The sequence below is a fragment of the Mobula hypostoma genome, chromosome 30, assembly GCF_963921235.1.
Source record: "Mobula hypostoma chromosome 30, sMobHyp1.1, whole genome shotgun sequence".
Taxonomy (NCBI): domain Eukaryota; kingdom Metazoa; phylum Chordata; class Chondrichthyes; order Myliobatiformes; family Myliobatidae; genus Mobula; species Mobula hypostoma.
In genome coordinates, this window is record NC_086126.1 from 10,398,052 (window position 1) to 10,470,140 (window position 72,089).

The 72,089-nt window shown below is 47.7% G+C and overlaps 1 protein-coding gene across 3 annotated transcripts; it reads left to right on the forward strand.

The window, feature by feature from the left end:
• Positions 1-20,153: 20,153 nt before the first annotated feature.
• Positions 20,154-55,402, forward strand: rce1a (Ras converting CAAX endopeptidase 1a). 3 transcript variants are annotated; one of them, XM_063036220.1, is made up of 8 exons: positions 20,154-20,287; positions 27,299-27,401; positions 32,386-32,469; positions 36,212-36,290; positions 42,470-42,637; positions 50,227-50,298; positions 51,104-51,166; positions 52,105-55,395. In XM_063036220.1, the coding sequence occupies exons 1-8, from the start codon at positions 20,175-20,177 to the stop codon at positions 52,332-52,334; spliced, it is 912 nt and encodes a 303-aa protein (XP_062892290.1). In that variant the 5' UTR covers positions 20,154-20,174; the 3' UTR covers positions 52,335-55,395. The 3 variants fall into 3 exon arrangements, with proteins under 3 accessions (XP_062892290.1, XP_062892291.1, XP_062892292.1); XM_063036222.1 differs by having other exon boundaries at positions 20,155-20,287; positions 32,390-32,469; positions 52,105-55,400; XM_063036221.1 differs by lacking the exon at positions 27,299-27,401 and having other exon boundaries at positions 32,390-32,469; positions 52,105-55,402.
• Positions 55,403-72,089: the final 16,687 nt, after the last annotated feature.

The following is a 72,089-nucleotide window of genomic DNA, read 5'->3' on the forward strand; positions in this document are numbered from 1 at the left end:
CACAAATACAGGCCAGGGATTTAGCAGGGGGATTATGTAAATGTCCTTCCATACACAGTGAGTATGAAATATTCAATGACAGTGTGTAGGCCAAAGTGGGGGAAGGGAGAAGATGCAGCATGCTTTTCCTTTCCCATTTGTGAGGATATATTTGTCACCTATTCAATGTCTCTAAATTCGTGGTGGCTTCCTGAGACAGTAAGACTCGTCAAAAACACCCAATACCCGCTACTAACCCGTAGCCATCACCATGTGACATTGTGGGGCCTGTGTCTCACTTGTATTTAGTTAATGAGTTGTGGGCTCCAAGAGGGAACCCTGCTGTAGCCCAGTGATTGCAGGAGGACCGGATGTTGGTTGTTTCCTATACTGGTTACCTGCCTTTTGCAGTCAGGAATCGGAGGAGACGGGAGTTGGTGCCCTCTGTGAGCTGGAAGCCTTTTTGTTGGTTCAGAAGGCCTTTTCTAACCATGCCAAAAAAGCTTTTTAAGGATTTAATTTGCCCCTAATGTCAGTGCCTCTGACCATTTTAATTTTTTTTTTGTTTGGAGCTACCTGTACAGCAAGGTAACAAGTCCTACTGCCACCCAGTTACACCCATGTGACCAACTAACCTGCTAACCTGTATGCCTTTTGTGGGAGGAAAACCCACACGGTCACGGGGAGAGTGTACAAACTCCTTACAGTCATCAGCAGGAATTGAATTCCGATCACTGGCGCAGTAAACCGTTATGCTACCATGCTGGCCTTCTGGTCTGAATACTTGACCCCTGACAAATAGACAGTGTATAGATATGCATTTATTGCAATCAGATTCCTAGTGACATATAACTCATGGTCACCAGCATCAAGACTAACCTTCCAGTTGCTTCTGCTCCTTCCCTCCATTGCCCTAGGTCACCAAACTAAATTTGACCAACGATTTCTCCATCCCATGGGAAGTATGAGGCAGCTTGTCTCCTATTTCACCTTGCTCAAGTATCCCTGCTCTACTCTACTCCCCATTATGCCGCTGGTGTTTAGGGCAGCAATGAAGGTCCTCCATCTCTGGCGGTGTTCAGGGCTTCCCTCATCGTGTCAGTAGCTCAGTTTTCAATTCTGTCAGTCATGCAAGTCCTGGGTAGAGACTGAGGAATACTGTCGCATTCAGGTGTAGAAGGATTCTTCATTGCTGTTTATGTAACAGTTTTGTTTCACCAATCAGTCTTGTTAGCCTTGAGCTGAGCCTCCGAACTTGGAGGATTGGTGGACCATCTTTAGTCTGGCGTCTACCCTTTGACCCATTCAATATGGGCGACCCTACCAAGAGCCAAAGCATAAAGTCCCGACTCCAACTGACATAGCTGTCTCAGTCACTGGGGCACGCAAGCCTCCGAGCCATGACAACCTTGGAGGTATCTACATGAAAAAACACCATCTGCTCTGCTGATTACAATTTCCATGAAACTGTTTACCATCCAACCTCACTTTCTGTTTCCATTTGAGCTGATTTTGTAAATTGTTCCCTGCCTTGGTGCTGTTCCACTTCTTTCAAATCTCATGTTATTATCTTTACCTTCAACTCATCCCCAGAAATATGCACCATACAAAAACGCAACTCGAGCACTGTTATTAAAAACTATTGTACCATTTCTAATTCTCTACTTCCTGTCAAAAATCCTTGCTCTCTTCTCACTGATGCCATCAGGAGGAAGTTACAAGAGCCTCAGGACTCACGCCGCCAGGTTCAAGAACAATTACTACCCCTCAACCATCAGGCTCTTGAACAAAAGGGGATAACTTCATTCAAATTCACTTGCCCCATCATTGAATCGTTCCTATCACCAATGATCTAACTTTTTCATCTCATGTTCTGAGCATTTATTGTTATTTATTTATATTTGCATTGGCACAGTTTGTTGTCTTCTGCACTCTGGTTGAACACCCTAGTTGGGAGGTCTTAAATTATTGAGTCTGTTATTGTTACTATGCTATAGATTTGTTGAGAATGCCCTGAAGAAAATTAATCTCAGGCAACATTTATATATTTTGATAATAAAATTTACTTTGAATTTTGAACTCGATCCTGCCCATCCCTGTCATTACAAATGAAGTTTTCCATATCAGTAGGGTGGGCGAAGACAGTCATAACAAGACAATGTCCTGTTGATATTTTCCACGCTACCATTACTGTAATCTCCTCAGCAGCCAAGGGTCCTTCTTTGTCCTTCTCTTAATTCTGACCTACACTTCTCCAGATAAAGTCAAAACACCATATTTCACATGGACACTGTCAATAATAGAGCTTAACCTCATCATAGCCCCATCCAGTGCTCATGTGTTAGGTTTTTTTTAACATCTAGAACCAGATGGGCCAAAGTTTCCTGCTGTCAAACACCAGAACCATTAAACTTGGCTCTCACCCAAACTCTGGTTAGCGTAATCATTTCTCCTCTCCCTCCATCTGCTCTCACAGACTGTTTCTTACCACTATGTCTTATCTGAGCTGAGTTTCTGGCCTGGTATCCTCTCTGTCAGCAAGACTGTCCGTTTCCAATCCTGTTATATTTTCTACCTCTGCCTCATTTGATGTTGAAACCCTCATCCACTCCTTTTCTGTTTTCTCATTCAAACACCCCAGTGACCTCCTGGCTAGCTTCTCAACTTCTACTCAGCACGGTTGCATAGAGGTTAGCATTATGCTATTACAGTGCCTGCGATTCCTGCCACTGCCTGTAAGGAATTTGTACATTCTGTCTATGACCGTGTGGATTTCCTCCGCACGCTTCGGTTTCCACCCACATTCCAAAGACGTACAGGTTAGTGGGTTCATTGGGCTGAAAGATTGACCTCTTACTGCTATGGGCAGAAGTTCCCACTTGCTTCAAAAAGGCAAATTATACCAGTGCTAAAGAAGAATAATGTGGGCTGCCTTAATGACTATCGTCCGGTAGCACTCACATCGACAATGATGAAATGCTTTGAGGGGTTGGTTATGACTAGACTGAACTCCTGCCTCAGCAAGGACCTGGATCCATTGCAGTTTGCCTATCGCTACACTAGGTCAACAGCAAACGCAGTCTCAATGGCTCTCCACACGGCTTTTGACCACCTAGATAACATAAACACCTACATCAGGATGCTGTTCATCGACTATAGCTCAGCATTTAATACCATCATTCCCACAATCCTGGTCAAGAAGTTGCAGAACTTGGGCCTCTGTACATCCCTCTGCAATTGGATCCTTGACTTCCTAACTAGAAGACCACAGTCTGTGTAGATTGGTGATAGCATATCCTCCTCGCTGACGATCAACACTGGCACACCTCAGAGGTGTGTGCTTAGTGCACTCCTCTACTCTCTATATACACATGACTGTGTGGCTAGGCACAGCTCAAATACCATCTACAAATTTGCTGACGATCCAACCATTGTTGGTAGAATCTTGGGTGGTGATGAGAGGGTGTACAGGAGTGAGATAGGCCAACTATCTGGGGCCGCAGCAACAACCAGGCACTCAAAGTCAGTAACACAAGGGAACTGATTGTGGACTTCAGGAAGGATAAGACAAAGGAACACGTACCAATCCTCATAGTGGGATCAGAAGTGGAGAGAATGAACAGCTTCAAGTTCATAGCAGTCAAGATCTCTGAGGATCTAACCTGGTCCCAACATCGATGTAGTCATAAAGAAGGCAAGACAGTGGCTATACTTCATTAGGAGTTTGAAGAGATTCGGCATGTCAACAAATACACTCAAGAACTTCTATAGTTGTACCATGGAGAGCATTCTGACAGGCTGCATCACTGTCTGGTATGGAGGGGCTACTGCACAGGACTGAAAGAAGCTGCAGAAGGTTGTAAATTTAGTCAGCTCCCTCTTGGGCACTGGCTTACAAAGTACCCAGGACATCTTTAGGGAGTGGTGTCTCAGAAAGGCAGCATCCATTACTAAGGACCTCCAGCACCCAGGACATGCCCTTTTCTCACTGTTACCATCAGGTAGGAGGTACAGAAGCCTGAAGGCACACACTCAGCGATTCAGGAACAGCTTCTTCCCCTCTGCCATCCGATTCCTAAATGGACATTGAAGCTTTGGACACTACCTCACTTTTTTTAATATGCGGTATTTCTGTTTTTGCACATTTTGAAAAATCTGTTCCGTATATGTAATTGATTTACTTGTTTATTTATTATTATGTTTTATTTTATTTATTATTATTATTTTTCTCTCTCTGCTAAATTATGTATTGCTTTGAACTGCCACTGCTAAGTTAACAAATTTCACGTCACATGCCGATGATAATAAACCTGATTCTGATTCTGATCTCCAAATAAAATATATTAAAATACCCATGATAAGCTTAACCTAATCCAAAATGAACTCCCACTCCGCTGCACTAATTGCACTAAATGTGGAATGAGTGTTAGTGTAATTAAGGTGATCGGAGACCCAACGTCAACAAAAGATTAATGAAAGATTAGCTTTGAAACGTGTACTGTGGAGAGCATTCAAACTAACTGCATCAGCATCTGGTCTGGGGGAGGGGTGTGGTTGGCTACTGCACAGGATCGAAGGAAGCTGCAGAGAGTTGTAAACTCAATCAGCTCCATCATGGGCACCAGCCTCCGTAGTGTCCAGGACATCTTCAAGGAGCGATGCCTCAGAAAGGCGTCATCCATCATTAAGGACCCCCACCACCCAGGACATGCCCTCTTCTCATTGCTACCATCAGGAAGGAGGTATTGAAGCCTGAAGACACACACTCAATGATTCAGAACAGCTTCTTCTCCTCTGCCGTCTGATTTCTGAATGGACATTGAACCAATGAACACTGCCTCACTACTTTTTTAATTTCTATGTTTTGTACTACCTACTTAACCATATGTAACCATATAACATTACAGCACGGAAACAGGCCATCTCGGCCCTTCTAGTCCATGCCGAACTCTTACTCTCACCTAGTCCCACTGACCTGCACTCAGCCCATAACCCTCCATTCCTTTCCTGTCCTTTAACTATGTAATATCTATCAATCTATATAATACTTACTATAATTCAGTTTTCTTTTTTCTTAATTAACAAATTTCATGACGTACGCCGGTAATATTAAACTTGATTCTGATTCTGTTGTACATTGTAGCATTGAAACATGTGTCGTTTATGTCAACAACTAACACATTCCGCCGACGTGCTAGGAACAGCCCGTGAGTGTTGCCACGCTCCTGGGGCCAACATAGCATGCCTACAACTTACTAACCCTAACCTTAGAATGTGGGAGTAAACCAGAGCACCCAGAGATAACCCAGGGGGTCACAGAGAGAACGTACAAACTCTCTGCAAACTGGGGTGGAGACTGAGCCTAAATGGCTGGCGCTACGAAGCGCTTTGCTAACCGCTATGCTACTACGCAGTCCTGCAAAGCAGGAACCTTGAAATATGGCTATTTTGTATGAAATTTCGCAGAGGCAGATCACTGGATTAATACCATTCATGTTTGTTTTTGTTTAACTTGTCTCAGGATGTTGCAAATATTCAATGATGTAGTTATGTATTTGAACTGCTTTGCATTGCTTCTAAGAGACAGGGTTGAGCTGATACTCACTGGAGTTTCGAAGAATGAGGGGGTTAGCTTATTAAACCTATCAAATATTAAAAGACCTAGATAGAGTGGACATGGAGATGATGTTTTCCACAGTAGGACAGTCTAAGACCGGATGGCACTGCCTCACAATACAAGGACATCCCTTTAGGCGGAGATGAGGAGGAATTTCTGTAGCCAGAGGGCGGTGAATCTGTGGAATTCGTTGCCACAGACGGCTGTGGAGGCTGAGTCATTGGATATATTTAAAGCGGAGGTTGATGGGTTCTTGATTAGTAAGGGCATCAAAGGTTACAGGGAGAAGGCAGGAGAATGGGGTTGAGGGGGATAATAAATCAGCTACGATGGGATGGAGGAGCAGACTCAATAGGGTCGAATTGACTTATTCAGTTCTTATATCTTATCGTCTGCTGTCACACACTGATCTGATGTGGAAATCTATCATTATTCCTTCACTGTCATAGGGTCTAAACCCACAGAACTCCCTCCCCAACAGCACCTTCAACAAAAGGAGCATAGCAGTTCAAGAGAGTGGCTCACCACCCCCACCACCTTCTCGAGGGGCAGTTAGGGATGGGTGAATAAATGTGGTTTTGCTTTCTAGTGATGACCAAGGATGCAGACACACAAGAGACTGCGACATTTGACTATGTAAGTGTACTCAACGGTAGGGAGGGCTTTTCCTGTGATAGACTGGGCTGTGTCCACTACTTTCTATATAACCTTTTCCCTTGCTGGGCATTGGTGTTTGTTTCCATACCAGTCCAGATGTAACCAGTCAGTCCTGATATCAGATTTGCACTAAAGATTTTCCATGAAGAATCTAATTATTGTGTAAATTTGTCATTGGTATCAGTGGATGGGGACATTCTTTCTCACAGTGATGAATATGTGACCCCCAGAAACCACAGTCACTTTTGAAGGCTGTTGAGGCTTTGGAGAGGGTGCAGAAGAGATGTACCAGGATGCTGCCTGGTTTATAGGGCATATGCTATACTGAAAGGATGGATAAACTTGGGTTGTTTCCTCTGGAATGGCAAAGGCTGAGGGGAGATCTGATAGAGGTTTATAAGATTATGAGAGACATAGATAGAGTAGAGAGGGAGTATCTTTCTCCCGGGGTAGAAATGTCTAATAACAGAGGGCATGTGTTGAAGGTTCAAGGGGGTAGGTTCAAGGGGGATGTGAGGGGTAAGATTTTTTACTCTGAGAGTGGTGGATGCCTGGAGTGCACTGCCTGACATGGTGGGAGAGGCAAATACATCTTTTATGAGATGGTTGGATAGGTACATGAATGTGAGGAGTTAAAAGTACATTTATTATCAAAGTATGTATACATTATATAATCTTAAGACTCATCTCCTAACCGGCAGCCACAAAACAAAGAAACCCAAAAGAACCCATAAAAAAAAATTGAAGACCATCGAACACCTGATGTGCAGAGAGAAAAAACACATCACACAAACAGTAACTGCAAACAAACAGCGTTCTGAACTGAAGTCCGCAGAGTCCCATAGTTCAGCGCAGAGCTGAGTCGTGGAGCAATGATCTGAACCGGCTCGTCCCTCGCCTCGGTTCAATCCGGCTCAGCGCTGAAATCGACATCCAAATATCAGGTTCAATCACCTCGATACACACTGGGGATAGTGCCCTGCCTCCCTTTCTAATTAGGCCCGGCATTTAAATTGTTTGTTGAGGATGAGGGTGGGGGATATGAACATTGTGTCGGTAGGAGGAATTAGTTTTGTGGGGGGGGGTTGATTTACTTTTTTAGCTGGTTTGGCACAATATTGTGGGCTGAAGGACCTGTTTCAGTGCTGTACTGTTCTATGTTCATAACAGGCACCAGGAAAAGACAACTAGAAATGAACACAACAGATCCCTGCATGAATCAGTGTGGCAGACCTTCCAAACAAACAACGAATGAAGCTTGCCACCAGCCACGGATAGAACAAGTTAGCACAGCGCTCGTCTCCTCATCGAAAACAGACACACAACTCTCAGCATCCGGTCCGACAAGATCAACATCTGATGGACAGAGCACCCAGGAACAGAACCATGAGAAAACAATCACAGATCAGGTTTGTCATCATCTATAACAGTTCAACTTATCTTTATGCAGTTTCAAAAAGGTTATAAGGAACTCAGTGCCCGTCACGCCCCTGGCGTTTAGGGCAGCAATGAAGGTTCTCCATCTCTGATCGTGTTCGGGGTTTCCTTCATCGTGTCAGTAGCTTCCTCTCGGTTTTCACTACTATCAGTCTCACAAGTCCCGAATGAAGATTGAAATGTGGAAGGATTCTTCATTGCTGTTTCCATAGCGATTTTGTTTTACCAGTCAGGGTGTTAGTCTTGAGCTGAACCCCCGAACCTGGAGGACTGGTGGACCACTCTTAGTCTGGCCTCTACCCTTTGACCTGGCATGGGTGACCCTGCCAAGAGCCAAAGCACAAGGGCCTGACTCCAGCCAACGTGGCTCTCCGGGTCATTGAGGCACGCAAACCTCTGAATCCAATGACAAGGTTGTAGTCCTCTTGGAAGATCACAAGGAAGATGAATGCTTATCAGGCGATCATTATAACATCCCCTTGAAGTCCAGTTCCAGTGGCTGCCACGGATGTAAAGATAGGAAAGCGAGTGGGCAATATTCCTTACCGGTTGAGTGTCTTTCTAATATATCATGGCTTACAGAGATGCAAAGTCATATTTTACAGTACAAAAACAAAATGCTGTGAATAAACCCTGAACTTGCTGTGAATGTTTGGCAGGGAGGAAGAAACGGGGGTTGATATTTCTAGTCAGGGACGTCCTGTCAGAATTTCTGATTAAAGACTGGTTACTCTGAAACTAGACGAAGAACAAAGAGGCTAAGTAATTTTAAAAACGCAAACAACAGGAATTCTGCAGATGCTGGAAATTCAAGCAACACACATCAAAGTTGCTGGTGAACGCAGCAGGCCAGGCAGCATCTCTGGGAAGAGGTACAGTCGCCGTTTCAGGCCGAAACCCTTTGTCAGGACTAACTGAAGGAAGAATTAGTAAGAGATTTGAAAGTGGGACTTCTCTAACTTCCGTAAATGCCCCACCTCCCCCTCGTACCCCATCTGTTACTTATTTTTATACACACATTCTTTCTCTCACTCTCCTTTTTCTCCCTCTGTCCCTCTCACTATACCCCTTTCCCATCCTCTGGGTTCCCCCCCCCTTGTCTTTCTTCCCGGACCTCCTGTCCCATGATCCTCTCGTATCCCTTTTGCCCATCACCTGTCCAGCTCTTGGCTCCATCCCTCCCCCTCCTGTCTTCTCCTATCATTTTGGATCTCCCCCTCCCCCTCCCACTTTCAAACCTCTTACTAACTCTTCCTTCAGTTAGTCCTGACAAAGGGTCTCGGCCCGAAATGTCGACTGTACCTCTTCCTAGAGATGCTGCCTGGCCTGCTGCGTTCACCAGCAACTTTGATGTGTGTGGCTAAGTAATTTTTTATTTTCTTTATTTAGATAGAATGGTAACAGGCCTTTTGAGCCTAATGAGCCCATACCCCATTTATTTATCTATTCATTTCTCTGTCTGTCTATCCATCGCGGAATAGGCCCTTCTGACCCTTCAAGCCATGCTGTCCACCAAACCCTCAATTTACTGGTAGCCTAGATACGGGATAATTTACAATGACCAATTAACCTACCAACCAGTACGTCTTGGAGTGTGGGAAGAAACCGGAGCACCCAGAGGAAGTCCACACGATCACGAGGAGAACATACAGCTCCTTGCAGGCAGTGGCAGGAATTGAACCCACATCACCTGTACTGTAAAGTGTTGTGCTAACTACTACACTGCTGAGCTGCCATTTACACCCATGTGACCAATTAACCTACTCACCCTTACGTCCTCGGAGTGTGGGAAGATACGGGAGCACCCGGAGGAAATCTACATGATCACGGGGAGAACGTACCAGCTCCTTACACACAGCGGTGGAATTGAACCCAGGTCACCAGAGCTGTAATAACGTTACTCTAACCGCTATGCTACCATTCTACCCCGAATTCCAGTCAATGTTCCAATCTCATCATGATGAATGGTGAAAATGAATAATAGTAATCTGTAGCACACTCTGTAAAAAATAACCTTGAAATCTGTCAGATTTCTGTAAAATCCCTAACTAGTAGTATTCTGGAAAAAAAATGAAATATTCCATCTCTCCTGTTATCTATGCATAACTTCCATCAGTGTCTGGTTGTGACAGTAGGTTCTGAAAAGGCACAATATCTTGAGGCAATAAGAGTCAACTTCAACATTACCAGCTAAATCTAGAGAGAAGGAAACAAAGTGGAAGCTCAAGGCAGTCAACTCCAAGTAGATAGGACAACTCAAACACTAGAAAATTGGCGGATGCTGGAAAGCCAAAGCAACATGCACAAAATGCTGGAAGAACTCAGCAAGCCAGGCAGCATCTATAGAAAAGAGTAAACAGTCAACATTTCGGGCTGAGACCCTTCATCAGGACTCTGCGGAAGGGTCTCAGCCGAAACATTAACTGTTCACTTTTTTCCATAGATGCTGGTTGAACTGCTGAGTTCCTCCAGCCTTTTGTGTGTGTTGCTTCAGATAGGGCGACTGTTGGGAAGAATTTATAGTAATTAATTTGTGGGACGGAGCATCACTGGCATCTCTAAGTACTCTTGAGAAGCTGATGATAGGCTACTGTGTTAAACTGTTGCAGTCTGTACTGAAGCTGCCACCCAACAGCTGTGGTTGAAAAATTCCAAGATTTAAACCAACAAAAATGAGGCAGTGGTGATATTTAACAGATAAAGGATGGTGACTGACTTGCAGGTTAAAAATGCAGTTAGTATGCTCCCCTGTGCATGCTGCCCCTCTTCTCCTGCTTGGTGATAGAAGGTCCAAGTTTGGGAGTGTGCTTTGACTTGCCTCGCTGAGCAAGTGTTGCTGCATTGTACAGATTAGATTATGAGATTATGAGGACACTCAGTCCTCATTTATTGTCATTTAGAAATGCATGCATTAAGAAATGATACAAAGTTCCTCCAGAGTGATATCACAAAAAAAAACAGGACAAACCAAAGACTAACACTGACAAAACCACATAAATTATAACATACAGTTACAGCAGTGCAAAGCAATACCATAATTTGATAGAGAACAGACCATGGGCACAGTAAAAAAAAGTCTCAAAGTTCCGATCAACTCCCGATAGTCCCCAATAGCAGGTGGCAAAAGGGAGAAACTCTCCCTGCCATAAACCTCCAGGCACCGACAATTGCCGATGCATTGGAAGCATCCGACCACAGCCGACTCTGAGTTCATCTGAAAACTTTGAGCCTCTGATACAGCCTCCCGAGCACTTCGACCCCGCCCTGGCCGCCAAGCAACAAGCAAAGCCGAGGAATCGGAGCCTTCTCCTCCGGAGATTCCGGATCACACAGTAGCAGCGGCAGCGAAGCGGGCATTTCAGAAGTTTCTCCAGATGTTCCTTCGTGCTTCTCACGTTCGTCTCCATCAAATCAGGATTGTGCACGGTCCCCTACTTGACAGATAACAGATATCATTCACCGGAGTGGCTGCTGCGAGCTGCGTCACGCCGTCATCTTCTCCTCTATGAGAAGCATAAAAGCCATGACACAGAACATAAGCATAGACCAGTACAGACCCTTTGGCCCACAATATTATACTGACCTTTTAACCTGCTCTTAGACCAACTCACCCTTCTCTCCTACTTAGCCTCCACTTTTCAATCATCCACGTGCCTGTCTATGAGCTTCTTAAATGCATCTTCCTCTAACACTACCACTCCTGACAGTGTGTTCCACTAACCCACAACTCTGGGTAAAAAAAACTTACCTCTGACATTCCTCCCCCCCCCCCCCACCGCCTCATACTTTGCATCAATCACCTTAAAACTATATCCCCTCGTATTAGCCATTTCCCACCTGGGACAAAGTCTCTAAAGCTTCCATATCCTTCCTATAATGAGGCGACCAGATCTGAACACAATATTCCAAGTGTGGTCTAAGTCAGAGTTTTCTAGAGCTGCAACATTAGCTCATGGCTCTTGAACTCAGTCCCCCAACTAGCAAAGACCAATCCACCATACACCTTAACAACCTGAAGAACTTGTGCGGCAACTTTGAGGGATCTGTGGATGTGGAGCCAAAGATCTCTCTGTTTCTCCATATGATTAAGAATCCTGCCATTAACCCTGGATCCTGATTTCAAATTCAGCCTTCCAAAGTGAGGTATAACTGTTGTGTGTTGTTTGAGTTATACTTATCCAGTTGAGTGTGGAGGCTGGACTTGTGCTTGGCATGACATAAAAAGGCATTGGGACTTCAGGATGTGAATCACTCACTACATAATAACCCAGCCTCAAATCTGTTCTTGAAAAGCTCCATCATGGGCACGAGCCTCTGTAGTATCCCGGACATCTGCGAGGAGCGGTGCCTCAAAAAGGCAGCGTCCATCATTAAGGACCCCCATCAGCCAGGGCGTGCCTTGTTCTCATTGCTACCATCAGGGAGGAGGTACAGAAGTCTGAAGACACACATTCAACAATTCAGGAACAGCTTCTTCCCCTCTGCCATCTGATTTCTGAATAGATGTTGAAACCATGAAAATTACCTCACTACTCTTTTACTTCCTATTTTGTGCACTACATATTTAATTTAACTATTTAGTGCATATATACACACACACACACACTTACTGCAATTAAGTTTTCTTATTTCTCTTTATTGGACACCTACCTACAGGAAACATGTAAACAAGCTTGAACGAGTTCAAAGAAAATTTACAATGATGTTGCCAGGTCTGGAGGACCTGAGTTATAAGGAAAGATTGAATAGGTTAGGACTATGCCTTAGAATGTAGAAGATTGGGAGGAGATTTGATAGAGGTATACAAAATTATGCAAGGTGTCGACTGAGTAAATGCAAGCAGGCTTTTTCCACTGAGGCTGGGTGGGACTACAACCAGAGGTCATGGGTTAAGAGTGACAGGTGAAATGTTTCAGGAGAACATGAGGGGAATCTTCTTCACTCAGAGGGTGGTGAGAGTGTGGGACAAGCTTGGATAGCTACATGGGTAGTTCGGATATGGAGGGCGACAGTCCTAGTGCGGGTTGATTGGAGTAGGCAGTTTAAATGGTTTCGGCATGGACTAGATGGGCCAAAAGGCCTGTTTGTGTGCTGTACTTCTCTATGACTCTATCGCTCTATTATCATGCATTGAATTGTACTGCAACTGCAAAGTTAACAAAGTTCACGGCATATACCGATGATATTAAATCTGATTCTGATTCTGAAACACTGGTTAGCAAATATCATGCAACAGAATCTTCACTGAAGATTATCCATTAAGAACCAACTGCTCATTGAAGCACCATCTTCAAGTTGGCATCAAATAGAGAAATCTGCTTTCTTTCCTCATAATAAAATAGAACGTGCATTTATTTGATGCCACATTTTTGATGAAAGATGCATAATGTCAAACAAAAATTGATAACATTTCATTCCACATGCTCAAATTTCCAATAGGGCCACAACCTTGTCATAGGGGTCGGGGGCTTGCATGTCTCAATGACCTGGAAAGCTACGTTGGCTGGAGTCAGGGCTTTGTGCTTTGGACCTTGTTAAGGTCAACCATGCCAAACAGGTCAAAGGGTAGAGGCCAGACAAAGAGTGGTCCACCAGTTCTCTTGGTTCAGGGGTTCAGCTCAGGGCTAACAACTCTGACTGATCAAACAAAATTGTTACGGAAATAGCAATGAAGAATCCTTCAACAACTGAGTGCGACGGTATTCCTGAGTCTCCATCTGGGACTTGCATGAAAGCCGAGAGGAAGCTACTGACACAATGAACAGCCTGAACACCACCAGAGATGCAGGACCTTCATTGCTGTCCTAAATGCCAGCAATGTAACGGGCAGTTTGTTGTTGTGACTTGTTCAAAGCAATGGGTGCTAAGGAGGAGATTGAGTAAAGAGGGGGAAAAATTGAGGGAAAGAATTCCATAGCTTAGGACTGGAGGCCAGAATGATAGTAGCAGCAATGGTGGCAAATTTACTTAACTAATCCTGCTGCTGTTAAAAAAAAAATGATGATATTGTGACTTGAATAACCAATAGAATGAACATGGCTTAATTCACAAAAAATACTGTGGTTGACATTTCGGGCCAAGACCCTTCAGCAGGACCGACGAAGGCTGTCGGCCTGAAATGTTGACTCTCAATCCCTCTTGATAGATGCTGTCTGATTTGCTGAGTCCCTCTACCACTTTGGGTGTGTTGCTCTGGATTTCCAGTAACTGGTAAATCTCGTCTTTGTGGCTTATTTCAGCCATTGTTCAGAAGCTACCTGTGAAAGGTCAGGTCAGCTGGGGAGGTCCTGCATGGAATACACATGGAGACCCTGATTGAAGTATGTTGGATGGGGAGATCAGCCTCAGATCTTTTCACTGTTGCGAATTATCAGATTTTTATATGGAGAAAAAAAACTAACTTTGTAAACACATTGAATGCACTTAAGGTCAAGCACTCAACTAAATGTTTTCAACTGATACTTTGTAGATTGCATATTATCTGTCTGGACTGTGACATTCATATTTCCATGTTCTCTTGTGTTCAGGAGGATTTCTTGTGGCTTCAGGAAGTCCACAACTTAACTGAATGGACTTGATGAATTTTACTCAGTGGGTTGAAGCAGATGAATCCTTGAGGCTGTCAAATCAACTGCCGTAGATGGCATCATTAAAAGCAGCAGGATTCAAAGCATTCATCGTACAAAGCCGAAAAAAATTCCAATTTTGCCTGATGCATTATAAGAGAAATTACAGAATAAAGTGGTTTCCGTGTAACTGGAAATGTTTCTGTTCAAATATTTCCCGGCAATTTTGTGCATTCCCTTGGGTGATGCAGAGAGACAAACAGCTGGATATTATGTATTCTACCCTGTTTGATTCTGTGACAAACATTGACTGATACATGCAAGTACCTCAAGAACCACAGGAGCAGCAGATATAAATACAATAACTAATGGTGTTTACAATTAATAACAGAGACATTAAGGGAGAACAATACGGTCCTCAAACAAGAGAAAATCTGCAGATGCTGGAAATCCAAACAACACGCACAAAATGCTGGAAGAACTCAGCAGATCAGGCAGCATCTGTGGAAAAGAGTCCAGTCAGTGTTTCAGGCAGAGACCATACGGTCCTGATGAAATCAATTTGTTGTAAAGGAAAGTCCGAGATTCAGTCTGTTTTCTACCTGAGACTCCTTTGACTACAATGTCATACAATACCTCTTCCATTCTCTTTTGTTGTCGAAAAGTCAGCACTAGTCGTCCTTTCCTATCAGCTCTTGAAAAGGTAGCTGGGTGCAGCTTTTCTGAACCACTACCACATTGGTGAAGGTGTTTCTGCTAAGCTCTTTGGTAGAGAGTTTAAAATTCAGAATTTACACCAGTGAAGGGATGTGAATATCTATCCATTTCCTAGCCCAGAGGTCGTGCCATTCAGAGGGCAACTTGAAGGTGGTGGCATTGTGGATTTCCCATTTGCCAACTGCCCCTTATCAAGTGCAAACATGGGTTTTGGGTGGTGAGTTGATTGGGAAACTGCCCTGTAATTTGCAGGTGGTTGCCCTGACAGCCATGATGCATCACCGTTGGAAGTAATGAATGTTTAGGACATGGTACCAGTAAGGTGATTTTACTGGGAGGGGGGAGCAGTGTAGGGTTTTCCATATCATTCTTTCTTTCTTTTTAAATCTTTTTATTAATTTTCAAAATTATAAACTCAATAACAAAGTTGGTACAAAGAGATTGGAATAATGTTAATCAGCATATATAAAATGAATTTTAAGTAACATAGATATAAAAGACTTCCAATCTCATAATGAAATTACTCATTAAAAAAAGAAATCAAAAGAAAAAATATATATATAAACAAAAAAAACCCAAAAGAAAAAGAGAAAAAAACCCCCCAAAAAAAGCAAAACAGGGCTAGACCAATAGCTTGTATCAGACACGTTCAGTAATGTCATTAACTCTGCTCCCCTCATCATATAATTTAAGTTTAGAAAAAAGATTCGGAAAGGTCAGATTACATCATATGAAAATGTTGCATAAAAGGTTTCCAAGTTTCTTCAAATTTAACCGAAGGGTCAAAAATATCACTTCTATTTTTTTTCTAAATTTAAACTTAATATAGTTTGAGAAAACCATTGGAATGTAGTTGGAGAATTAGTTTCCTTCCAGTTCAACAAAATAGATCTTCTCGCCATTAAAGTAACAAATGCTATCATTCGACAGGCTGAAGAAGACAAAGATCTATGTTCTACCATTGGCAATTCAAAGATTGCCATAATAAGATGGGGTTTTAAACTGAAGCATAGAACTGTTGAAATAATATCAAAAATGTCTTTCCAATATTTTTCCAAAAGAGGACAAGACCAAAACATAGGAGTTAAAGAAACCACTTCAGAGTGATGTCTATCACAAGTAGGGTTTATATGGGAATAAAAATGAGCTAGTTTATCTTTGGACATATGAGCTCTGTGTACTACTTTAAATTGTATTAATGTATGTTTAGCACATATAGAAGAAGTACTAACTAATTGAAAAATTTTTCCATATCATTCTTGACTTGTGCCCAGTTGCTGCTGGAAGAACTTTAGGGAACCAGAAAATGAATCGGTTATGGCAGGATAACCTCTCTGGCTTCATGTTATGGCAGGAATTTCTACTCACCCTCTGCAGTTGATAGCGACAGACTCACATATGGGAATGTTAATGGAATTTTTAAGATCAACAAGAACACATATACCGAAACATATGCTCAGTGACCGCATTATTAGGTACATCCTCTACCTAAAAAAAAGTGGCCCTTGGGTGTATGTTTGTGGTCTTCTACTGCTGTAACCCATCCACTTCAAGGTTCATCATGTTGTGCATTCAGAGATGCACACTACAGTTGTTATTGGAGTTACTGTCGCCTTCCTGTCAGCTTGAACCAGCCTGGCCATTCTCCTCTGACCTCTCTCATTCACAAGGTGTTTTCACCCACAGAATTGCCGCTCACTGGATGTTGTTTTGTTTCTTGCATCATTCTCTGTAAACTCTAGAGTGTTGTATGTGAAAATCCCTGGAGGTCAGCAGTTTCTGAGATACTCAAACCACCCCATCTGGCACCAACAATCATTCCACGGTCAGTCACTTAGATCACATTTCTTTCGCATTCTGATGTTTGGCTACATGCTTTTATGCACTGAGTTCCTGCCACATGATCGGCTGATTGGATATTTGCATTAACGCGCAGGCTAACTATATTAACTAATGGCCATTGAGTGTGTAGTGTAATGCGTCGTTTGCGTTAACAACTGACACACCCTACGGATGGACTGGGGACAGCCGTCAAGTGTCATCGCCCATTGCAACACCAACATAACATGCCCACACTGTACAACAGAACAACACAAGCAACAACATCAAAAACACAACAGCAAGAAAATAACAACAGGAAAACAAGCCCCTTTCCTCCTTCCCAACCACCCAGACACCTGCTCACCCTCAGGTTGGAGGAACAACACCTTATATTCCGTCTGGGTAGCCTCCAACATGATGGCATGAACATTGATTTCTCTAACTTCCGTTAAGGCCCCTCCTCCCCTTCGTACCCCATCTGTTATTTATTTATTTATTTATCTATCCTTTTTTTTCTCTCTCTGTCCCTCTCACAATAACTCGTTTTAGATTTTTAGATTAGATTATGAGGACATACAGTCCTCTTTTATTCTCATTTAGTAATGCATGCTTTAAGAAATGATACAATGTTCCTCCAGAATGATATCACAGAAACACAAGACAAACCAAGACTAAAAAAACTGACAAAAACCACATAATTATAACATATAGTTACAACAGTGCAAAGTAATACCATAATTTGATAGAAGAACAGACCATGGGCACGGTCAAAAAAAGTCTCAAAGTCTCTCGAAAGTCCCATCATCTCACGCAGACGGTAGAAGGAAGAGAAACTCTTGTCCTGCCGTGAACCTCCAGCGCCGCAAACTTGCCGATGCGGCATCCTGGAAGCACCCGACCACAGCCGACTCTTGAGTTCATCCGAAAACTTCAAGCCTCCGACCAGCTCTCCGACACCGAGAACCGAGCACCATCTCTGCCGAGCACTTCGACCCAGTAATAGGCAATAGGCAAAGCCAAGGATCTGGGGCCTTCCCCTCCAGAGATTCTCAACTGCACAGTAGCAGCGGCAGCGAAGCGGGCATTTCAGAAGTTTCTCCAGATGTTCCTCCGTGCTTCTCACGTCTGTCTCCACCAAATCAGGATTGTGCACGGTACCTACTTAACAAATACGATATCATTTCGGAGCGGCCACGCATGCTGCATCGCACCGCCATCTTCTCCTACCCTCCTTACCTGCTCTCCATCCTCCTCTGGTGCTCCCCTCCCTCTTTCTTTCTCCCCAGGCCTCCCGTCCCATGATCCTCTCCCTTCTGCAGCCTTGTATCCCTTTTGCCAATCAACTTACCAACTCTTAGCTTCATCCCTCCCCCTCCTGCTTCTCCTATCATTTCAGATCTCCCCCTCCCACTTTCAAATCTCTTACTAGCTCTTTTTTCAGTTAGTCCTGACGAAGGGTCTCGGCCCGAAACGTTGACTGTACCTCTTCCTAGAGATGCTGTGTTCCATCAGCATTTTGTGTATGTGTTGCTTGAATTACACATTTCCTCATTACACAAATCCTACAGATTTCCTCATGTTTGCGAACAGAAATGGTGCATTTGCTTTCAGGATGAGCAAGGATTGCATCCCACAATCCTGATTGAGAAGTTGCAGAACCTGGGCTTCCATACCTCCCTCTGCAATTGGATCCTAGACTTCCTAATCGGAAGACCACAATCTGTGCGTAATGGTGATAACATATCCTCCTCGCTAACAAGCAACACTGGCGCACCTCAAGGGCGTGTGCTTAGCCTACTGCTCTACTCTCCATATACACATGACTGTGATGTAGTCATAAAGAAGGCAAGACTGCAGCTATACTTTATTAAGAGTTTGAAGAGATTTGGCATGTCAACAAATACACTCAAAAACTTATATAGATGTACCGTGGAGAGCATTCTGACAGGCTGCATCACTGTCTGATATGGAGGGGCTACTGCACAGGACTGAAAGAAGCTGCAGAAGGTTGTAAATCTAGTCAGCTCCATCTTGGGTACTAGTGTACAAAGTACCCAGGACATCTTCAGGGAGCGGTGTCTCAGAAAGGCAGGTTCCATTATAAAGGACCTCCAGCACCCAGGGCATGCCCTTTTCTCACTGTTACCATCAGGTAGGAGATACAGAAGCCTGAAGGCACAGACTCAGCGATTCAGGAACAGCTTCTTCCCTCTGCCATCTGATTCCTAAATAGACATTGAATCTTTGGACACTACCTCACTTTTTTTTAATATACAGTATTTCTGTGTCTTGCACTTTTTAAAAATCTATTCAATATACATATTGAATTTACTTGTTTGATTTACTTGTTTATTATTATTATGTTTTTCTCTCTCTGTGCTAGATTATGTATTGCATTGAACTGCTGCTGCTAAGTTAACAAATTTCACATCACATGCCGGTGATAATAAACCTGATTCTGATTCTGATTTCTGTTGCAGAATTAGGTTTAATTTTACATGCATATGTCAAGAAATTTGTTATCTTTGTGGCAGCATTACAATGCACATAATAATAGAGAAAAAACTGAATTACTGTAAGAATATATATGAGTTAAATTAAACGAGCTGTGCAAAAATAGAAAAAAAAAGTAGCGAGGTCGTGCTCATGGGCTCATTCAAAAATTGGATGGCAGAGGGGAAGAAGCTGTTCCTGAATCGTTGAGTGTGTGCCTTCAGGCTCCTGTACCTCCTCCCTGATGGTAGCAATGAGAAGAGGGCATGTCCTGGGTGATGGGGGTCCTTAATGATGGACGCTGCCTTTTTGAGGCATAGCTCCTTGAAGTTGCCCTGGACACTACGGAGGCTGGTGCCCATGATGGAGCTGACTGAGTTTACAACTCTGCAGCTTACTTTGATCCTGTGCAGTAGCCTCCAGCCCTCATACCAGACAGTAACGCAGCCTGTCAGAATGCTCTCCACGGTGCACCTGTAGAAATGTGCAAGTGTCCTTGGTGACGAACCAGATCTGTTTCTTTTCCCCGCTTGTTTGCGGGTGCTTGCTGTCCGATCGAACTACACACCAAGAGTGGTAATCAGAAATGGTTCATTGGCTTGAGAGGTGAGCATATATTTTCATTGCATCCTGGTGCACATGACAAAAAGAAATCTGAGCCTCTCTCGTTTATAGGATTACTTTCCTCCTTTTGCAATTCGTTTAACCTATTTAATTTACGTCCACCTGAAAAGTTGGGTTGATTGCAATGACCGTAGCAGTCACTCTTGCTTTGATTTTATGAATGGAGTCTGAGGGGGCATGGCCCGCGGATGACGTCAATTCTCCGCGTCGCAGGACAACGTGCGTGGGGCGAATATCGCGCCGGAAGTGCCGGTGCGCCGACGATGGCGGACCATGGCGGCGGCGCCGACCTCTGCTCCGTCTCGGTGGTGTCCTGCCTGCTGCTGGCCTGCGGCTACGTGGGCAGCCTGTACGTGTGGAGGAGCCGGTTACCCAGGTAACGCGGGCGGGGGTGCGCGGCCGCGGCGGCAGCCGCCTCCCCCCCCCCATCCCCAGGCGGGCGGGGTGCGCCGGGGAGAGCCGGTTGCCAGGGCAAGACCGTTGCTAGGGTAACCCCAGCCGGCGCCTTTGGGTGGCGCAAGGACGAGGGGTGCAGGGGAGAGTCTCCCGACCGCAGAAGCCTCCCGTGCAACAGTTGTCAAACTCCGGTGCTGTTGCCGAGAACTTTCCCAAAATCATCCCGCAACTTAATTTTAAAATACGAGAATGAGGGCAACTTCGTCTAACATCAGCGTCTGAGGGCAAGGGGAGACATCGGCGAAACAGATGCATGAAATTCCTATTTCCTCTTTGTAGCTACTGCTGAGATTCTCTCCACACTGCTTCTCTCTTCCGCGTCAACCGGCTAGTTGAGTGGGCAAGCCAAAATTTTTTAAAGACATACCAGTGTGAAAGGCTGTTGTTGCTGCTTAACTTGAGTAAGAATTACTGTTGACAGGCTTTCAACTGCTGGTGAGAGCTTACAGAAGCGAGGTAGACCGGCTAGCTGAGTGGTGCCGCGGCTACAACCTTGCAATCAAAGGGCTGATTGTGGACTTCAGACCAGTTCTCATAGAGCAATCACAGGTGAAGATAGAGAGAGCAATGTCAAGTTCCTGGGTATCAATATCTCTGGGGACCTAACCTGATCTCAGCAGCTATAAAGAAGGCAAGACAGCGGCTATATTTTATTAGGAGTTTGAGGAGATTTGGTTCGTCACCTAAACCACTGGCAAATTTCTACAGATGTACCGTGGAGAGCATTCTGGCTGGCCGCATCACCATCTGGTATGGTGGGGGGAGGCTTGGATCACAGTAAGCTGCAGAGAGTTGTAAGCTCAGTCAGCTCCATCACGGGCACCAGCCTCCGTAGTATCCAGGACATCTTCAAGGAGCGGTGTCTCAAAAAATCATTAAGGACCCCCATCACCCAGGACATGCCCTCTTCTCATTGCTACCATCAGGAAGGAGGTACAGGAGCCTGAAGGCACACACTCAGCGATTCAGGAACAGAAACATTTTTATCATTTCTTAATGCATGTATTACTAAATACAATAAAAGGGGACTGCGTGTCCTCATAATCATAATAAGCTTCTTCCCCTCTGCCATCCGATTTCTGAATGGACACTGAACCCATGAACACCACCTCACATTTTTTAAATTTCTGTTTTTACGCTGCTTATTTAACTTAACCACTTAATATAGTTATGTATACTTACTGTAATTCACGGTTTTTTCCCTCTATTATTATGCATTGTACTGCTGCTGCAAAGTTAACAAATTTCACAGCACATATTGCCGGTGATGTTAAACCTGATTCTGATCATCCTCCCCCCCCCCCATCAACTAACGGCGGGAGAAAATGCAACGCGGTGGCGGGGAGACCGTGCCAACTCCACGGGAGGTCAGCGCTGAATCCCGGTCGTCAAGGCGACCGGTGTGCCGCCGAGGCTGGCCCTCCGGTGGGGTAGTGAGGGAGGTGTCACCCTTCCGGAGGGGAGTGCTGTCCCGTCGCGGGAAAATGAGGCCCTTTCCGGTGGTGGGGGGGGGGTTGGAGAAGAGACAGAGGAGCATCGCTGAATGAATGTTGTGCTGTGGAGGAACAGTGCTAAAGGGCCAGCTTCACTTTAAGCTGAGCGAATCCTGGGGGAGCGCTGCTGCGGGGACAGTGGTGGTCGTATCTGACCCAACCTGCAAGAGAACGGATCATTGAAGTAGCTATCTAATCTATCCAAAAGAGAAACAAAATGGAGGGCTACGTGGGAGGGAAGGGTTAGATTGATAACACAAAATAATCTGCAGATGCTGGGGTCAAAGCAACACTCATTGCATCTGGTGCTCCCGGTGCGGCCTCCTCTGCATCGGTGAAACCCGACGCAGGTTGGGGGACCGCTTCATCGAGCAGCCTCCGCTCCGTCCGCCACAACAGACAGGATCTCCCGGTAGCCACCCACTTCAACTCTGCTTCCCATTCCCAATCAGATATGTCCATACATGGCCTCCTCTACTGCCATGATGAGGCTAAACTCAGGCTGAAGGAGCAACACCTCATATACCGTCTGGGTAGCCTCCAGCCCCTTGGTATGAACATAGAATTCTCCAACTTCCGGTAATTCCCTCCCCCTCCCCTCCTCTATCCCTATGTTTCTCTGCCCCCTCCCCCAGCTGCCTACCTCCTCCCTCTTGGTTCCGCCTCCTTCTACTACCCATTGTGTTTTCCCCTATTCCTTCTTCACCTTTCCTGCCTCCCTTCTCCCACCCCTTTATCTTTCCCCTTACTGGTTCTTCACCTGGAACCTACCAGCCTTCTCCTTCCCACCTTCTTTATAGGGCCTCTGCCCCCTCCCTCTTCAGTCCTGACGAAGGGTTCCGGCCCGAAACGTCGACCGATCTTTTCCACGAATGCTGCCCGACCTGCTGAGTTCCTCCAGCGTGTTGTGAGGGTTAGATTGATCTCAGATGGTGCCTGTACTGTGCTGTATAATTGTTACAGAGAGTTTCTAAACATTTCTAAAAATATGGTGGTATGGTCACTATACCTCCAAGAGGACCACAACCTTGCTGGAGGGTTCGGAGGCTTGCGTGCCTCAACGACCAGGCGGGCTGTGTTGGCTGGAGTCAGGGCTCTGTGCTTTGGTAGGGTCACCTATGCCAGGCAGGTCAAAGGGTAGAGGCCAGAGTGGTCCGCCGGTCATCTAGGTTCAGGGCCGACAACCCTGACTGGTCAAACAGAACGGTTAGGGGAACGGCCATGGAGAATCCTAAACCTGAGGGCGACTCAGCTCAGGGCGCTCAGCCCTGACAGGTAAAACAAATTGTCAGGGCAACAGCGATGAAGAATCCTTCTCCATCTGAGTGCGACGGTATTCCCGATGCTCCACGCGGGACTTGCATGACTGACAGTGGTGAAAACCGAGAGGAAGCTACTGGCGCCATGAAGGAAGCCCTGGACACCACCAAGACCAAGGACAGACCTTCATTGCCACCCGAAGTGCCAGGCGGGCAGTGAGCAAGTGAAGTCATCATTGCATCGTGAATTGTGGGAGATCGCTGTGTGCATATTGACCGCAACAATTCCGATTGTGGAATAAAGACTTCCAAATGAGTCCCCTAACATGTTGGAATCCTGAAAGGTGGGCAGCATGGTAACGTAGTGGTTAGCACAACACTTCACGGTACCAGCGACCCGGGTTCAATTCCTGCCGCTGCCTGTAAAAAGTTTTGTACGTTTCCCCCACAGTCCAAAGGCACAGGATGCAGGATGTGCTTTGATTTTAGTGGCATGGATGGTAGGGGTGTGGAGGGCTACGGTCCCGGTGCAGGTCATTGGGAGCAGGCAGTTTAAATGGCTCAGCACAGTCTGGATGGGCTGAAGGGCCTGTTTCTGTGCTGTACTCCTCTATGACTCTGGTTATAGGTAAGACAAAAAAAATGGTCTTCATTGTAATCAGACATTACATGCATTTCTTTGCAATAGAAAGGCATATTTCGCAGCAGTCCATTTTGCCGGTGCAGACTTGCAAAATGAGTTTCACTCTCCTACAGGTGAAAGAAAAACTAACGACTTGTTTTGGCTTGAAATACAAGAATCTCTGCCTTTTTTTTTTCCATGATCTGTTCCAACCTGCAAGATCTGCTGGTTTAATTGACGCCTGATTTATCAGTGATCTGACTGAAATACTTTGGAGTTTTTCTATTTCATACAGGAATTTGGGAGCCTTATTTTATCCAAACATATGTTCTATATTGTTGAAGTTGTGTTGCTGAAGCCTTGCGGTTTTCAGTGTGTGCAATTTGTTTAAAAATCTGTAGAGAGTGGCTGACAGTACAGGCCCTTCAGCCCACAATGTGCCGACCTTTTAACCTACTCCAAGATCAATCTAACCCTTCCCTCCTGCGTAACCTTCCATTTTTCTTTCATCCAAGAGTCTCTTAACTACCCCTAACGTGTCAGACTCTACCACCACGCCTGGCAGTGCGTTCCACACTCTGTTTTAAAAAAAAACCTCTAACATCACCCCCCTCATCTTTCCTCCAACCACCTGCCCCTGCCATTCCCGCTCTTGGAAAAAGTCCCTGGCTAGCATTTCTTGGCCATTTCCAATGCCCCTTGAGAAGGTGGTTCGCCATGCCTTCAAACGCTACCAGCGGGGAAGATAGTGACATTGGAACAGCGAGCTGCTGATCTCCCTTCTCTCGTCGCTGCAGGAGGGATCTCTCTCCCCCTCGCTGGTGAGAGCCTGTGTAAGATACTGACGTGCAGGGTTATAGACATTTTTGAGTGTTTTAGGTGACAAACCAAATCTCCTCAAACTCCTCATGAAATATAGCCGCTGTCGTGCCTTCTTTGTAACTGCATCGACATGTTGGGCCCAGGATAGATCCTCAGAGATATTGACACTGAGGGACTTGAACTTGCTCACTTGCTCCACTTCTGATCCCTCCATGAGGACTGGTGTGTGTTCCCTCGTCCTATCCTTCCTGAGGTCTTACGTTGAGTACAAGGTTGTTGCTGTGACACCACTCGACTAGCTGGTCCATCTCGCTCCTGTACGCCCTCTTGTCACCATCTGAGATTCTGTCAACAATATCGGCAAATGTATCATCGGCAAATTTATAGATGGCGTTTGAGTTTTTGTTTGGAGGAGTTTAAAACTTCAAATCAATTGATTTCCGATAAGTACACGAGTCATCCAGTATTGTACAAATACTACCACTTTTCTGTGGATTGTTAATATTTGCCTGAAGTTGCACACTTCTTCGATTTAATGTCATAATACATTTCATCTGTCTTGTCTTTGCCTCCCATCTTTCAAGCGACTTAATCTATCTTCCTGACCTGACATCTCCTTCTGTGGGTCAGGATCAGATTTTCGCTGATAATATTAATGTGAACTGCCCCAGGATGTTTTACTGTAATGGGGGTGCAACTTCTTACATTAAGGTACCTATTACACTGGACAACAAATTTTTTCGGAAGTGTTGCTTCCTCAGAATTTATGGTAGGCCGCTTGAAGCTGAACACAAATATAATTCCAGACTACTTGTATCACATAGGAATTTGTAGAGACTAGAAATGAACTTTTATGGAATATAACACGTTTAATTGCATGATGACACTGATGCTTTGCAATAGTTCATCTAAGCCAAAAAGAAATACTTTCAGCTGGCCGGTGGTACAATGGCATCTACATTGGACTGTGAGGTGATTGTTCCCAAGTTAGAATCCAGCTGATTCTTTGCTTGCTTTCCATCCGTGCTGGATTGAACATTGAGCTAGCGTCTTAGCCTTGTAAAAATCAGTCAAATGCTAAAGAAACGGTGAGGTTGCTGCCCAATGTGAGAGAAATGACAACAAAAATGCTTTGATGGTTTTCATTTGTACTGTGAGGCTTCTCACTGAAGTGTCCAACAATAGTCAGCCAGCACTGCTGGAGTCCAGTTGCCCTGATACCGTTTCTCCGTGACCACGATGTCCTGGTGAAACCTTTCACCGTGCTCGTCACTGACAGCGCCAGGACTGGCAGGGAAGAGGTCTATATGGGGAGGCAGAAAATGAATCTTTAGTGACATGTTGCTCTTCATGGTTTTGTGTGCTTGAAGCATGTCGTCAACGTAGTTTGATGCTCTGTAATTGCCAGGAAAATTTTCAGCCATATGAGAGACGGCACACCACACGGTCAAGTTTATCTATGCCTGCTCATGCGGTTTCTGTGCCTGATGCGAGAACCCACGCACTGGATAGAAGCTTCCTTCACTGTGCTATCAGAATTTGGAACAGCCTTCCAGATGCTGTGGTTGGAAACATCTGCGACGATGGGGTCCGAGCCTTCAAGAGTCGAGTCAACAGATATCTCCCCTCTCCCTGATGCCTGCAAATTATATACAATATCGCGGAAGTCAATTTTTTTGAGAGCGAGTGAGAGCAAGCAAGCGAGAGCGCTTGAGAGCGCGTGAGCGACCACGAGAGAGAGAGTGCACGCGCCGTTGCAGAGTGTTCCCAAAAAAAAATATAAAACGTACGTCACCCCAGACTACACTAAAGTGTACCCCTGCCTAATAGGGGTCAAAATAATGACAGTGTTGCTCACTGCACTGTTTGCAACAGTGACTTTTCTATTGCCCATGGTGGGTTAAGACTGTAAAAGATGTGATGAGGTGAGTTTAACAGGTGTCATTCGTTCAGTAGCATAGCTAACGTTATTTAAACTAGCTGCTCAGGAGCCACTCTATTGCAGACATCCCACCTCTCCCGGGAGTCTCCCGCAAATTGATGGTGCTACCTCCCTGAAATGAGTTTTTGCAGGGTGGGATGTCTGAGTCAAACACTTATCATCTCTGGGAGGGAAGTCACATGCTTTTTCATAAGCTATCATGAAGGGGACCAGGATGGCAATGCTCGGTTGTTGGTAGGTAGGATTAATACCTGACGTTCAAGAGCACTTGTGAGTTATGTTCCGGCTGGACTTAGTCCTTAAACTGCTGGAGAGCGGAAAGAACAGGCGCTGTTTTCTCCCCGTAGGGAGTAGGTTTTAGTTCCAAGTGCTCCTGCCACATTTTGTCACCCTGCAACCTTATTCTTCAATCTCTTTGAATTATGGAGGACAGCATGTGTATAAATGTCTCTCTCCAGCAGACTTCATCATGATCATCATGACTCCAGTATTTCTACTATTCTTTAAAAAAAGTGGTGCACGATTGGGAGATTTCATGATGATTTCTATGATCAGCAGCCCAAAATCCATAAGATACACCCAAAAGTATTCAGGAAGCAAAATCGTTGTTGTCCAGTGTAATAAACCCACAAGATACTGAATACATTATTAGTTTTATTCAGGTTTATTTTCTCTGTGTTGTTTCGAAAACTGTCCCTTCCAACACGACGCACGAGGTCCCAAAGCGAGGGACGGGGTGGCTGCTCCCACAGGGGCTGTAGGAATGACTGGTTATCTTTCGTGTGCCCGACAGGGATCACCCAACCGTGATCAAGCGCCGATTCACCAGCGTCCTGATCGTCTCAGCACTTTCTCCGTTATGGGTCTGGGTGTGGCGTCAGTATACAGGCTTCAAGGTATGTCTGTGGCTGAGGCACCGTGTTGCTTCAAAGTTCAGAGTAAATTTATTACCAAGGTACGTGTATGTCGCCATATACAACCACTTTCTTGCAGGCATACTCAATAACACCATAGAATAATGACCATTTCGAATCAATGAAAAACCGCACCAACTGGGGCTTTCGACCAGTGTGTGTGGAAGACAGCAAACTGTGCAAAACACAAAGAAAGAAATAATAATAATAAATAAGTAAGCAATAAATATCGAGAACGTGAGATGAAGAGTCCTGGGCAGTGAGAACGTCAAAGATGGGGCAAGGGAAGTTGAGTATAGTTATGCAAACACGAGGAAATCTGCTGATGCTGGAAATTCAAGCAACACACATCAAAGTCGCTGGTGAACGCAGCAGGCCAGGCAGCATCTCTAGGAAGAGGAGCAGTCGACGTTTCGGGCCGAGACCCTTTGGTTCAAGAGACTGGTGGTTGAAGGGTAGAAATTGTTCCTGAACCTGGTGGTGCGAGTCCTGAGGCTCCTGTACCACCTTCCTGATGGCAGCGGCGAGAAGAGAGCGCGGCCTGGGTGGCGGGGATCTCTGACGATGGATGCTGCTTTCCTGCGACAGCGTTTCATGTGGATGTGCTCAATGCTGGGGAGGGCTTTGCCTGTGATGGACTGGGCCACATCCACTACTTTTGTAGGATTTTCCGTTCAAGGGTACTGGTGTTTCCATGCCAGGCTGTGATGCAGCCATCACACAACTATAAAAGTTGGTCAAGGTTTTAGATGTCGTGCCAAATCTCCGCAGACTCCTAAAGAAGTAGAGGCACTGCTGTGTTTTCTTTGTAATTGCCCTAACGTGCTGGGCCCAGGACAAGTCCTTTGAAATAATAACACCCAAGAAATTTAAAGTTGCTAACCCTCATCACCTCTGATCCTCTGATGAGGACTGGCTCACGGTTTCCTGCTCCTGAAGTCAATGATCAGCTCCTTGCTCTCGCCGACGTGGAGTGAGATGTCGTTGTTGTGACGCCACTCAGCCGGATTTTCATTCTCCCTCCTGTATGCTGATTTGCCACCACCCTTGATTCGGCCGATGACAGTGGTGTCGTCAGCAAACTTGATCATGATAGGCATCCGTGAGTCTCGTGGGACCATGGATTTGCGCCTTGGAAGGTTTCCAGGGCGCAGGCCTGGGCAAGGTTGCGTGGAAGACCGGCAGTTGCCCATGCTGCAAGTCTCCCCTCTCCACGACACCGATGTTGTCCAAGGGAAGGGCATTAGGACTCATACAGCTTGGCACCGGTGTCGTCGCAGGGCAATGTGTGGTTAAGTGCCTTGCTCAAGGACACAACACGCTGCCTCAGCCAGGGCTCGAACTAGCGACCTTCAGATCACTAGACGAACGCCTTAACCACTTGATTATGGCATATCACCAGCCCAATTTGAGATCCACCCTGATTGCCTGGAAAGATAGAACCTTGTTGATTTCTCTCCAGTCCTCCTGAGACATATCTAATTCTTATCTGACCACTTCGTTGAGCACCTCCGCACGAGTGGCTAAACATTTTAATTCCAGTCAACGCACACAGAATGCCGGAGGAACTCAGCAGGCCAGGCGGCAATTATGGGGGGAAGAAAGTACAGTCGATGTTTCAGGCTGAAACCCTTCGGCGGGAAAAAAGATGAGACAGAGATAGAGGGGGAGACAGAAACACAAGGTGATTGGTGAAACCGGGAGGGAGAGGGGTGAAGTAACGAGCTAGGAAGTTGATTGATGAAAGAGATACAGGGGGAATCTAATTGGTGAAAGAGACAGAAGGCCATGGAGGAAAGTAAAAGGGGGAGAAGCACCAGAGGGAGCCGATGGGTGGGCAAGGAGATGAGGTGAGAGAGGGAAATGGGAATGGGGAATCTGGACGATGGCACTAATCCTTGCAAGTCCATTTGTCTCTCCCCACTGGTCTCCCTCCCGGTACTTATCCTTGCATATCGTTCCCTACGCGACCCCCTTGTCCATTCGTCCTTCCCCCACTGATCTTCCTCCTGGCACCTTCCCTTGCAAGCGGAACAGGTGCCAGCCACACCTGCCCCTACACTTCCTCCCTCACTACCATTCAGGGCCCCAAACAGTCCTTCCAGGTGAGGCGACCCTTCACCTGTGAGTCTGTTGGGGGTCGTGCACTGTTTCCGGGTCTCCCGTCGTGGCCTCCTGTATATCGGTGAGGCCCGACATAGATTGGGAGCCCGCTTTGCCAAGCACCTATGCTCTGTCCGCAAGAAAAAGCAGGATCTCCCATTTTAATTCTACTTCCCATTCCCATTCCGCAATGTCCATCCGTGGCTGCCTCTACTGTCATGATGAGGCCACACTTAGGTTGGAGGAGCAACACCTTATATTCCATCTGGGTAGCCTCCAGCTTGATGGCATGAACATCGATTTCTCAAACTTCCGGTACCTCTCCTTCACCATTACCCATCCCCTTTTCCCTCTCTCACCTGATCTCCTTGCCCGCCCATCAGCTCCCTCTGATGTTCCTCCCCCCCTTTTCTTTCTTTCATGGCCTGTCTCTTTCACCAATCAACTTCCCAGCTCTTTACTTCATCCCCACCCCCCGATTTCACCTATCACCTTGTGTTTCTTCCTCACCTCCCCTGACCTTTTAACTCCGATTCTTCATCTTCTTTTTCCTCCAGTCCTGCCGAAGGGTCTCGGCCCAAACCTTCGACTTTCCCCTGGAGGCTGAAGGCCTGCTGAGCTCCTCCAGCATTTTGTGTGTGTCGTCCGTCCGCAGAGTTACTCCTGTTTGTGATTTACTGTTCCTTATTGGTAGCCGGCCGGCAGTGCAGTGACATCCGCACTGGACTTCGAGCCGAGCGGTCCCGGGTTCGAATCCGGCCGGCTCCTTGTGCGCTTTCCATCCGTGCTGGGTTGAGCGTCGAGCTAGCGTAAAAATCAGGCAAGCGCTGAGGAAACGGCGGGGTTCTGCCCTCTTTGTCGCAAGGTGCGGAGAGAAGCAACAACAACCCCTTATTTTCAGTTACCTTCTTGACAGCAGATCCAGTGAGTAAATACAGGAGATTCTGCAGATGCCGGAAATGTCAGGCAACGCGCACAAGATGATGGAAAGGAAGGGAACAGAAGTCAGAATAAGAAGGTGGGGGTGGACCAGTTTCCAGCCGCGTATTACATGGACTTTGAGAAATACTGCTAAACTTGCTTCGATGTCCTTTATCATGCATGGTAAACACAGTTTCAACGAAAGGATTTGTGAACCCTTTGCAATTACCTGGTTTTCTGCATGAATTACTCATAATGTGAGATCTGATCTTCATCTCAGTCACAACACCCAAACAATTGTACTACTTTAAAATATCACAGTCTAGGTTCAAAAAAGTATGGAATCTCTGGGGCCTTCTACAAAAGCTCTTTGGAGTTAGATGTTCCAATCAGGGAATGCTGAAGGAGGTGAAAAAGAACTCAAGGGTACAGCAAAAGACCTGCGGAAGTATCTTTTAATGTGTCCTCTATAAGAAAAACACTGTCAAAGAGTGGTGTTCGTGGAAGGACACTACGGAGGAAACCACTGCTCTCCCAAGAAAGAGACATTGCTGCACATCTCAAGTTTGCAAAAGGCTACCTGGATGTTCTGCAATGCTTCTGGGACGATGGTCTGTGGACAGACGAGACAGAAGTTGAACTTTTTGGCAGAAATGCACACCACTATGCTTGGAGGGTAAAGGGCACTGCATGCCAACATCAGAACCTCATCCCAACTGTGAAGCATGGTGGAAGGAGCATCATGGCTGTGGGCTGCCTTACTGCCTCAGAGCCTGGACAGCTCAGGGAACAATGAATTCAAAATTGTATCAAGACATTTTACGGGAGAGCAGTCCGTCACCTGAAGCTTAATAGAAGCTGGGTGATGCCACAAGACAATGATCTGAAACAGAAGAGTAAATCAACAACAGAATGGTTTAAAAAGAAGGAAGTTCGTACTTTGGAATGGCCAGAACTTAACCCAATTGAGATGCTGTGGCATGACCTGAAGAGGGCTGTTCATGCAGGGTATCCCAGTAATACTGATGAACTGAAACAGTTTTGTATGGAGGAATGGTCTAAAATTTCCCCTCACCATTGTGCAAGTCTGATCAGCAGCTACAGGAACTGTTTGGTGGAGGTTATTGCTGCTAAATGAGGTTCTACCGATTATTAAATACAAGGGTTCAAGTACTGGACTGTGAATGATTAAAAAATGTCTTCAATAAAGACAGGAAAAGCACAATTGTTTGTGTGTCATTAGTTTAGGCAGATTGTCTATTATTGTGACTTAGGTGAAGGCCAGACCACATTTTACGAGTAATTAATGCAGAAAACCAGGTTCACAAACTTCTTGCAACTGTAGATTGAGCCAGCTAATTGCTGTGATTGGAGTACTAGGTTTCTGTCACAGAGTAATGTCTAAACATTCATCCTGATGATAACCTAACTCATTTGCAACATACATAAAAGTTGCTGGTGAACGCAGCAGGCCAGGCAGCATCTCTGGGAAGAGGTGCAGTCGACATTTCGGGCCGAGACCCTTCGTCAGGACTAACTGAAGGAAGAGTGAGTAAGGGATTTGAAAGTTGGAGGGGGAGGGGGAGATCCAAAATGATAGGAGAAGACAGGAGGGGGAGGGTCTCCTATCATTTTGGATCTCCCCCTCCCCCTCCAACTTTCAAATCCCTTACTCACTCTTCCTTCAGTTAGTCCTGACGAAGGGTCTCGGCCCGAGACTGTTCATTCCCCTCCATAGATACTGCCGGTCCTGCTGGGTTTCTCCAGCATTTTGTGTGTGTGTGTGTGTGTGTGTGTGTGTGTGTGTGTGTGTGTGTGTGTGTGTGTGTGTGTGTGCGTGCGTGTGCGCGTCGCTCTGTCAGTAACACCTGCCTTGGCTGGAGACGTCGTCCCGTGTGCACGCAGGGTGAGAAGGGTCTGACTTGCTGAATGTTCTGATCAGACAGGTCCGTCGCTGCTGACGTTGCTGGGCATCCACTTGGAGGGCATCTTGGCGGCTGCCTGCTTTCCGCTCCTGCTGACCATGGTGAGTGTGTGGACGGGGTAAGTGAAATCTGCTGGAATCACTCTGATTTCGATGTTTTTATTAACTCTGAGTAAAAAGAAAAGTTGCATTAGATCTTTGGAACCTTAGTTAGACCATTCTGTGAACTGTGAACGGTTCTGGTTGTACTGGGAGAGGCACCAGAATGAGTAGGATGTGGGAACACGCACCATTCCAATAGAGAGATCAGACGGGGAGAGAGTGAGCAGTTTCAAGTTCCTGAGTGACAATATCTCTGAGGATCTATCCTGGGCCCAACATATCGATGCAGCTACAAAGCAGGCACGACAGCGGCTATATTTCATTGGGAGTTCGAGGAGGTTTGGTACGTCACCGAAGACACTCGCAGATTTCTTCAGATGTACCGTGGAGAGCATTCTGACTGGCTGCATCTGATCTGGGGGGGCGCGAGGGGGGCTACTGCACAGGATCGAAATAAGCTGCAGAGAGTTGTAAACTCACTCAGCTCCATCATGGGCACCCGCCTCCGTAGTATCCAGGACATCTTCAAGGAGCGATGCCTCAAAAAGGCAGCATCCACCATTAAGGACCCCCATCACCCAGGACATGCCCTCTTCTCATTGCTACCATCAGCGAGGAGGTACAGGAGCCTGAAGACACACACTCAACGATTCAGGAACAGCTTCTTCCCCTCTGCCGTCCGATTTCTGAATAATGGACACTGAACTGATAAACACTACCTGACAACTTCCTTTATTTCAATTTTTGCACGACATATTTAACTATTTAATACTTACTGTAATTCTTCATTTTTTTCTCTATTATTATGTATTGCATTGTTCTGCTGCTGCAAAGATGACAAATTTCATGACATGCAGATGATAAGCAGTGATTCTGATTCAGAGTGCACTGAAGATTAACAAAGGCGACACCAGCACTGACACAGCATTGGTAGAGGTCAGGGCTGTGGCAGGTGCTGTTGGACCACTGGAGTGCCTTTGTGAGGATTAGCCTTATTTGTCTCAAGAAAATCAAAGCAACTTACAATGCTGCGTCAACAATTTACACCTCCCATGGATTGCACTGGGAGCAGTCTGCACGTGCACGGGCTTGCTGTTCTGGTTAACAGCAGATGGTGCAATCCTGGTCATGTTACGATCAAGGAACGTGTTTGTAGCCCGGATATTGAACTTTTTGCTGTTGGACTCCGGCCATATTATTTGCCAAGGGAAATCCCACATGCAGTTGTGGTTGTTGTGTACATCCCCCTCTCTGCCAACCCGACGTCGGCGTGTAACATCATTTACACCGTTGGGCACAGGAGTACATCCAGACAGAGACTCATTTCACCGAGATGCAGCACTGAGCGTCATGGGAAGTCATTCCTTCACGTGGCCATCAAACTTTACAACTCCTCCCTTGGAGGGTCAGACACTCTGGGTCAATGGGCTGGTCCTGGACTTATTTTTGTCTGGCATGGTTTACATATTATTATTTGATTGTTTGTGGTTTTGTATTGCTATGTTTCTACTCTGTTCTTCATTGGTGCAGCTGTAATGAAACCCAATTTCCCTCGGGATCAGTAAAGTATGTCCATCTATCTATCTATGTCACCATACTTCTTTGGCTGACACAGCACGCCCACAACTCCCTCGCCCTAAACTGTACATCGTCTTGGAAAGCGCGAGCGGAAGCCAGAGCATCTGGAGGAAATGTGCGCAGTCGCGGGGAGAACCTTCGAGGCAGCGGTGGGAATGGAACCCTGTTGAGTGGTTAATGGCGCTGTGAAGCAATTGGGCTAACTGAGAAGCTAAATGGTATCTCTACGCGCTGGTAAAGGAGGGAGAGCACACTGAGTGGTGGAATGCCAATCAAGTATTGGATTAGATTAGATTATGAGGACACACAGTCCTCTTTTATTGTCATTTAGTAATACATGCATTAACAAATGATACAATATGCCTCCAGAAAATGATATCACAGAAACAAAGGACAGACCAAGACTGAAAAACTGACAAAAACCACATAATTATAACATGTAGTTACAACAGTGCAAGCAATACTGTAACTTGATGAAGAACAGGCCATGGGCACGATAAGAAGTTCAAAGTCCCTCGAAAGTCCCACATCTCACGCAGACGGGAGAAGGAAGAAAACTCTCCCTGCCATGCCCGACCACAGTCCGATTCTGAGTCGTCCGAAAACTTCGAGCCTCCGACCAGTCCTCCGGCACTGAGCACCGAGCACCATCTCTGCCGAGCGCTTCGACCCCAGCCCCGGCCGCCAGCAGCAGGCAAAGCCAAGGATTCGGGGCCTTCCCTCCGGAGATTCTGGATCGCACAGTAGCAGCGGCAATGAGCCGGGCATTTCAGAAGTTACTCCAGATGTTCCTCTGTGCTTCTCACAGCTGTCTCCATCAAATCAGAATTTTGTCTAGTCTCGCAGAAAAACCAGATCAGATCGTGGGAGGCAGTCTTTACTCTGAAGAGGAATCTAATGATTTAAAGATTATTCACAGCTTTGAAGTTCAAAGTAAAACTGATTATCAGATTATGTGCATGTCACCACACACAGCCCTGAGATTCATTTTCCTGTGGGCATACTCAGCAAATCTATAGATTAGTAACTGTAACAGGATCAATGAAAGATCAACCAGAGTGCAGAAGACAACAAACTGTGCAAATGCAAATATAAATAAATAGCAATAAATAACGAGAACATGAGATAAAGAGTCCTTAAAGTGAGATCATTGGTTGTGGGAACATCTCAGTGGACAGGCAGGTGAGTGTAGTTATCTCCTTTTGTTCAAGAGCCTGATGGTTGAGGGGTGGTAACTGTTCTGGAACCTGGTGGTGCGAGTCCGGAGGCTCTTGTACCTCCTACCTGATGGCAGCAGCGAGAAGAGAGCATGGCCTGGGTGGTGGGGTTCTCTGGTGCTGGAGTTTACCCTTTATGTACTGAGCCGACTCCACTGTAGGATTTTCCGTTCAAAGGTATTGGTGTTCCCATTACACGCCGTGATGCAGCTACTCAATAGACTCTCCACTACACATCTATAGAAGGTTTCTGATGACATGCTGAATCTCCTTGGCCTTCTAAGGAAGTAGAGGTGCTGTTGTGCTTTCTTTGCAATTAAATTTGTAGGATTAAGATAGAAAAAGTGATTCCATGTTGTGGGTGAAACCAGAACAATGACTAGGGAAGGCAGAATGTTCTTTACCCAGAGAATGCAGAGCTCTCACCCATGGAGAAGGCTGGAGATCCAGAACAGAGATGCATTTAAAGGGAGGTTGAACAAGCCGATAATGAAGGTTTGCTCGCTATGTGCCATCTTGTATAGTGCGGGCGATCATGATCTTTCCATGACCATGATTGTTCTTGGCAAATTTTTCTACAGAAGTGGTTTGCCATCGCCGCCTTCTGGGCAGTGTCTTCACAAGATGAGTGACCCTAGCCTGGCATGAGTGGTCACGTAACCAGGACTTGTGATACGCGCCGGCTCCTCATGGCCACCCCATGGCTTCATGTGACCCTGATCGAGGGGGTTAAGCAGGTGCCACACCTTGCCCAATGGTGACCTGCAAGCTAGCGGAGGGAAGGCCACCGTTGGTCAAGACGTATCTCCTCCCTGGCACCAGAATAATAGAGGAAAGAAGTTTAATGCTGGGGTGAGGAGAAGAGGGGTGGGAGGAGGGTCAATATACCTCGAGTCCCCGATTAGAACAATTCTTCATTGAAAGTAAACCCCTTGTGTGTTCGACAGGTGCTGTTCGTTGGCCCACTGATTCAGCTGGTCATGGACTACTCCTGGGATCTCTTCGACGGGTTAAAGATGTTCCTAGGTGAGTCTGTGCTTTTGATACCTGTTTAAACCAGGATCGTAGAAGTTGGGAACAATAATTAAAGATTAAAGTACATTTATTATCGAAGTATGTATGCAGTATACAACCCTGAGATTCATCTTCCCCACAGACAGTCATGGAACCATGGAACCCGCAAAATAAAATCAAATTGCGCAAACAGCGACCAAAAAAAAAGCAAGCGAAAAATACAGAATATAGGACACAAAGCGAAAGAGTCCAGGATTATTCAGTTCAGCTCAGTGTTCGTTCTCTGAAGGCTGCCCCGATCAAAATCTCCCCAAAGAGCAACAAAAAAGGAGGGACCAGAAACCAGAAACACATTGTAACGTGAACTACAGTGTCCAATCCACAAACGGCCTCGATTAAACCTTGCCCAGGGCCCAGGACTCCATTGAGGAGGAGAGAGACTATTCGAACGCCGGGATCTTCTTCCAGGAACAGCGAGCGAGAGGGAGAGAGAGACCGTAACGCACGGACATCATCCTCTGGCAGCTGCGAGCGAAAGAGCTGGTAGACGGCGCTGAACACTCGCTCGACTTCAACCTTTCTCGGTGCTTTAATCAGCGAGAGACTTGTGGGCTTTCACCCCACCTCCAGGCTTCTTGGCCTCAAGGCTACACACGTCGCTCAAAGCCTCTCGGAGACGGTAAAGCGCCAGATCACTCAATCATCCTGAAAGAGCACTTCCAAAATGTAGATCACAGGCTCCAACAGTAGTAGAACCACATATATAGTTCACGATTATTTTCACTATTGTTTTGTTTGCTTTTTGATTTTGTACAGCGAGAGCTCAGGGAAACCGGCATCAAATTCCCTGTATGTGTCCACATACTTGGCGATGATAAAGGATTCTAATTCTGAAAGAAACAGATGTCGAAGAAGTGAAAGAAGTTTTGTGAACCGTCCGGAGGATGTGGCCCTTGGTGGCGTTGCTCGCTGGCGCTATCTTCTTCCGAATAATTAAGCATAGTGGTTAAGTAGTGTTGAGAATCCTGTATTTCAGAACCAGAAACACAAGTGTGGCAGATGAGGAACTTAAACTCAATGAACGAGAAGCCCAAAGAAACTAGCAGCTCTTGGGGCTGGGGGAGGAGTACTGGGGAAATTAATGGGCTGTAAATCGATAAAAGTCCCAGGTCCTTGTAACTTTCAGTCCATGGTTTTGAAAGGTTTCCGAATTGCAAGCATCAAAAGAGGATTGAATTGATGGTGTTAAAGATAAGCCCGCTGTTTAAGATGGGCAAGCAAGAAGGAATCAAGGAATTGTACAGTTCCGTTGTTTGGTCAATTGAAACGCCGGCCCAGATAAACTGAAAAGACAGGGTGTTGGGATCCAGTGTGAGTGGCGATTTCGCTCACTCTCCTTGATGGTCCCTCCTCTCTCTCCGTGGCATTGAGGCTATGAAGACCGCCTGGTGCTGTGCTCCATGCTCGCTGATTTGATGAACAGATAAGCGAGGCTTCGGGCCTACACCGGCCTGCTCCGTGGTACGGATCTGAGGAATCAGTTTTGGTTTGGAAAATTGTTGTTTGCTTCGATTGTTTGCATGATTTGCGTTTTTTTTCTTCTTTCTCTTGCACATCGGGTGTTGGTCTTTCATTTTTATTCTTTTTTTTTATTTAATTGAGTTATTTTGGGTTTCTTGCTTTGTTACCATGAGCAAACAAATCTCAAGCCTACATTCTCTGATAATAAATGGACTTGAATCTTCAATATATTAGGAGCATTTAAGAAACTCTTAGATAGGCACATGGATGGTAGAAAAATGGAGGGCTATGTAGGAGGGAAAGGTTAGATTAATCGTAGAGTAGGTTAAAAGTGTTGGTGCGTGGCCAAGTGGTTAAGGTGTTCGTCCAGTGATTTGAAGGTCGCTAGTTCGAGCCTTGGCTGAGGCAGCGTGTATACCCTTGAGCAAGGCACTTAACCACACACTGCTCAGCGAGGACACCGGTGCCAAGCTGTATGGGTCCTGATGCCCTTCCCTTGGACAACATCGGTGGCGTGGAGAGGGGAGACTTGCAGGGGAGACTTCCATACAACCTTGCCCAGGCCTGCGCCCTGGAAACCTTCCAAGTCGCAAATCCATGGTCTCATGAGACTAATGGATGCCTATAAATATATAAAAGGTTAAAAGGTCAGCACAACATTGTGGGCCGAAGGGCCTGTACCGTGCTGTCCCTATGTTCATAGAGCAGTTAGGCTGATGTTGGACAGAGGGGAGGGAGGGAGGGGAACGTTGACTCAGACCATGAGAGGCCTCTCATGGTCTGAATTGGCGTTCCCCTGGACAGAGAGAAAATACTGTAATCTATTATTAAGGACTGTGGACTTAGAATTTAATTTTAGACATCAATTTGTGAATGGGAAATCTATTAATTTTTTCCTGGTAGCTTGTCCCTTTCTCTGGCGAAGGCTCTGAACAGGGAGGAACGTGTTGCCAACTCTGTCAGAGCTGTCTCAGTAACTGAGGTATCCGTGTAATTGTCCATCGGGAAATGTTTCCAAGTGACATCAAAGTGGTGCAATTCTTTCGACTGTACAATCACGTGGACGCGTCCTGTCCTTGGGTCCAGCGATGTAAAGACGGGAGAGGAAAGCCACGCGCACATCGAAACATGCAGGAATTGTCCTGTAGGGGAATGTAATGGGTGACAGGTGACACAGATTGTTCAGAATAGAAACTGTTCTACATGTTTCACAAACACCATCATTGAGTTATTGTGTTCACTTTCAGAGATGGTGTCTGACGTGACGACATCAGCGTAAGGGTTTTGGTTTGTTCGTAATGGAAGTAGAGGGCTGCGGCTTTTGTTAAGCACATACAATTGCAAGAGTAAGTTTGTGAACCCTTCACGATTACTTGGATTTCTACATTAATTACTCATAAAATGTGGTCTGTCTGATCTTCATCTAAGTCACAATAATAGACAAACACAGTCGGCCTAAACTAACAACACCCGAACAATCAACACACATCAAAGTTGCTGGTGAACGCAGCAGGCCAGGCAGCATCTCTAGGAAGAGGTACAGTCGACGTTTCAGGCCGAGACCCTTCGTCAGGACTAACTGAAGGAAGAGTGAGTAAGGGATTTGAAAGTGGGAGGGGGAGGGGGAGATGCAAAATGATAGGAGAAGACAGGAGGGGGAGGGATGGAGCCAAGAGCTGGACAGGTGATGGGCAAAGAGGATACGAGAGGATCATGGGACAGGAGGTCTGGGGAGAAAGACAAGCGGGGGGGTGGGGGGGAACCCAGACGATGGGCAAGGGGTATAGTCAGAGGGACAGAGGGAGAAAAAGGAGAGTGAGAGAAAGAATGTGTGTATAAAAATAACGGATGGGGTATGAGGGGGAGATGGGGCATTAGCTGGAGTTAGAGAAGTCGATGTTCATGCCATCAGGTTGGAGGCTACCCAGAGGGAATATAAGGTGTTGTTCCTCCAACCTGAGTGTGGCTTCATCTTTACAGTAGAGGAGGCCGTGGATGGACATGTCAGAATGGGAATGGGATGTGGAATTAAAATGTGTGGCCACTGGGAGATCCTGCTTTCTCTGGCAGACAGAGCGTAGGTGTTCAGCAAAGCGGTCTCCCAGTCTGCGTCGGGTCTTGCCAATATATAGAAGGCCACATCGGGAGCACCGGACGCAGTATATCACCCCAGCCGACTCACAGGTGAAGTGTCGCCTCACCTGGAAGGACTGTCCGGGATGGTGGTAAGGGAGGAAGTGTAAGGGCATGTGTAGCACTTGTTCCGCTTACATGGATAAGTGCTAGGAGGGAGGTCAGTGGGGAAGGATGGGGGGGACGAATGGACAAGGGAGTCGCGTAGGGAGCGATCCCTGTGGAAAGCAGAGGTGGGGGGAGGGAAAGATGTGCTTAGTGGTGGGATCCCGTTGGAGATGGCGGAAGTTACGGAGAATAATATGTTGGACCCGGAGGCTGGTGGGGTGGTAGGTGAGGTCCAGGGGAACCCTATTCCTAGTGGGGTGGCGGGAGGATGGAGTGAGAGCAGATGTACGTGAAATGGGGGAGATGCGTTTGAGAGCAGAGTTGATAGTGGAAGAAGGGAAACCCCTTTCTTTAAAAAAGGAGGACATTTCCCTCGTCCTGGAATGAAAAGCCTCATCCTGAGAGCAGATGCGGCGGAGATGGAGGAATTACACTTTTCATGTCTTTATTGAACATATTGTTTAATCATTCACAGTCCAGGCTGGAAAAAGTATGTGAACCCTTGTATTTAATTACTAGTAGAACCTCCTTTAGCAGCAATAACCTCCACCAAACGTTTCCTGTAGTTGCTGATCAGACTTGCACAGTGGCGAGGAGGAATTTTAGAAACCTAGAAAATAGGTGCAGGAGTAGGCCATTCGGCCCTTCGAGCCTGCACCGCCATTCAGTATGATCATGGCTGATTATCCAACTCAGAACCCTGTACCTGCCTTCTCTCCATACCCCCTGATCCCTTTAGCCACAAGGGCCATATCTAACTCCCTCTTAAATATAGCCAATGAGCTGGCCTCAACTGTTTCCTGTGGCAGAGAATTCCACAGATTCACCACTCTCTGTGTGAAGAAGTTTTTCCTCATCTCGGTCCTAAAAGGCTTCCCCTTTATCCTTAAACTGTGACCCCTTGTTCCGGACTTCCCCAACATCGAGAACAATCTTCCTGCATCTAGCCTGTCCAATCCCTTTAGAATTTTATATATTTCAATAAGATCCCCCCTCAATCTTCTAAATTCCAGCGAGTATAAGCCTAGCCGATCCAGTCTTTCTTCATATGAAAGTCCTGCCATCCCAGGAATCAATCTGGTGAACCTTCCTTGTACTCCCTCTATGGCCAGAATGTCTTTCCTCGGATTAGGGGACCAATTTTATTTCATTTTATTTCTGGGACACCTTGCATGGACAGTCATGCCACAGCATCTCAAATTGGGTTAAGGTCTGGGCTCTGACTTGGCCATTCCATAACACAATTTTTCTTCTTTTTAAACCATTTTGTTGGTGATTTACTCTTGTGTTTCAGATCATTGTCTTGTTGCATCATCCAGCTTCTATTAAAATTCAGGTGACGGACCACTACCCTGACATTGTCCTGTAAAATGTCTTGATACAACTTTGAATTCATTGTTCTCTCAATGATTGCAAGCTGTCCAGACCCTGAGACAGCAAAGCAGCCCCAAACCATGATGCTCCTTCCACCATATTTCACAGTTGGGATGAGGTTTTGGTGTTGGTTGTACAGGGCCCTTTTCCCTCCAAACATAGCGGTGTGCATTTCTGCCAGAAAGTTCAACTTTTGTCTCATAAGACATTGTCCCAGAAGCATTGTGGAACATCTAGGTGGTCTTTTGCAAACTTGAGACGTGCAGCAATGTTGTTTTTCGAGAGCAGTGGTTTCCTCTGTGGTGACCTTCCATGGACACCATTCCTGTTCAGTGCTTTTCTTATAGTGGACCCGTGAACAGAGACTTTAGCAAGTTCTAGAAATTTTATGAAGGTCTTCAGCCGTTACCCTTGGTTTCTTTTTCACTACCTTCAGCATTCATTAATTTGAACACTTGACTCCAAATAGTTTTTGTAGAAGGCCTTACCCTGGAGGTTCACATACTTTTTTGAACCTGGACTGTGATAGGTTAAGTGGTGTACGCAGTATTGACAAGAAGTGCAGTTGTTCGTGTGTTATTAGTTTAGGCAGAGTGTGTTTGTCCATGATTGTGATCAGACCACATTTTATGAGTATTGCAGAAAACCAGATAATTGTAAAGGGTTCACAGACTTTTTCTTGCAACTGTAAGACAGCTCTTGCATGTTTTAGTCTCAAAATCCTGCTGTGCCATTTGTGTTAATGACTAAAGCAGTCCAAATATGTTCTGGGGCCAGCCGGCAGCTGTCGCTGTGCTTCTGGTCCACAACTTACTAACACCACCCTGTACGTCTTTTCAATGTGGGAGGAAACCAGAGCACCCGGCGGAAACCCACGCGGTCACGGGGAGAATGTACAAACTCCTTACGGGCCGTGGCGGGAATTGAAACCCCCGATTGCTGGTGCTGGAAAGTGATTGCGTGAACAGAGCACCGGCATCTGCAGCCTCCTGTGTCACCAGGCTGTACTCCTGCTGTCCAAAGGGTGTACTAATCCTCTGTCGTCTCTTTTGCAGACCCTCGGTGTTGGGCGCAGTGCCTGGCGGACATGCGTTGGATGCGGAACCAGGTGGTGGCTCCGCTGACGGAGGAGCTGGTCTTCCGGGCGTGCATGTTGCCCATGCTGGTGCCCTGCACCGGCCTGAGCCGAGCCATCGTAACCTGCCCGCTTTTCTTCGGAGTCGGTGAGTGACTTTGTCCGGGGCGGGTGCGGCATCGGGGACGAGGTGTGCCCGTCCACCGAGAGTGCGTTTGTCTGGTTATTTTTCCTGTATCCGCCACTTTCCTGCTGCCCCAGGCTTGAGAACGAGAGAGCCGCTCGCTCGCGCCCTCGTCCCCGCCCCACCGGGTGTCAGAACAGTACAGCACTGGAACAGATTCAGCTTCGGATTGATTTCTCACTTGTGCTTGGAAACATGCGGTGAACTGCAGTGTTTGTGTTAACAACCAACACAACCGAGGAATGTGTCGGGGCAGTCAGCCAGCATCACCTCGCTCCTGAGCCAACGCTGCCTGCCTGCAGTGCTTAGCAGAGCAACACAGAGCACAGCAAGCAACAGCAGCAAAACAAGCCCCTTTATCTATCTATCTATCTATCCCCCTCTCCCCATCCCCCTCTCCCCATCCCCCTCTCCCCATCCCCCTCTCCCCATCCCCCTCTCCCCATCCCCCCCTCCCCATCCCCCTCCCCATCCCCCTCTCCCCATCCCCCTCTCCCCATCCCCCTCTCCCCCATCCCCCTCTCCCCCATCCCCCTCTCCCCCATCCCCCTATCCCCCCCTCACCCCTCCTCCTCTCCCCATCCCCCGGCTTGGGACATTGAAATTTCTGATCAACTTTCAGGCTTCGATCTTTGGTATCAACCCCCACCCACCCCTCCCCCATACTAGCCGATCACACAACCCTAAACTCAAACTCAAGGCGTGCCTCCTGTTCGCTTGGATATCTGATCCCGGATGGAGCGTTCGTCACCCATCCACGTAGCTGGCCTTCAAACAGGTCCTCCAGCCTGCCGTTTTGCCAAATTAAATGAAACCCGATTTGCCTGCACACGAACTATATACTGTCTAAGCACCCCTTAAGTGCCACGGTTGTGGCTGCTTCCACCAATAGCCAAGGCAGCCTGTTCCGACTCCTGTGGAATAATACTGGATATCAATTTGTGAATGGAAAATCATTTGATACATCTATTAGTGTTTATTTTTCTTATGTGGCTTGTCCCTTTCTCTGAAGAAGGCTGTGAACAGAGCGAAACGTTACCGACTGTGTCAAGGCTGTCTCGGTGTCTCGGGTAGCTGTGTAATTGTGCATCAGGAAGTGGCTTCCAAGTGACATTGAAGCTGTTTGATCCTTCTGAGTAAACATCAAATATTTGATTGTTTTCTCAAAAGGTCAAATCTCCGGAGAAAGGGGCAGCCTACGACTCAGGTAAAGGAAAAATACTTAGACCATAAGACACAGGAACAGAATTCGGCCATCTGGCTCATAGAGTGTATTCCCCCATTCAATCATGGCTGATCCTTTTTTTAAAATCTCCTCCTCAACCGCAGTTCTTGGCTTTCTCCCTGTAACCTTTGATGCCATGTCCAATTAAGAACCTATCAATCTTTGCGTTAAATACACCCAACGACCTGGCCTCCACAGGCAACAAATTCCACAAATTCACCACCCTCTGGCTAAAGAAATTTCTCTGTATCTCTGTTTCGAAAGGGCGCCCCTCTACCCTGGGGCTGTGCCCTCTTGTCCTAGACTCTCCCGTCATGGGAAACATCCTTTCTTTATCCACTCTGTTTAGGCCTTTCAACATTCGAAAGGTTTCAATGAGATCCCCCCTCATCCTTCTGAATTACAGCGAGCACAGACCCAGAGCCATCAAACATTCCTCGCATGATATCCCTTTCATTCCTGGAATCATCCTTGTGAACCTCCTCTGGACCCACTCCAATGCCAGAACATCTTTTCTAAGATGAGGGGCCCTCTCACTTTAAACTTTTCTGCTCTCCTTTAAACTTTTCCCTTCTCACCTTAAAGTTATGTCCACTAGTATTTGGTGTTTCTAACTTGGGTGGTGGTGGGGGGGTGAACAAAGGTTTTGACTGTTTACCCTGTGCCTTTCATAATTTTATCAACCTCGATTAGATCTCCAACACTCCAGAGAAAACAACCCAAGTTTGTCCAACCCCTCTTTATCGCTAATGCTCTCTAATCCAGGCAGCATCCTGGTGAACCTTCTCTGCACCCTTTCCAAAGCCCCGACAACTTTCCTGCAATGGGGTGACGAGAACTGAACATAACACTCCAAATGCAGCCCAAATAAAGTGTCATACGGCTGCAACGTGACCTCCTGATTGATACACCCGCTACCCTGACCAATGATAGCACAGGCCTTCTCTGCCATCCTGCTCACTTCACTTGCTCTGGACCTGGACCCCAAGATCCATCTATACCTGAAGAAGGACAGCTTCCTTCCACTCCTCCTCCTCTGTGGAGTGGATGTTGCCTCCGAATGAATTCTTCTAACTCGGGGTGCATGGGCTGTAACTTGGACACAGTAGGGACTAGGACTGCACTCAGTGCTCCAGTTGTTTCCAGCTGCAGCGTGGCCTCCTGACTCTTGTGCTCAGTTCCTTGACTCCTTGAGGATGACCAAGGATGTGTGCGTCCCAGCTGTAGAGATACGCAAGGCTGGGCAGGACGATACGGGGAGCAAGCTGTTGCCCGTGTAGCAAGCTGCCCCTCTCCATGCAACCGATGAGCCCAAAGGAATGGCAGAGGACGATACAGTTTGGTACCAGCAGCATCGCAGGAGTTGCCAGTCAGCGTTGAACTCAACGTAGGACTGCCTTAGGGACTCCAGCTCCCGATCTTCCCTCGAGTTTTACTCCTGAAGCCTCCCCCATGAGTGGATATCGCGGGGGTTTGAGATCAAAGTTTTCCTTTGAGTTGAGTTGCCAACCTTGGCTGGCGAGCCCCATCTGCCCGAAGCGGCTGGTTTTAAGGCGCCAGTAACTCACCTTTGCCCCTTCTCCTGACAGTAGAAATGGTCCTTCTGGGCTTAGCTAAGCCACACGTGAAGTCCAGGAGCCGGGCTTGGTTGTCAGAGGCTATTTGAGGCGCATGCCATTGGGAGCATTTAATAGGTAGTAGGAGCTTGTCCCCACTACCACCCTAGCGATAAAAACCTGAAGGAACCATGACTGATGAAGGCAATGCATGTCTGACACCACCTTTACCGGCCTATCTGCTCGTGCTTCCACTTACAGGGAACTGTTGACTTGGACCCAAGACCCCCTGTACGTTAGGGTCCTGCCATTCACTGTGTGCACTGCACACTCTGGGCTTAATGGTCATCCCAGTGAGCGGATGACCTCACCATGTTAGGTCAGCTGGAGCAAGTACTTCACTGGGCCACAGTGCTGCTTCCGTGGCTTGGGGAGAAGTGGCTGAAGTGACCAGTGCCTGGGCAAGATGTGCAGCTTTGTTTGGAAGGAATAGAATTTTGAACAAACAAGACGTCTCATAAATGTACCTTCGGCGTACGGGACAGTCCAAGGTGGAAAAATGCTGGATTCACGGGAGGAAGAAGAGGGGAATACTAAAGGTTCAAATACTAAAGGTTCCTTCCCCTCAAAGGTTCACTTATTATCAAAGTGTGCATGCTGTGTACAACTCTGAGATTTGTCTTCTCCGGATAGCCACGAGACAGAGAAAACCATGGAAGTCCCTCCCGCACAAAAAAAAACACAGCATCCTGATCTTCAACTACTACTACGTCAACTTAGGCCTTGGGGGCCGGCGTCGGGCACGACGACGGACTCTTCACTTCTCCCTCATCAGTGTGTTCAGTTCATCTATATTAGCCGCGCTGCTGCCTTCTAGGAGCGTGTTGACCACAGTCTTTAGAGGGCGCCCAGGGTTCATCCTCCCGTGCTTGGGCTCCCATATGATGACTAGGCTGGCAGGTAGCTCGGGGTGGCGTAGACAGTGCCCCGCTAGTTGCAGTCTTCTCGCCTTGATTTTAGTGGTGAGCATCGGTAGGTCATTATAGAGCTCGACGTTCGTCATGTGCTGTTGCCAACTCACGTCAAGAGCCATCCGGAGCATTCGTGTATAGCAACCATCTAGAGACTTTCGCATAGTCTTGGTGAGTGTCCACGTCTCGCATCCATCACGTCATGGACTCTATGACTGCTATGAAAATCCTCTTTTTAAGCCCTCTGGTCAGGTTCGACTTCCAGATTTCCTTCATGTCGTTCATAGCCCTCCACGCCAGCACCTCCCGTATCTTTATGTCCTTCTCCGAACTCATCGTTCTTGACCCGAGGTACTTGTAGTCAAAGACTTTCTTAATGGTATTATTCTCTATGGTCTTGAGAGTACCTTCGTCCTGATCGTCAACCACCCCAAAACCTCCCTTGCCCCGCACAAAGTGGAACAAGAACATCGACCTCCCTCCCTCGCAAACCCCACTCCCCCTGCACAAAACGCAACGAGAGCATCAACCCCCCTCTCCCCCCGCACAAAAAATGAGATCGAAAAGGGGACAACACAATGTAAAACCGTAAGACTGAAAAAGTCATAGTCTATAGACCAAATCCATAAACGCAGAGCCTCGGTAACATCCTCCGATATCACCGACAGAGAGAGAGACCACTGAAGGGCAGGGGCCTACCCTCCTGGCACGGTGATAGCCCACACAGGCTCCTTTTCCAGCAGCGACCAAAAAGCAGATAGTCGGCGCACAGCCCTCGCTCGCCTTCCGCCTTGATTTTTCAATCTCCCTTGACGCTCTAATCGGCGAGTAGCGGAGGTGGCTGCGGAGATGGAGGAAGTTTGAAGTGCTTCCAGGAGTTGGCTCGGTTTCTCTGTAGGTCAGAAAGGAACGGAGATGGTGGGTGAAAAGGCTGGGTGCAAACTGGAATGAACCTCTTCCGCCTATCCCCCATCCAGCTTCTCACTCATTCACCCCTCCCGTCCCACCCACCTCCTGCCCCTCATCTATCCCCATCCAGCTTCTCACTCATTCACCTCCCATCCCACCCACCTCCTGCCCCTCATCTATCACCTGCCAGCTTCTCACTCATTCACCTCCCCGTCCCACCCACCTGCTGCCCCTCATCTATCACCTGCCAGCTTCTCACTCATTCACCCCTCCATCTCACCCACCTCCTGCCCCTCATCTATCACCTGCCAGCTTCTCACTCATTCACCCCCCATCCCACCCACCTCCTGCCCCTCATCTATCACCTGCCAGCTTCTCACTCATTCACCCCTCCATCTCACCCACCTCCTGCCCTTCATCTATCACCTGCCAGCTTCACTCATTCACCCCTCCATCTCACCCACCTCCTGCCCCTCATCTATCACCTGCCAGCTTCACTCATTCACCCCTCCGTCCCACCCACCTCCTGCCCCTCATCTATCACCTGCCAGCTTCTCACTCATTCACCCCCATCCCACCCACCTCCTGCCCCTCATCTATCACCTGCCAGCTTCTCACTCATTCACCTCCCATCCCACCCACCTCCTGCCCCTCATCTATCCCCATCCAGCTTCTCACTCATTCACCCCCCATCCCACCCACCTCCTGCCCCTCGTCTATCCCCTGCCAGCTTCTCACTCATTCACCTCCCATCCCACCCACCTCCTGCCCCTCATCTATCCCCATCCAGCTTCTCACTCATTCACCCCTCCCGTCCCACCCACCTCCTGCCCCTCATCTATCACCTGCCAGCTTCTCACTCATTCACCCCTCCATCACACCCACCTCCTGCCCCTCATCTATCACCTGCCAGCTTCTCACTCATTCACCCCCCATCCCACCCACCTCCTGCCCCTCATCTATCACCTGCCAGCTTCTCACTCATTCACCCCTCCGTCCCACCCACCTCCTGCCCTTCATCTATCACCTGCCCCTCATCACTCATTCACCCCCCGTCCCACCCACCTCCTGCCCCTCAACTATCCCCATCCAGCTTCACTCATTCACCATCCAGTCCCACCCACCTCCTGCCCCTCATCTATCACCTGCCAGCTTCTCACTCATTCACCCCCCGTCCCACCCATCTCCTGCCCCTCATCTATCACCTGCCAGCTTCACTCATTCACCCCTCCGTCCCACCCACCTCCTGCCCCTCATCTATCCCCATCCAGCTTCTCACTCATTCACCCCCCATCCCACCCACCTCCTGCCCCTCATCTATCACCTGCCAGCTTCTCACTCATTCACCCCCCTGTCCCACCCACCTCCTGCCCCTCATCTATCACCTGCCAGCTTCACTCATTCACCCCTCCGTCCCACCCATCTCCTGCCCCTCATCTATCACCTGCCCCTCATCACTCATTCACCCCCCCGTCCCACCCATCTCCTGCCCCTCATCTATCACCTGCCAGCTTCTCACTCATTCACCCCCCCGTCCCACCCACCTCCTGCCCCTCATCTATCACCCACCTCCTGCCCTTCATCTATCACCTGCCCCTCATCACTTATTCACCCCCCGTCCCACCCACCTCCTGCCCCTCAACTATCCCCATCCAGCTTCACTCATTCACCACCCAGTCCCACCCACCTCCTGCCCCTCATCTATCACCTGCCAGCTTCTCACTCATTCACCCCCCCGTCCCACCCATCTCCTGCCCCTCATCTATCACCTGCCAGCTTCACTCATTCACCCCTCCGTCCCACCCACCTCCTGCCCCTCATCTATCACCTGCCAGCTTCTCACTCATTCACCCCCCAGTCCCACCCACCTCCTGCCCCTCATCTATCACCTGCCAGCTTCTCACTCATTCACCCCTCTGTCCCACCCACCTCCTGCCCCTCAACTATCCCCATCCAGCTTCACTCATTCACCCCCCAGTCCCACCCACCTCCTGCCCCTCATGTATCACCTGCCAGCTTCTCACTCATTCACCCCCCGTCCCACCCACCTCCTGCCCCTCATCTATCACCTGCCAGCTTCTCACTCATTCACCCCTCCGTCCCACCCACCTCCTGCCCCTCATCTATCACCTGCCCCTCATCACTCATTCACCCCCCCGTCCCACCCACCTCCTGCCCCTGATGTATCACCTACCAGCTTCACTCATTCACCCCCCGTCCCACCCACCTCCTGTCCCTCATCTATCACCTGCCAGCTTCTCACTCATTCACCCCCCCGTCCCACCCACCTCCTGTCCCTCATCTATCACCTGCCAGCTTGACCTCTTTCCCTTCTTCCCCCCTCCCCCCGCAACCACCTATTCTCCTTTCTCCCTTTCTCGATGAAGGGTCTCGGCCTGAAACGTTGTCTGTTCATTTATCGCAATAGATGCTGCCTGACTTGCTGAGTTTCTCCTAACGGGGTGTGCGTGCGTGCGCTACTCTGAAATGGAAAGGAGAGTTTCTACCTGCAATTTCGTCTCAATATTTACGAAGGCTTTGGATGGCAAAGCTCCATGGTCTATGGGAGAACCTGGACTTGGCACCGTCCTGAGTTTTGCCAGCCTGTTCGGCCCCTTGCCGGAGGAGAGTGGAATACCAGCCAGGATTATTCCACCGGGTAGTTTTTTCTGCTGGAATTTCCTTCCTGACCAGCACTGCCTCTATCCCTCTGGCAGCTGTCACAGAATAGACTGGGGGTGTGTGAAGAGCGGTCGGTCCCTGGGCTGCGGTCCCCAGGCGAGGCCTGGATCACGGCAGTTCAGCCAGGCTCATGACGTCAGAAGCGAAGGAGGGCAACATGTGCCCTGATGCTAATTTTCTGCCTCTCTTATTTTTTTCCTCCCTCCGCAGCTCATTTCCACCACGTCATCGAGCTGCTGAAGTTCAGACAAGGGACAGTGGTCGGCATTTTCCTCTCGGCAGGTGAGAAGCACACGGCACCTGGAGGGAGGAGGAGGGGGCTTGCTGACTTGCATTTTTGTGTCTGGGGCAGGGAAGGGCACACTTGTTGTCCGTGTGTGTGTGTGTGTGTGTGTGTGCGTGTGTGTGCGCGCGCGTGCACACCTGAGGGTTAGGAGAGTGTTTGGTTACAGGTGAGACAGACCAAAGCATCCCAACCCCACCACTCCCCCAGATGGTGATACCTGGGCTCCCAATATGGACAGGAAAGAGGGTGGAGGAGGGCAACTCCATCTGCCTCACTGAAGCTGGGGGAGTCGGGGGCGGGGGGAGGAAAGCTCGCTGCCCTTTAAGCCGCTGCCATGTGGGGCAGCAGTGAAGGTCCTCCATCGTGTCAGTCATGCAAATCCTGGGTGGAGGAGACTCAGGAATACCATCGCGCTCAGATGTAGAAGGAGGCTCCATTGCTGCTTCCCCGAGTCTGTCTTACTGGTTAGCCCTGAGCTGAACCCCCGAACCTGGAGGACCGGTGGACCACTCTGAGTCTGGCCTCTGCCCTTTGACCCTGTTCGGCTTGGGTGACCCTGCCAGGAGCCCTGACTCCAGCCACTGTAGCTCTCTGGGTCATGGAGGCACTCAAGGCTCCTAACCCTACAGCAAGGCTGTGGTCTCCTTGGACGAGAGCATTGAGTAGAACATTGAAAATTCCCGCTATCTCTGGGCCCAGCCATCCCAGCAGACCAGGATCGGTGCCCACCACAGAAGCCAAGGCCACCCATTCCCAAGTATTTGAGCTAACCCAGGTGTTTTCCATTCCCTTTCTTCCCAGTTTTCCAGTTTTCCTACACGGCAGTGTTCGGGGCTTACACAGCGTTTATCTTCATCAGGACAGGTCAGTATCTGTTCACTCCCTTCCTGCCTCTCCCGCCTGCACTGGGGATCCATCGCCTCTGACTCCCGCCATCCTGGGAAGGGGCTGAGAGGCGGCCTGCGTTTTCGTGGCGTCCCGTGGAGGGGCGGCCTGTGTTTTCGTAGCGTCCTGCGGAGTGGCGGCCTGTGTTTTTGTGGCGTCCCGCGGAGGGGCAGCCTGTGCTTTCGTGGCGTCCTGCGGAGGGGCAGCCTGTGCTTTCGTAGTGTCTCGCGGAGGGGCGGCCTGTGCTTTCGTGGCATCCCGCGGAGGGGCGGCCTGTGTTTTCGTGGCGTCCCGCAGAGAGGCGGCCTGTGTTTTTGTGGCGTCCCGCACAGGGACAGCTTGTGTTTTTACGGTGTCCCGCGGAGAGGCAGCCTGTGTTTTTGTGGCGTCCTGCACAGGGACGGCTTGTGTTTTTATGGCGTCCCGCGGAGAGGCGGCCTGTGTTTTCGTCGCGTCCTGTGGAGGGGCAGCCTGTGTTTCCATGGTGTCCCGCAGAGAAGCGTCCTGTGTTTTCGTGGTGTTCCACGGAGGGGCTGCCTGTGTTTTTGTGGTGTCCCGCGTAGGGGTGGCCGGTGTTTTTGTGGTGCCCCATGGAGGGGCAGTCTTTGTTTTCGTGGTGTCCCAGGGAAAAGCTGCCTGTATTTTCGGGGTGTCTGAGGAAGGGCTGCCTGTGGTTTTGGGGTATCCCTGAGAAGGATGGTTTGTGGTTCAGGATGTCTTGGGGAGGAGGCAGTTCAGGGTGTTTTGGGGTGCCTCTGAGGGGATGGTTTGTGGTTCAGGTTGCTTTGGGGAGGGGGTGAATGTCCCCGGAAGGTTTTGGTATCCCATTGGGTATTGGGATGAGTTGTACCTTGGGGTGGGATGGGGAGGGTGTGGGTCTATGCACTTACTGGTCTGACGCAGTCCTTCTCTTCCAGGGCACCTGATTGGTCCGGTTCTCTGCCATTCATTCTGTAACTACATGGGATTCCCAGCAATCGGGGCCGTCATCGAGCACCCTCAGAAGCTCATGATATTCTTCTTCTACGTGCTGGGAGTTGTCCTCTTCCTCTTGCTGCTCTTTCCCTTGACTGATCCTACCTTGTACGGGACGCTTGCTATCTGCCACCTCACCAAACCAGAAACCAGCACCTCGGTCTGCACCTGACCTTCCCCCCTCACCCCCAAAACCCACCCCACCCACCCACCCACCACCGCCCCTCCACTGCCGCGTCCTGTGCGTCCGGCATTCAGGGAACTTGCCTTCTGGACGACCAGCAGGTGGATCGAGGGAACTTCTCAGGAACTGGGGGATCCAGCTCCCGCGATTCCGGGAGGCGGGAGTTCCCGGAACGGGCACTCGAGTCCGCGGACATTCTCCGCTCCTCGGCGAGGCTCGCGAGGGAAGCCCCAATTCAGATGGACCCAGGCCTCGGCAGGATGCCTCACAGCCATCGCCTCCGAAGACTGGACACCAATGCCCTGGTGCTTTCAATCATGTTTCAGCCACTCCTGCGAGTACCAGGGGCAGAAGAAATTTCGGAGTGCTTCGTTTTCTGCTGGTTTCACCCCCGTCCCATCCACCTCCTTCGTGCTGTGAATACTCAGGATTTGTTTAAAGCTCTCCCCTTACCATGTGCATCCAGCGGGGAAGCTCCATTGCCGTGGCATCCAAGATGGCTTCCAGTTGTCTTGCTCTCCGGGACGGGTCTGCTGTTGCCCTCTCGTTCCGGCGTCTTGTGTGCCTGACGGCGTCCCCTCCCCTGCAAGCTTTTGCGTCAGCGGGGTGCACTTCCTGTCCTGACCCGAGAGGCAGGCGGGAGATGGGAGAAGGTGGTGTGGGAGAGTGGTAACAGGGGAGGGCGTTGCTTTTGAGTGGGGTGGGATGAGAGAGACCGTCGGGAGAGGACAGTTTGGTTTGAGGCGGACCAGGCAACACGAGCCGCAGCTCACTCCTGAGCCCCTTCAACCCTGCAGTCTTTTGACGGGATTGGCGGGCTGAGTGTCAGGCCAGGGAGTGGATGCTCTTGCAGCCTTTCAAGGCTTACGCCGGGGGCGAGGGGTTTACAGAGGGGAGGGGGGGAGTCTTTGCCTCCCTGTTGTAATTGCTGGCGTTCAAATTTACCGTTTTACCCCTTCGGTGGAGCACTGAGAGAGGGCAGCCCGTGTCCAAGTCCCCACCGCCACCCAGCTGAGAGCAAGATTTGGGGCGGGGTGGACAGAGAGAAGCCGGGTAGAGATGGCCCCTGGACCGAGAGTGGGAGATTCCCCCTTGCGGTTTCATGGGATTGTAGCGCTGCTCTTCGTTTCGAGCTCCTCTCGTGCCGCTGAGCGGCCTGTTCAAATCATGCAGGAGGGCCGCAATTTGAGGATGGTTCTTACTCCCGGTTCCCCAGCCTGTCGGGTGGGGGTGGTGGGGCAGTAATTTGGCGCAGAAGGAATTGGGACGGGTGGAGTTTTCACAGAGTAATGCAAGAGGTCTCGATCACCAGACCCCCCCCAAGGGGTGACTGTTTCCGATCATTGTGATCGATGGCGGCGATTTCTCCATTTCCTTCCAACCCCCTCGTTTGGCCGCTGGGCGCCTCCTTCGAGGTATCAGGCGGCTCTCTTCACCCCAGGCAGGATACTTTCACTCGGTGACTCTCTAAACTCCCCTTGCACCCCTCCTCCCTGGAGCAGGGTATCCCAGACATCTCCCTTTGTGCGGGATGTATTGATCCGCCAGCCGTCCTGACTGACGGAGCTGACTGTGGCGGGTTGTCCAAGCTGGGGACTGGTGTCGACCTTCAGGGGGCAGCATAACTGAGCTGCACTGGCATTGGTTGTGATGCACTTGGCCAGAGTTAGGCAGTCCTGCGCAGTGCTTGCTAGTACCTTTAAACATATTTATTCCTGGCTAAATGCAGAAATCCCTTTAATAAGGTCAGCAGTGGAATACACAGCTGAGTGTTTCTGAACTGGGAGAACCAAATCAAAATCCAACATGTTGCCCCTTCAATTGTTTGGGAGAGGGACGTTTCCAGCGGAATCGTCCCAATTCCGTCACCTTTAAACAGAAACGTTTTTGAAACCTTTGGTGCCCAGTAGAGGCTGTACAGATGGCTATCAGAGGGGGTTTGAGTTTGTCTTCCGAGACGCTGGAAATACAGGCTGACTGTACTAAAGCAGGTCTTGAGAGTGGGCTGCAGCTCCTGGGTGAACCTATCCTACAGTTGGAATAGAGGCGGCCACGTTCACCTTTGGCCCCGGGGCCGGTGATTGTCCACCGGGGGCACCACTGAAACGAGGACCCGACCTCGTTCCGCTGCTCTTTTGTGGGAGCTCCCGTCCACGCAATAGTGGCCACTTCAGAAAGCTCGGCAGTGGCTTTGGGCTTTTCCGGGGGGGCCAGGGGACGGTGCTGGAGGCGTACCTACTTTTCTGTAGACAGGCTGCCCAGCGCTCAGGATCCTTCCGTGGTCCATACTGATTCTGCCAGCAGTTGCTGCCCGGGTCTGTAAACTGCAGCTCCCGCCCCAACAATACAACCTAGAACCTTGCCACCAATCAAATCCACCACCAGCAAGCTAACGTTCAGACTTCTGTCCACGACTGCAGTTCCTTAACCTCACTACTGACAAAAATATTAACTTCCGTCGAGGAATTGGGTCCTCCTGTCAAACCAAGAAGAAAAAATATTTTTTCTAGCAATGACCACAGAAATGTTTGTAAATCAAGCAATATATTTTCTAAAAGTAACTATTTTCCTGACAAAGAGATTGTATAATTAACGAAGAGAAACTTTTACTTGATGTGCAAAATGGAGCTGACAATCTTGTACTGTATGGCATAGAATATAAATTTCTGATTTTAAAAAAAATATAGAGAGAGATTATGTTTATTGAGGCAAGTCCCAACTTTACAGACAGAATGGATTAGTCTCCTGGTCTGCTTGTCCGCCCTGACTTTCCATTGCAGCCATGTGCCCAAAAGCAGAAGCCATTCTTTCTTTCCCGTAAGTCATTGTGTTTGCTGATGCTTTGTATCCAGTTACCAGTCTGTGCTCTGTAACTCTTAATAACCTTGGTTAGCAAACGTGTGTACCAATCACCGATATAAAACAGTTAACCAAGTCTGCATCAACTGTATTTTTGTGGGAGAGAGTTTGACATCTCATCCATTTTTGTTTTGCCTGAACGTATTCAATTTTTGTTCTTGTCAATGGCCGAGCCTTGAACTCTTGTCTGTCTCCAAGTTCTGAATTGTCTCACTTAGCCGGCATTACCCTGCCAATTCCTTTAAATTACCCTGAAAGAAACTCGATCTAATCGTACCCAAACTTACTGTATCCCATGAATGACAGTCCTCATACTTTTAGCTGTTGGAACACTGGTGGTAGTCCGGAGAGCCTCTCCTGCAGACCTTTTCAAAAATGCAGTTCCTAGTCCAGTAAGCTGTATATACACAGAACACAAGATGTGTCAAACTTTTTGCCTACTCTTAAACTCAATCTAACCTTTCCCTCCCACTTACCCTTCCGTTATTCTATCATCCATGTATCTGTCTAACAGTTCCTGAAATGGCTCTCATGTAAAAAAAGGATCTAGTGCCTTCCCAGCATATATGACGAAAAAGCTCTTTCCGGGCTTCTGGCTGGGTATGGGTATCGATTATAACCGAAGCTTTGATGACAAACTCTGCTGCCATCTTCTTCAGGGATCCCTGAAGAATTTGGCAGACCCACACCCGGCTGGAAGCCCAAGAAGAGTTTGTTTGTTGGCTTTAATGTATCTGCTGCACCATCCACCCGACACACTCTGTGCAAAGAAATTACCTCTGGCATTCCCCCCCCCCCCCAATACTTTCCTCCAATCACCTTAAAGTTATGCCCCCTTGTGTTACCGATTTCCTCCCCTTTGGTCTTAACCTTTTAACAACCGAAGCACTGTCAAGTTCCTGGCTCCAATTCTCCTGAAAGTTGCCCACATTCTGGAAATACAATCAGTGACCTCCTTCACAGGTAGTGGAAGAACCTAATCAAGTGGCCCGCGGAGTGTGTTTCTGTACGTTTGTGGTTTTCTGTTCCTGTAGCCCATCATCAGGTTCCACGTGCGCGATTTCTGCACACCACTGTGGTAGCACGTGGTTATTTGAGTTTCTGTCGCCTTCCTGTCAGCTTGAACCTGTCTGGCCATTCTCCTCTGAACCTCTCTCATTAACTAGGCATTGTTTTCCCCTCAACAGATCTGCCACTCACTGGATGTTTTTTGTTTCTCACACCATTCTCTGTAAACTCCAGAGACACTTGTGCGTGAGAATCCCAGGGGATCAGCACTTTCTGAGATACTCAAACCACCCTGTCTGGCGCCAACAATGATTCCATGGTCAAAGTTCCTTGGGTCATGTTTCTTCCCCCGTTCTGATGTTTGGTCTGTACCTCTTGACCATGTCTGCATGCTTTTATATGTTGAGTTGCTGCCACATGATTGGCTGATATACATTTGCCCACCCACCCCCTGCCTCATACTTTTCTCCACCTCAAAATTATGCTCTTTGATATGAACCATTTCTGCCTTGGAGAAAATGTCTTTGGTTATCCACTTGACCTATGCCTCTTATAATTATGTACACCTCTATCAAGTCGCCTCATCCTCCTTCCCTCTAGAGGAAAGCCCTCGCTCACTCAACCTATCCACATAATACCTTCCTCAGTCCTTCCAGGTGAGGCAGCACTTCACCAGTGCTGGGGTCGTCAATTGTGTCTGCTGCTCCCGATGCGGCCTCTACCGGCCGTAAATTGGGGGACCGCTTCATCGAGCACCCTCGCACCATCCGCCGCAAGCAGGACTCCAGTGGACAAACCTTTCAATTCCCAATCCAATGTGTCGGTCAATGGCCAAGAGGAGGCCACCACGCAGGGTGGAGAGCCAAGTCTTCATATCCAGTCAGATGGTATGAATATCAACTTCTACTTGTGATAAACTAATATACCCTTCCCCCCTTCTGATCTTGTACCTCTTCTCACCTGCCTACCTCCTCCTTCCCTTTCTCCCATGGTCCCCTCTCCTCTCCTATCAGATTGCTTCCTCTCCAGCCCTTGACCTTTCCCACCCACCTGACTTCACCTCTCACCTTCCAGCGATCCTCCCCCTCTCCCCACTTCTTAATTCTGGCGTCTTCCCCCGTCCTCCTCAGTCCTGAAGAAGGGTCTCAGCCCGAAATGTCGACTGTATTTATTTCCATAGATGCTGCCTAGCCTGAGTTCCTCTGACATTTTGTGTGTATTGCTCATAATACGAATGTTATTTTATATATGTAAAATAATTAAATAAGCAGTACAAAAACAGAAATAAAAAAGTAGGGAGGTAGTGTTCATGGGTTCAATGTCCATTCAGGAATTGGATGGCAGAGGGGAAGAAGCTGTTCCTGAATCGTTGAGTGTGTGCCTTCAGGCTCCTGTACCTCCTCCCTGATGGTAGCAATGAGAAGAGGGCATGTCCTGGGTGATGGGGGTCCTTAACGATGGATGCCACCTTTTTGAGGCATCGCTCCTTGAAGATGTCTTGGATACTGCAGAGGCGTAGTACCCATGATCAAGCTAAGTTTACAAGTCTCTGCAGTGTACCTTGACCCTGTGCAGCAGATCCTTTCCCCACCTCCATACCAGACGATGTTGCAGCCAGTCAGAATGCTTTTCACGGTACATCTATAGAAATCTGTGAGTATCTTTGGTAACATACCAAATCTCAAACTCCAAATGAAATACAGCTGATGTGCCTTCTTTGTATGTTGGGACCAGGATAGATCCTCAGAGATATTTGAAGTGGAGGAGAATGGAATTGGATTACCGAACACCTTTTCCCCAGGGCGTAATTTTAAGTTGATTGGAGGAAAGTGTAGGGGTGATGTCAGAGGTAAGTTTCTTTCACACGCAAAGTGGTCAGTGGGTGGAATGGGCTACCAGGGATGGTGGAGGCAGGTGCATTAGGGACACTTAAGAGACTACGGACGTAGCTGAAAGAGAAATGGAGAGCTTTGTGGGAAGGAAGGGTTTAGATTGATCGTGGAGTAGGTTAAAAGGTTGGCACAACATTGCGGGCCAAAGGGTGCCATGTTCCTTCATTGTACTGGTCCGTAATCCAGGAGTTCCAAACCCTTCATCTTCATGAAAGTATTGTCTGTGGAATTAAACTTTAATGCTAATTACGTTAAAAACTTCTTGTTATAGAGCACTGCAGCACAGAAACAGGCCTTCCAGCCCATCTGGGCTTTGCTGTATGGTGTGGCTGGACCCATCTACCCTTACCCAGACCATAGTCCTCCATTTCACCCATGTACCTATCCAAACTTCTCATGTGTTACAATTCAACTTGCCTCGACCACTTTTCGTTCCACACTTGCACCACCCTCGTAGAGAAGATCTTGCCCCTCAGATTCCCCTTGAATATTTTACCTTCCACTCTAGTTCTATTCGCAAGCAGAGGGGGTTCACTCTATCTATACCCCTCATCGATTTGAGAACCTCTAAAAGATCGCCCCACGTTCTCCTGTGCTCCAGGGAATGAAGACCCAACCTATTCAGTCTTTCCCTATAACTCAGGTCCTCAAGTCCTGGCAGCATCCTTGTAAACTTTGTGCTTAACTTGTCCTTCACAAAACCATGGTTCATTTTGGTAGGTCAAATATGATGACGGAATATATGAGGGGTGATTGATAAATTCATGGCCGAAGGTAGAAGGAGGCAATTTTAGAAAACCTAGCACATTTATTTTTCAACATAGCCCCCTCCTACAGTTACACACTTAGTCTAGCGGCCTGAGGTAGAAGGGGATGAGTTATACAGTTCTCGTTACATGCACATGCAGTTCAACTCTTTGAGTGATTATGCAAAAGTTTGAAGTTAATAACTCATCTCCTACCTTAGGCTACAAACTTATCAATCACCCCTGCCGTGGACACTTTCTGGAGGTCCAAGATCCGTATGCTCCACGACCGCTGGACTAAGTGTGTAAATGTAGGAGGGGACTATGTTGAAAAGTGAATGTGCTAGGTTTTCTAAAATTGACTCCCCCTACCTTAGGCCACAAACTTATCAATCACACCTCGTAGTATTAATGGTAAGACTCTTGGCAGTGTGGAGGATCAGAGGGATCTTGGGGTCTGAGTTCATAGGACACTCAAAGCTTCTGTGCAGGTTGATTCTGTGGTTAAGAAGGTGCATTGGCCTTCATCAACCGTGGATTGAATTTAAGAGCTGAGAGGTAATGTTATAGTTATATAGGACCCTGGTCAGACCCCACTTGGAGTATTGTGCTCACTTCTGGTCACCTCACTATTGGAAAGATGTGAAAACCATAGAAATGGTGCAGAGGAGATTTACAAGGACGTTGCCTGGTTTGGGGAGCATGCCTAATGAGAATAGGTGGAGTGAACTCGGCCTTTTTCCTTGGAGCGATGGAGGATAAGAGGTGACCTGATAGAGGTGTATAAGATGTTGAAAGGCATTGATCATGTGGATACTCAGAGGCTTTTCCCCAGGGCTGAAATGGCTAGCACAAGAGGGCATAGTTTAAGGTGCTTGGAAGTAGGTACAGAGGAGATATCAGGGATAAGTTTTTTACGCAGAGAGTGGTGAGTGTGTGGAATGGGCTGCCAGCAATGGTGGTGGAAGTGGAAACAATAGGGTCTTTTAAGAGACTCCTGGACAGGTACATGAAGCTTAGGAAAATAGAGGGCTATGGGTAACGCTAGGTAATTTCTAAGATAAGGACATGTTTGCTACAGCTTTGTGGGCCGAAGGGCCTGTATTATGCAGTAGGTTTTCTATGTTGACTATCCCTAATCAGGCTCTGCCTATCCAAATACTTGTATATCTTAGAATACCTTCCAATAACATACACAGCTGATAATCAGGCCCCTGGTCCATAATTCCCCATCTTACTCTCAGAGCCTTTCTTGAACAAAGGAACATCAATTATTCTCTGGACATCTGGCATCCCACCTGTGGCTAAGGACATTTTAAATATCTTTGCCAGGGCACCTGTAACCTCTGCATTAGGCTCTTACAAGGTCTGACACCTTAGAAACCATAGAAAAACTACAGCACAGAAACAGGCCTTTTGGCCCTTCTTGGCTGTGCCGAACCATCTTCTGCCTAGTCCCACTGACCTGCACACGGACCATATCCCTCCATACACCTCCCATCCATGTAGCTGTCCAATTTATTCTTAAATGTTAAAGAAAGGACCCGCATTTACCACCTCGTCTGGCAGCTCATTCCACTTTCTGTGTGAAGAAGCTCCCCTTAATGTTCCCTTTAAACTTCTCCCCCTTCACCCTTGACCCATGTCCTCTGGTTTTTTTTCTCCCCTTGCCTCAGTGGAAAAAACCTGCTTGCATTCACTCTATCTATACCCATCATAATTTTATATACCTCTATCAAATCTCCCCTTATTCTTCTACGCTCCAGGGAATAAAGTTCTAACCTATTCAATCTTTCTCTGTAACTGAGTTTCTCAAGTCCCGGCAACATCCTTGTAAACCTTCTCTGCACTCTTTCAACCTTATTAATATCCTTCCTGTAATTTGGTGACCAAAACTGAACACAATACTCCAGATTCGGCCTCACCAATGCCTTATACAACCTCATCATAACATTCCAGCTCTTATACTCAATACTTCGATTAATAAAGGCCAATGTATCAAAAGCCCTCTTTACGACCCTATCTACCTGTGATGCCACTTTTAGGGAATTTTGTATCTGTATTCCCAGATCCCTCTGTTCCACAGCACTCCTCAGTGCCTTACCATTTACCCTGTATGTTCTACCTCGGTTTGTCCTTCCAAAGTGCAATACCTCACACTTGTCTGTATTAAACTCCATCTGCCATTTTTCAGCCCATTTTTCCAGCTGGTCCAAATCCCTCTGCAAGCTTTGAAAACCTTCACTGTCCACTACACCTCCAATCTTTGTATCATCAGCAAATTTACTGATCCAGTTTACCCACATTATCATCCAGATCATTGATATAGATGACAAATAACAATGGACCCAGCACTGATCCCTGTGGCACACCACTAGTCACAGGCCTCCACTCAGAGAAGCAATTCTCTACTACCACTCTTTGGCTTCTTCCATTGAGCCAATGTCTAATCCAATTTACTACCTCTCCATGTATACCCAGCGACTGAATCTTCCTAACTAACCTCCCATGTGGGACCTTGTCAAAAGCCTTACTGGAGTCCATGTAGACAACATCCACTGCCTTCCCTTCAACCACTTTCCTGCTAACCTGCTCAAAAAACTCCAAAAGATTGGTCAAACATGACCTACCACGCACAAAGCCGTGTTGACTCTCCCTAATAAGTCCCTGTCTGTCCAAATGCTTGTAGATTCTGTCTCTTAGTACTTCCTCCAATAACTTACCCACTACCAACGTCAAACTTACTGGCCTATAATTTCCCGGATTACTTTTCGATCCTTTTTTAAACAACGGAACAACATGAGCCACTCTCCAATCCTCCGGCACCTCACCCGTAGACAGCGACATTTTAAATATTTCTGCCAGGGCCCCCGCAATTTCAACACTAGTCTCCTTCAAGGTCCGAGGGAATACCCTGTCAGATCCTGGGGATTTATCCACTTTAATTTGCCTCAAGATAGCAAGCACCTCCTCCTTTTCAGTCTGTACAGTTTCCATGATCTCACTACTTGTTTCCCTTAATTCCATAGACTTCATGCCAGTTTCCTTAGTAAATACAGACGCAAAAAACCTATTTAAGAGCTCCCCCGTTTCTTTTGATTCCGCACATAGGCGACCACTCTGATCTTCAAGAGGACCAATTTTATCCCTTACAATTCTTTTACTCTTAATATACCTGTAAAAGCTCTTTGGATTATCCTTCACTTTGACTGCCAAGGCAACCTTGTCAGGCTCTTGGTATTTATCCACCCCAACTTGCCTCAAGATGGCCACCACCATCACTTCTTTATCCAGATACAGTTCATAACCTCACTACTATTCCCCAACCCCCTGCCCCAGCTGTGTGTCACTCCTGAGAAATACAGATGCATAGAATGCATTTAGGATCCCCCATCTCTTTTGGTTGCATGCATAGATCTTTCAGAGGACCAGTTTTTGTCTCTTGCAATCCTTTTGCTCTTAATACAGCCCTGGAAGACCTTGGGATTCTCCTTCACCTTGTCTGCCAGAACATCTTCAGACTTTTAGCTCTCAAGTGTTCCGAATTTCCCTTGCAGGGCGTGGAGAGGAGCAACATAATGCACAAGCAAAGACTGACAAGCAACCAGTGTGCAAAAGAAGAGAAATTGTGCAAAATAATTGAGAACTTCAGTTGTAACGAGTCCTGGAAAGTGAATGTAGGTTGTGTAGTCAGTTCAGTGTTGAGGTGAGTGAAGTTATCCACACTGGTTCGGGATAGCTGTAGGGCAATAACTGTTCCTGATCCTTGTGGTGTGGGACCCGAGGCTCCTGTACCTCCTGCCGAATGGCAGCAGTGAGAAGAGAGCGTGGCCTGGATGGTGGGGTCCTTGATGTTGGATGCTGCTTTCTTGTAGCAGCGCTCCATGTAGATGTACTCAGTGGTTGGAGGGGGTTTGAGGTAGATAGATACACGAGGAATTTCAGGAAAACACCACAAGATTTTGATTATGAGAACACTCAGTCCTCTTTTATTGTCATTTGGAAATGCATACATGCATTAAGAAATGATGCAGTGTTTCCCTGGATTGATATCGCAGAAAACAGGACAGACCAAAGACTAACACTGACAGAACCACATAATTATAACATATATTTACAGCAGTGCAAAGCAATACCATAATTTGATGAAGAACAAACCATAGGCACGGTAAATAAAGTCTCAATGTTCCGAGTCAATCGACTGCCGAGTCCCCGATAGCAGGCGGCAAAAGGGAGAAACTCCTTGCCATAAACCTCCAGGCATCGACAACTTGCCGATGCCTTGGAAGCAGCCGACACTGAGTCCATCTGTCCGAAAACTTAGAGCCTCCGACCAGCCCCTCCGATACAGCCGCCCGAGCACCATCCTCTGCCGAGCGCCTTCGACCTTGCCCCGGCCGCTGAAACAAGCAAAGCCGAGGATTTGGGGCCTTCTGCTCCGGAGATTCTGGATCACACAGTAGCAGCAGCAGCGAAGCGGACATTTCAGAAGTTTCTCCAGATGTTCCTCCATGCTCTCACATCCGTCTCCATCAAATCAGAATTGTGCACGGTCCCCTACTTGACAGATTACAGATATCATTCACCGGAGAGGCCGCGCGCGCTGCCGTCGCGCCGCCATCTTCTCCTCCTCCTAGACTTGCTGTGGATCCATTTTGATCGATTTGAAGACCACAACGGGCTCCAGTCCTGTACCTAATAAACTGGGCACTCAGCATCGAAGCACTTCTGAAGAGGAGCGCCTCGTATGTCCATCCACATCGCCGATCAATGCAACTGCACGTTGAACTAATCAGTTATATATAACTCATGGTATGACCGACCGTTGAGCACACCTACATGAAATGTTGCCGTAGAAAAGCAGCATCCATCATCAGAGATCCCCATCACCCAGGCCATGCTCTCTTCTCACTGCCGCCATCAGGAAGAAGGTACAGGAGCCTTACCAGGTTCAAGAACAGTTACTACCCCTCAACCATCAGGCTCTTGAGCAATCGGGATAACAGCACTCATTCCGTCTCGGGTGCTCTCAAAACAGATGGTCTCACTTTAAGGACTTTTTTTCATGCCGTCGTTCACTGCTATTTACTTATTTTCCATTTGCACAGTTTGTTGTTCGTTGATCCTGTTTACAGTTACTGTCCCATAAATTCACTAAGTATGGCTGCAGAAGGAAGAATCTCGGGGTTGTATGCGGTGACATGTACTCTGATAACAACTTTTTAAGTGTTTGACTTAAGCTGCAGGTCGGAGACACCAAAGAGGCGGGAATTGTAGATTTCCGGTAAGGACTCAGTCTCCGGTTTTTCCTGGATGGTGGGGGTCTTGGATGATGGATGCTGCTTTTTTGTTGCAGCCCTCCGTTTAGATGCATTCAGAAGGCCTTGCTTGTGATGGACTGGATGAAAAAAGAAACAGAAAAGGGACTGACTGGGATGGAAGGCATCCTTAACAATACTGTTAGCCCTGCTTACCGTACAGATACAAGATGAGGGTGGGTATAAACAGGAATAGGCGGAGGCAAACAACTTCCTTTTGATATGGGGTGAGGGGGGTGGGGACCAAGATTGCACTGTTGCTTTCACTTTTCCTTGTGACTTGAAACAATAAATTCAAAGTACTGAAAAAAGGATCTAGTGTTTTCCCAACGCGTATGACTAATAAACTGTTTTTGGGCTTCCAGCCGGATACAGGTCTTGATTATAACCATAGTTTCCATGACAAATTCTGCCATATTCATCAGGGCTGATGCCTGCGCACGTCTAGTCCGGTGGTATTTATACCCCCCAGGCCGCCCCTCCTGATTGGTTCATCCTCATCCAATCAGGTTTCCACTTTCCCACCTTGTTAACAGTCAAATTCCAGTTTTTACTTGGAGCGAGACCTTTGTCTTTGTTAAAATTCTTTTCCTCCAGTTTTATTTCCATAGGACCATAAGATATAGGAGTAGAAGTAGGCCATTTGGCCCATCGAGTCTTCTCCACCATTCAATCATGAGCTGATCCAATTCTTCCAGTCATCCCCACTCCCCTGCCTTCTCCCCATACCCTTTGATGCCCTGGCTAATCAAGAATCTATCTATCTCTGCCTTAAATACACCCAATGACTTGGCCTCCACAGCCACTCGTGGCAACAAATTCCACAGATTTACCACCCTCTGACTAAAGTAATTTCTCTACTTCTCAGTTCGAAGTGGACGTCCTACAATCCTGAAGTCGTGCCCTCTTGTCCTAGACTCCCCTGCCACAGGAAATAATTTTGCCATATCTAATCTGTTCAGGCCTTTTAACACTCTGAATGTTTCTATGGGATCCTCCCTTATTCTCCTGAACTCCAGAGAATACAGCCCAGAGCTGCCAGACATCCCTCATACGGTAACCCTGGAATCATTCTTGTGAATCTTCTCTGAACCCTCTCCAATGTCAGTATATCCTTTGTAAAATAAGGAGCCCAAAACTGCACACAATACTCCAAGTGTGGTCTCATCAGTGCCTTATAGAGACTCAATATCACATCCCTGCTCTTATATTCTATAACTCTAGAAATGAATGCCAACATTGCATTAGCCTTCTTCACCACCGACTCAGCCTAGAGGTTAACCTTTAGGATATCTTGCATAAGGACTCCCAAGTCCCTTTGCATCTCTGCATTTTGAATTGTCTCCCCATCTAAATAATAGTCTGCCCATTTATTTCTTCCACCAAAGTGCATGACCATAAACTTTCCAACATTTTATTTCATTTGCCACTTTGTCCATTCCCCCAAACTACCTAAGTCTCCCTGCAGGCTCTCTGTTTCCTTAACACTACCCACTCCTCCACCTATCTTTGTATCATTGGCAAATTTAGCCACAAATCCCTTAATACTGTAGTCCAAATCATTGACATGCATCGTAAAACACAGTGGTCCCAACACCGACCCTTGTGGAATTCCACTGGTAACCGGCAGCCAGCCAAAATAGGATCCCTTTAGTCCCACTCTGTTTTCTGACAACCAGCCAATGCTCCACCCACGTGAGTAACTTCCCTGTAATTCCATGGGCTCTTATCTTGCTAAGCAGCCTCATGTGCGGCACCTTGTCAAAGGCCTTCTGAAAATCCAAGTACACCACATTTACTGCATCTCCTTTGCCTACCCTGCTTGTAATTTCCTCAAAGAATTGCAGTACATTTGTCAGGCAGGATTTTCCTTTCAGGAAACCATGCTGGCTTTGGACTATCTTGTCATGTGCCTCCAGGTATTCCGTAATCTCATCCCTAACAATCGATTCCAACAACTTCCCAACCACTGATGTCAGGCTAACAGGTCTATAGTTTCCTTTCTGCTGCCTCCCACCCTTCTTAAATAGTGGAGTAATATTTGGAATTTTCCAGTCATCTAGTACAATGCCAGAATCTATCGATTCTTGAAAGATCATTGTTAATGTCTCCGCAATCTCTCCAGCTACTTTCTTCAGAACCTGAGGGTGTATTCCATCAGGTCCAGGAGATTTATCCACCCTCAGACCATTAAGCTTCCTGAGCACCTTCTCAGTCGTAATTTTCACTGAACAAGCTTCACTTCCCTGACACTCTTGAATGTCTGGTATACTGCAGACATCTTCCACTGTGAAGACTGATGCAAAATACGCATTCAGTTCCTCTGCATCTCTCATTACAATATCTCCTGCGTCATTTCATATTAGTCCTATATCTACCTTCAACTCTCTTTTACTCTTTATATACTTGAGAAAGCTTTTAGTATCTTCTTCGAAATTAGTTGCCAGCTTCCTTTCATAATTCATCTTTTATTCCTAATGACCTTCTTAGTTTCCTTCTGCAAGTTTTTAAAAGCTCCCCAATCCTCTGTCTTCCCACTGGCTCTGGCTTTCTTGTATGCCCTCTCTTTTGCTTTTACTTTGGCTCTGACTTCACTTGTCAGCCACAGTATTATCCTTTTTCCCTTTGAAAATTTCTTCTTTGGAATATATCTGTCTTGCACTTCCCTCATTTTTCACAGAAACTCCAGCCATTGCTGCTCTGCTATCCTTCCTGCTAGTGTCTCTCTCCAGTCAACTTTGGCCAGTTCCCCTCTCATGCTGTTGTAATTTCCTTTATTCCACTGAAATACCGACGCATTGGATTTTCTATTTTCCTTCTCAAATTTCAACGTGAACTGGATCATATTGTGATCACTGATCCCTAATCCTAAGCTCTCTTATCATCTCTGGATCATTGCACAATGCCGCATCCAGCACAGCCGATCCCCTAGTGGGCTCAACAACAAGCTGTTCTAAAAAGCCATCCTTTAGACATTCTACAAATTCTCCCTCTTGAGGTCCAGAACCGACCTGGTTTTCCCAATCCACTTTCATGTTAAAATCCCCAACAATTATCATGACATTGCCTTTCTGACACACCTTTTCTATCTCCTGCTGTCATAAGGAGGTGGCTGGGAACGGACCCAAGTGCAAGACACAGACACTGAAGTACCAGGGACAGGACTAGGATACTGGGTGAGGGCTAGGACATGGACACGAAAACCAGGAACCCGGAACAGGACTGGACAAGAGAGCTAGAAGCCCAGGCTTGGACTCCGAGCCAGAGACTGGACAAGGACCCAGAATTTGAGTCTTGCCTCTCGGACCCCAGAACTAGGCAAGGATGTGACTTGGCTGGCAGGCAGGACGAGGCTGGAGACCAGAGACTTGAGGCGAGGCTGGAGGCTTGGCATCTTGAAGCTTGGCTTGGGGCGAGGCTGGAGACCCAAGGCTCGAGACTAGAGACTTGAAGCGAGGCTTGAGACTAGAGGCTTGGGATCTTGAAGCTTCTCCTGGGCAGGGCATGGATCTCCACCCGACGGAGGCAAGGGACAGGAAGGGACCGAACCAAATGCAGGGTAATGGCAATATGGCCGGGCTTACCTGACAGAGGCAAGGGACAGAACCAACTGTAGGGTAACAGCAATATGGCCTGGCTTACCCGATGGAGGGAAGGGACAGGAAGGGACAGAACCAACTGCAGGTAACGGCAAAATGGCCCGGCTTACCCAACGAAGGCTAGGGACAGGAAGGGACAGAACCAACCGCAGGGTAACTGCAAGATGGCCTGACTTACCCGGCGGAGGCAAGGGACAGGAAGGGAGATAGGTACAGGGTGGCTCCAAGACAAGACTTCAGGCAATGCAAGGTGAGAGTTACCGGCAAGACTTCAGGCAATGCAAGGCGAGACAACAACTTCAGGCGAGGTGAGAGTTACTGGCAAGACAAGGCAAGGCAAGGTTTCATGCGAGGAAACAGAAAGCAGAGGAAGGGATACAAGGAGTAAGGACAAGAACAATCCAGCAGCCACACCCCGGTCTCTGGAGGTATTTATGCAGCCAGCCCCAACGAGAATCAGCTGCCTCAATTAGTGCTCAACAGGAACAGAAACAGGGTAGACAGGAAAACCTGGAGCAAGGGTCGATGGACCGGACCGTGAACCGGAATGCAGACATCACAGACCGGACCATGACACCTGCTGTAAGCAACATCCTAGATGCTGTTCGGAAGCCTCTATACAACTGCCATAAGGATCCTTTTACCCCTGCCATTTCTTAACTCAACCCATAGAGACTCTACCCCTTCCAATCCTATGTCAATGGCTTCCTTCACCAGGTGGACCCAGAAGCCATTGGTGTGGCACAGTGTCGTCAAAGTCAGTCTTATGGCCATTGCAAATGCAATGTTCAGCTACTGTTGATTTCTCTGGGTAACCCAAACATACACCTTGTTGCGGGTTTCCACCCTGCATCTAAGTAAAAATTGGAATTTGATTGTCAGCAAGGTGGGAGAGCGGAAACCTGATTGGAAGAGGACTAACCAATCAAGACCATAAGACATAGGAGCAGAATTAGGCCATCTGGCCCATTGAGTCTGCTCTGCCATTCAATCATGGTTGATCCTGTATTTTTCTTTCTCCTCCTCAACCCCAGTTCCTGGCCCTCTCCCTGTAACCATTGATGCCACGTCCAGTCAAGAACCTATCAATCTCTGCCTTAAATACACCCAACGATCTGGGTGATCACAGCTGCACGTGGCAACAAGTTCCACAAGTTCACCACCCTCTGGCTAAAGAAATTTCTCCGCTTCTCTGTTTTGAAAGGGCACCCTTCTAATCCGAGGCTGTGCCCTCTTGTCCTAGACTCTCCCATCATGGGAAACATCCTTTCCATATCTAAAACAACAGGAATTCTGCAGATGCTGGAAATTCAAGCAACACACATCAAAGTTGCTGGTGAACGCAGCAGGCCAGGCAGCATCTATAGGAAGAGGCGCAGTCGACGTTTCAGGCCGAGACTCTTCGTCAGGACTAACAGTCCTGACGAAGGGTCTCGGCCTGAAACGTCGACTGCGCCTCTTCCTATAGATGCTGCCTGGCCTGCTTTCCATATCTACTCTGTTTAGGGCTTTCAACATTCAAAAGATTTCAATGAGATTCCCCCTCATCCTTCTGAATTCCAGTGAGTACAGACCTAGAGCCATCAAACATTCCTCGTATGATAACTCTTTCATTCCTGGAATCATCCTCTGGACCCTCTCCAATGCCAGCATATCTTGTCTAAGATGAGGAGCCCAAAACTGTTCACAATACTCAAGGTGAGGCCTCACCAGTGCCTTATAAAGCCTCAGCAACACATCTCTGCTCTTGTGCTCTTGTATTCTAGTCCTCTTGAAATGAATGTTAACATGGTTTTTGCCTTCCTCACGACTGAATCAATCTGCAAGTTATCCTTCAGGGTGTTCTGCGCAAGGACTCCCAAGTCCCTCTTTATCTCAGATTCCTGGATTTTCTCCCCATTTAGACTTCTCTTGTCAGCCAAGGTTGTATTATTTTGCCATCTGAGCGTTTCTTCATTTTTGGAATACACGACTTGTACCTTCATTTTTCTCAGATACGTGCGCCATTGCTGCTCTGCTGACATCCCTGCCAGCAGCTCCTTCCAATTTACTTTGGCCAACTCCTCTCACATACCACTGAAATTTTCCTTACTTTACTGAAATGATAAGGATTATGAGGACATGCAGTCCCCTTTTATTGTCATTTAGTAATGCATGCGTTAAGAAATGATAAAATGTTACATACTGCTAGATGAGACTTTACTTTGTCCCTATCAAGTTTCAAGAGGGATGGACGATGGGGGTATAAATACCACCAGACTAGACATGCCCAGGCATCATCCCTGATGAAGATGGTGGAGTTTGCCATTGAAACGTCGGTCATAATTAGTATCTGTACCTGGCTGAAAACCTGAGAAGAGTTTATTCAAAGTGTACTGTTCAGTGGAAAAAAAATGATCTTACTCAAACTTTTCACCAAAGAGATTGTCTAGTTCTTGTCACACATGGGCAATATGGTAACGCAGCGTTTAATGCAATGCTTTGCAATGCCAGTGGCAACCACAGATCAGGATTCTATTCCCGCCCCGGTCTTTCCTTCCCTCCTTGACTATGTCAGGTTCCTCTGGGTGTTCTGGTTTCCTCAAGGACGCACAGGTCAGGGTTAGTGAGTTGTGGGCGTGCCACGTTGGCGCCGGAAGCATGGCGACACTTGCGGGCTGCTCCCCCCCCCACAAGCTTAATCTTCGGGTTGCGTCGGTGCCTGTCGCAAAGCAATCCATTTCGATGTGCTTGTGACAAATAAAGTTCATCTTTCATCCTGCTGCTTCCTAGAATTAACTGTGTGGGAGCTGGCTGATGGATGCCTCGTTACGGGCGCGACTGCGCTTAAAATAAAAAGCTATTTCATTGGCTGAGGGGGGCTGTGGATGACATAAAGGCCATGGAGATCTTCCTCCTCTCAGCTGGTTAGACCTGTGCCACGTCAGACTTCCCACTGTGCCCCAGCATGTGACTCGGCCACAAGCAAAAAAAATTAGGAACCGGTCTTTGCTTCGGTTCCTCTTTCGCTGTTCCTGAGGAGGAAGCTGAGTTCACAGAGTCAGCAGAAAATCCATCCAAATATCCAGGCACTTTGACTCTCCAACCCACGGATCCTGAGACGAGCAGCCAGGGGGGGGGTTGCTGTCCGGACAGGTGAGGCACGAGGGAAAGAACCAAACACAAAGCACTGATTGGAATGCCCTGCCTTCTGCAGTAAAATCCAATGACGGTCTCCTGGTCAACATGTCTTGGCTCAAAGGTTCGTTTATTGTCAAGGTATGCAACTCTGAAAGTCACCTTCTCCAGAGAGCCATGATGCCAAGAAAGAAAAGAATGGCAACACAATCACCCAACCTCCCCCCCCCCGCCCCAAATTCCTCCTCCCTGTGCAAGAAAATGAACAAAAATGGATCAGGTACATTAATCCCCCTTCCCCCTCCGCCCCCCAACACACAGAAAACAAATATCAGGCAAAAAACACCAAATATAAGAAAAGCTAGAAGACTGAAAAAAATCTATGGTCCAAGTCCATATCCAAAACGCAGAAAACCTGGGTTACACTCTCCCCCTCCAACAGCACAGCGATCTCGTAGCGATCGAAAAGGCAGGCAGCCGGTGCTCACCTTCCACATTCGCCCTCGAAGTTTCATTCTCCCTCGTTGCTTTAATCGGTGGAACAGAGTCGGACATCGGCTTGCGGAGTTCCTGCCCCGGAATCGGCTCTGAGACCGCAGAGCGCCGAAACACCCATGCGATCTCCAAACCCGCCAATCCAGCGGTTCCAGACACCACGTTCAAGACGAAGAGCGAACGTAAAAGAGGTGGAATATGTGGCTTCATGGGCCATCCAGAAGACGTCGGCCGAGGGAGAGTCGTAAGCAGGCACCATCCTGACCGGAAGGGAAACAGGAGGTGGTCTGTTTGTCCCTGATCACCTTCCCTACACACATTCCTCATTGGAGTCTGTCTTTGATACCCTTCCTTGGCACTTGTGTAGCACAAAGTGTTCTCATAAGAATAGTTCTCATAAATTCTACTGCATTTCTTTATTTTCATGTGAATACCTGCAGGGAAAAAAGAATCTTTAGGTTGTATATGGTAACATATATGTACTTTGATCCATTTTGACTTTGGCTGTCCAGTGGGGAGAGACTTGCACCACTGGGGTTTTGAAGAATAAGTTCTCCTTCAGATCTCCAAGATGGAATTGGTGGGGGGTGAGACTGAAGGGTAGGCTTATTCCCCAGGTTAGACGGCCTAGATCAGAGGCATGTCTTAAGACAAGGGGGTCGACAAAGGACATCAGATACAGAAACACGAGTATGCCGTTGAGAAGGCA

Bases quoted from the DNA above. Each gene is read 5' to 3' on its own strand.
- rce1a (XM_063036220.1), top strand. From the start codon at position 20,175: ATGGCGGACCATGGCGGCGGCGCCGACCTCTGCTCCGTCTCGGTGGTG. The intron at 20,288-27,298 runs GTAACGCGGGCG...TGTGCCCGACAG, and splicing joins TGGAGGAGCCGGTTACCCAG to GGATCACCCAACCGTGATCA. The intron at 32,470-36,211 runs GTGAGTGTGTGG...TGTGTTCGACAG, and splicing joins TTCCGCTCCTGCTGACCATG to GTGCTGTTCGTTGGCCCACT.